Source organism: Bufo bufo, chromosome 2 (assembly GCF_905171765.1).
Source record: "Bufo bufo chromosome 2, aBufBuf1.1, whole genome shotgun sequence".
NCBI lineage: Eukaryota > Metazoa > Chordata > Amphibia > Anura > Bufonidae > Bufo > Bufo bufo.
This window is the reverse complement of record NC_053390.1, coordinates 69,802,148-69,874,236: the sequence shown is the minus strand read 5'-3', so window position 1 is coordinate 69,874,236 and position 72,089 is coordinate 69,802,148. Positions and strand designations below refer to the sequence as shown.

At 43.8% G+C, this 72,089-nt stretch overlaps 1 protein-coding gene across 1 annotated transcript; it reads left to right on the top strand.

Moving 5' to 3' along the window:
• The first annotated feature begins 42,790 nt into the window (after nucleotides 1-42,790).
• LOC120992289 (aquaporin-3-like) lies at nucleotides 42,791-69,956 on the top strand. Its single transcript, XM_040421163.1, has 6 exons — nucleotides 42,791-43,040; nucleotides 61,897-62,023; nucleotides 63,151-63,288; nucleotides 66,687-66,805; nucleotides 68,634-68,851; nucleotides 69,386-69,956. Exons 1-6 carry the CDS (start codon nucleotides 42,933-42,935, stop codon nucleotides 69,552-69,554), a joined length of 879 nt encoding a protein of 292 aa, XP_040277097.1. The 5' UTR covers nucleotides 42,791-42,932; the 3' UTR covers nucleotides 69,555-69,956.
• Nucleotides 69,957-72,089: the final 2,133 nt, after the last annotated feature.

Below are 72,089 nucleotides of genomic sequence, written 5' to 3'. Positions count from 1 at the left end.
ACCTACATGCTCAGCCTCTCTTTCTATGAGGGATGTGACCAGGCTGTTCCTCTCTACTCTAACCCTTTGGGCTGAAGCTTCATACAGTATCATGGGCGTTTGCCTTCTGCTGCAGATCACACTGTGACAGCCTTGGTGGGCCTTGCAGTCTCTAGACTGGGAGGATGCAGGTCAGTAACGTGGGCAGTCTACCCTTCTCTACTAACTCTTCTAGTCAAATCACCCTTTTATAATTTCAGCCATGCTCCTGTCCCAGAAAGCACTGTGCTTAAACGTGAAATATTCACTATGTGAGAAGCACAGGGGAAATAGTGACCGCAGCCCTGGAATGGAACTGTACGCAATTGATACATACAGTAGTGCAATATTACCAAAACACTAGCAATATAAACATATATAAAATAAATTTACATAGGTGGTTGATTAATACATCCTGTGATCAAGTTTATATTTTCCGGCACTTAAAGGGGTTCTGCAGTTTGTTTAAACTGATGATCTATCCTCTGGATAGATCATCAGCAACCGCGACCCCCACTGATCAGCTGTTTGAGAAGGCAGCGGCGCTCCAGCAGCGCTGCGGCCTTCTCACTGTTTACCGCTGGCCCAGTGACATCACGAGTAGTATCAACTGGCCTGGACGCGGCTAAGCTTTGTTCACCGTTCCGTTCTGACACCCGGGACCCCCGCCGGTCAGATGCTGATGATCTATCCAGAGGATAGATCATCAGTTTAAACAAACTGCAGAACCCCTTTAAATGGTCACTAACTTTTCAGACAACTTTGCATAAATCAATAGTACAGATGAATACAAGAAACTCTGCAATATATCTTTTTTATTGCTCTTTTCCCACTAACCAGCTCTTTTACACCCCTTCTCATGTTGTACTTCAAGACAGCCTGAGCTCACTCCTATTTCTCCCTTCCCTCCTGAGTCTCTATGGGCAGCAGGTAATCTGATACTAGTGAACTGACAGTCCATCTCTGAAAAAGGAAGTATGATAAGTGGAGAAAGGGGGATTTTTCTCTGATAAGATATATTATAAAGTAAGTCTCTTATATATTGGACTATTGATTTATGCAAAGTGGTGTAAAATTATAGTGTCCATTTAAGTGTGCTATATATCTTGCACTTGTGTATGATATGGCATGTGATATGCCATATTGTGTGCTTTTTAAGGCTCAGAAACACCAGTGAAGTATATAGCAACATCATATACTTACTGTCAGTGGTAAACACTGGCAGTCTTGTTCTCTCTCTTCCCTGTTAATTACTGAGCACAGGGAAGAGAGAGACTAGAATGTGAGTGCCAACACTTAGCGCCGACGGCAAGAATACAGTTCATTTCTTGTAAGCACTAAGGGGGTCATTTATTAAAACAGGCATTTTAGGCGCCGGTCTTAGTAACCCCTATATCTCATGAAGGCAGTGCCGGTCTCTACATAACTTCGGTGTATCCAGCCCCATTCTAAACGTAAGCCAGCTTCCTAGCTCTCTTACATTTAGACCATTTTCTACAGGAGTAGACAATGCTGAATGAGACCCGTCCCCTTTTTAGACCTGCCGTGAGCGGGGAAGAATCGCAATTCTAATCTCTGTTCCCTGCAGTCAGTAACAGAGAAGCACAGGGAAGACAGATAAAGGAGCAAGTCAGGTAAGCAGATACCACTCAGGGGCCAAAAGGATCCTTCTGTAAAGTCTGACCCCCTTTATATCTGTAACACCCCAGAGTGGTGTTGCCACTTCTGCGCCCTGCTACTGTCTTTATTGGTCTAACCTCATGTCATCTTGTGTATTTATTCCAGGTCCTCTTCATGATGTGCATCTATTATTATGTTTGCAACTGTTTATAACATGTAATATGCCTGGTTCACCAGCAGGTGGCAGCAAACACGGCAGAGCTGTATGTAGATAGAATGATACCTTCTATTCCATTTTAACCCCCCTCTAGAGAGAAGTGGGTGAGTCCTACTTCCTGCAGGAAGGGTGGGGACCAGTAAGCTTCAGGGCTAGCTTACCCCCATGCTAGCCAGAGCACCTTAAGCTCTGCTGGCCAAAGTTTAAAGCCTCAGGAGCCAGGAGACAGAAGAAGCTGAGTTATACAGCCAGCCTGTCCATACAGCAGATTCAGAGAGAAACAGATGTAGCAGAGTGGAGTTTGCCTGACAGTTTCATGCTAAAGCCTGCTGGGACCAAGACAAAGCTTGAAGACGAACGTTTATTCAAGTAAAGCTGCTGTTCAACTACATACAAGGTCAGGACTTAATCTTTCTTTCATATCCCTCAATCATTCCCCCTATTTATTGCTTCAAAGCCAAAGCCTGGGGAACAGCCGTATCCAGGTATGAGCACCGTGACACACATAGAGAGACATTTTAGGCCGCACTATACCACTCAGCATTTCCTTAACCTGGGACGCGCATCATATAGAGGACCCTATCTGGTGGCCGTCTGATGCATATCTATTGCATGCAGGAACCCAGCATGGAACCTATCATGATCCAAATGTTTCAAGGGCCCAATTGATGTTACATGATTGTCAGGATCATGTCGGGATCATGAATATTTAATGTTGAGTCACTGATACGTTGTGCATATCTTGTTGGTGAGGTGCCAGGGATTTTGCACTGTGGAATCTGTATCTAATCCTTTCGGTGCCCGTGGGTGTGACTGATGAGTAGGGCATTATATCACACACAGTATTCATCACTAGTCACTGCCGTCAGGGTTACACAATTACTAGGACATCGTGTTAAAGGGCCATTATACCTTAAATGACGGGGCCCATCATACTGCAGCTTAGTAGAAGTAATATGGATATAGTTGTGATATTCTGTATGTTGCTTTGCTGGCTTAGCATGGGGCCGTTTTTTTGGCCTAAATCATAATAAAATATAATTTATGTGTTCTATAGTTCTCAGATTTCTTTTATGGTAAAATAGTATTATGTTGATATTTGCTGCATTCACGTATTCACACCATTGGGTCAATGTCAGCATGCAACAGAAACCCTTTTCAATGACCCTTGGGCCATTTTTTCTACTGCCTCATTTGCTAAAAGTTGTTCCTTTAGAGGGTAGAGTCCTGACCAAGTTTTCACCTCCAGTAGAAGAGGAGATAATCCCAACTAAGACTGGGCCCCATAGCAGTTGCATGGTCTGCCACTATGGTAGTTACGCCCCTGCATGCGACTGCAATGGGGCCTAGGGCAAGATGGGGCCCAGTCTTAGTTGGGATTATCTCCTTTTCTACTGGAGGTGAAAACTTGGTCAGGACTCTACCCTCTAAAGGAACAACTTTTAGCAAACGAGGCAGTGGAATAAGGGCCCAAGGGTCATTAAAAAGGGTTTAGGCAGAAACCCTTCTGTCCTGTGTAGGGGGCCTGGTTTGATCCTTGCTATGGGGCCCTTACTTCTCTATGTACGCCACTGGCTGCAGCGCTCACTGGAGCACCATGGTTTCTTCAAACAGCTGATTGCGGGGTGCCGGAAGTGGAGCCCCCACCCACGACCTGATATTAGTGACCTATCCTATCCATCAATATTTTACTCCAGAAACCACGTTTAAACTAAATCTGCTGCTCATGTTATATAGAGCTTGAACGTAGGACATTTAGACTTGAGACCTTTCTGGCTGGTTCACTTGCCAAAATGATAGAACAGAAACCCAACCAATTTTTGCCATGACTATGTCAGTTAGGGTGGGTTCGCCTCACGTTTTTTCCATCCATTTGATGTATAAGTGGGGAAAAAGAAGGATACAAAAGTGCAGCACACCTCGCTTCTGTATCCTGCAGAGTCCTGTAAATGGAGCTCTATGGTGAACGGATATCACTGTATGGCATCAGTCTGAGGCATCCATTTAACTAATGCATCTTTTTGGTATACATTAAAGGGGTTGTCCGAGTTATATTTATTGATGACCTATCCTCAGGATAGGTCATCAATATCAGATCGGTGGGGGACCGACACCCAGCACCCCAGCCAATCAGCTGTTTGAAGAGAAGGCGCGCGCCGTGCCAGCGCGGCCTCCCCTTCACTGTTTACCTTCTCGCCGTTGCATCTGCAGTGGTGAGCAGGTGTAATTACACCTAACTGTCCCATTTATTTCAATGGGACGGATCGTTTTCATACACTTGTATTGGAGCGATCCGTACCATTGAAATGAATGGGGCGGTTAGGCTTACATTACACCTGCTCACCCTTGCAGAGGCATCGGCTAGAAGGTAAACAGTGAAGAGGAGGCCGCGCTGGCACGGCGCGCGCCTTCTCTTCAAACAGCTGATCGTCGGGGGTGCCGGGTGTCGGACCCCCGCCGATTTGATATTGATGACCTATCCTGAGGATAGGTCATCAATAAATATAACTTGGACAACCCCTTTAAAGGGATGGATAAAACGTGATGTCACACCACCTTAAGGCCTCATGCACACGACCGTTTTTCGGGTCCGCATCCAAGCTGCAGTTTTTGCAGCTTGGGTGCGGACCCATTCACTTCAATGGGGCCGCAAAAGATGCGGACAGCCCGCCAAAAAAATAGAACACTATTCTTGTCCGTTTTGCGGACAAGAATAGGCATTTCTACAATGGGCCGCCCATTCCGTTCCAGGCGCACACAGGCGGCTTCCGTTTTTTGCGAATTCGCGGTTTGCGGACCGCAAAAAACGGAACGGTCGTGTGCATGTAGCCTAATACTGATAGAAATAATCCTAGTCCTCTTTTAATAGAAAGTCAGTCACACATTTTTGTAAATTATGTAAAACACTTTTTTTTTTTTTTACATTGAAGTCAATAGGAAAAACATTAAATGTTTCAAACTTTTTGTGTTACTACGATATTCTTATAAAATGTTACATGCGGGAGTATAATCTGAGCTAGGTTTAGGGGGTAGCAAACAGGGTACTCCCAAATTTCCTGTGATGGGACCCTACAAACAACCTGAGAGTAGAGCAGAATGTTTCCTGACAGTTTCGGTAGTCAATATTATAGAAGCTTAGTGGCACTCCGCTTCTTTAGTAGATAGAAAACTCCAGAATTCTGTAGTTTTCTATCTGCTAGTTTCGGTAGTCAGACAGATGGCTGATTAATATAGTCACTAGTGTTGAGCGAATCAAAGTCCACAAAGAGGAATAATTTCAGGATAAATTCGATCGGCCGTGAAGCCGAATTTCCTTGTGCCTCGTGATTTGACCTGAAATAGTGTAAAAAGCAAAAAAAAAAAAATCATACTTGCCTGGTCCATTTGCTTGCGGCGGGCAGGCTCTCACCATTTAGCTTGAAGATCTCGCACAAGATCGGGTACGTGGTGACGTATATCAAGATGGCAGCGGCCGGCTCGTGGTGAGCAAATGGATCAGGCAACTATGATTTTTGAATAATTCGCTCAACCACAGTAGAGAGAACCGTTAAATCACAGCCATACAATTCTCACCTGCGTTGATCCTTATGATGGAAGAGCAGGCAGAAGACACTAAATTAGATCGGCCTAGAGAGGCTGACCTCAACCTCAGGGATGTGCAGGGGAACAGCAGCACAGCTCCATTCAAGTGAAAAACTGGGTGCATCCAAGAGGTCAGACCCGCATAGATCATGAAGTGGTGGCAGATCCAAGTAATATGCTCTCACTTTATAAGATGAGTGTGTTACTTGGATAGTTTGTATTATTCGGGCTCTATATGGTGGTCATATGAGGGCTGTATCATGGGGTATAATATTGAAAATGTGATTAGGAAAGAGAGGTAGTAGCTGCGCTCACCTGAATCCAAAGTGGATTCACGGCCGGTGCCAGGAACAAGGCAGTAGTCCAAATGAAAAGAGTTCAAAGAGCCCGACTTCCAAAAGGTAGAAATTCAGCCTTTATTGTTCCAAGACTTAAAGGCTATGTACACCTTTGGAGTCAATTATTTTTCTATGATTGCATTTAACTTATTTTTGGCTAAAAATCAGATTTTCAATTGGCCTTTATTAAAAATATTGAGCTGTTCTAACTGTGTGACTGGTACTTTCACTTTGTGCTGTCATCTAATAAGGCTACTTTCACACTAGCGTTTTGGCTTTTCGTTTGCGAGATCCGTTCAGGGATCTCACAAGCGGTCCAAAACGGATCAGTTTTGCCCTAATGCATTCTGAATGGAAAAGGATCCGCTCAGAATGCATCAGTTTGCCTCCGATCAGTCTCCATTCTGCTTTGGAGGCGGACACCAAAACGCTGCCTGCAGCGTTTTGGTGTCTGTCTGACGAAACTAAGCCAAACCGATCCGTTCTGACACACAATGTAAGTCAATGGGGACGGACCCGTTTTCTATGACACAATCTGGCACAATAAAAAATGGATCCGTCCCCCATTGACTTTCAATGGTGTTCAAGACGGATCCGTCATGGCTATAGAAGACATAATACAACCGGATCCGTTCATGACGGATGCATGCAGTTGTATATTAACAGAAGCGTTTTTGCAGATCCATGACAGATCCTCAAAAAACACTAATGTGAAAGTAGTCTAAGCCTTATTTCTAAACTACTAAGAGATAATAAACACTTATTTAAGCCACATTCTTATCAGTAAGATAAGAACTGAGCTACAATGAGTGTCTATAATGGTAAGGTGTGTCTTTTTGCTGATGACACAAAGATATGTGACAGGGTTGATGTTCCTGGTGGGATACACCAAATGGAAAAGGACTTAGGAAAACTAGAGGAATGGTCAAAAATCTGGCAACTAACATTTAATGTTGATAAGTGCAAGATAATGCACCTGGGACGTAAAAACCCAAGAGCAGAATATAAAATCAGTGATACAGTCCTAACCTCAGTATCTGAGGAAAGGGATTTAGGGGTCATTATTTCAGAAGACTTAAAGGTAGGCAGACCATGTCATAGAGCAGCAGGAAATGCTAGCAGAATGCTTGGGTGTATAGGGAGAGGCATTACCAGTAGAAAGAGGGAGGCGCTCATGCCGCTCTACAGAGCACTAGTGAGACCTCATTTGGAGTATTGTGCGCAGTACTGGAGACCATATCTCCAGAAGGATATTGATACTTTGGAGAGAGTTCAGAGAAGAGCTACTAAACTAGTACATGGATTGCAGGATAAAACTTACCGGTAAAGATGAAAGGACCTTAACATGTATAGCTTGGAAGAAAGAAGAGACAGAGGGGATATGATAGAAACTGCTAAATACATAAAGGGAATCAACAAGGTAAAAGAGGAGAGAATATTTATAAGAAGAAAAACTGCTACAAGAGGACATAGTTTTAAATTAGAGGGGCAAAGGTTTAAAAGTAATATCAGGAAGTATTACTTTACTGAGAGAGTAGTGGGTGCATGGAATAGCCTTCCTGCAGAAGTGGTAGCTGCAAATACAGTGAAGGAGTTTAAGCATGTATGGGATAGGCATAAGGCCATCCTCCATATAAGATAGGGCCGGGGGCTATTCATAGTATTCAGTATATTGGGCAGACCAGATGGGCCAAATGGTTCTTATCTGCCGACACATTCTATGTTTCTATGTTTCTATAATGTCAGAGAGCAGAGATAAGGAGCCCGTCTGCTCCTCAGATGATGGAAAGGACAAAAAAAATCAAAGGCAGCTAGTAGAGCATGTCAGCTCTGAACAGAAAAAAAAAAGATTTCCATATTGTTAATAAAGACCAATTAAAAAAAAGATTTTTAGCTCAAAATAAGTATAATGCAATAATTTAAAAAAATTGCCCCCAAATGTGTACATAGCCTTTAAAATCCAAAGCAGCAAAAAGTCTAAGTGTTTCGGGTCAACGTCATGATTAAGGGTCGGTGTTTGACCCAAAACACGCAGACTTTTTGCTACTTTGGATTCTAAGTCTTGGAACAATAAAGGTTGAATTTTTACCTTTGGAAGCTGGGCTCTTTGAACTCTTTTCATAATGTTGAAAATATATAACAGTATAAAGTGGATTGCATGGGAGTAGTATTGGTGCACAATATGACATTATTAATGGACATTGAATGGCAAAGTTATTTGCGTTATTTGACACTAAAGTGGGGAAACTGTCTGGCAGTATTATGTGGGCACTATATGACAGTGATATGTGCATATTGTATGGCGGAATTATTATTTAGGCATTAAAAGTCAGTATTATGTGGGCATTAGAGATAAGCGAAGCTCTTAAAAATTTGATTTGGCTGCTTCGCTGAATTTTACTTAATTTTATTTACAAAAAATTACTTTGTCACAAAGTGCTTTTCTTTGTAAGTAGTGGGCGCAATGACGCAGAACAGCGATTTCACCGCCCCCTGTCATTGAACCTCTCTGATGCTGCGATCTGAGATTAATATTCAGGCCTTTCAGGGGTTGAGTTAATTTTTCTTTATTATACTTACCTTATTCATTTGAGTGCGAAGAGGCCGCAGCGGCCACCTTGCTTGAAGATCCAGCGAGGCGTGACATCATACGTACCAGTAGTGATGGCCAGTTCGCCGTGTTCGCCCGCGATCATATGCGGGCTGCCATCTTTTTTCACAAGTCCGGCGAGGCACAGGTAAGCCCTTACCTGTGCCGTGAGCCGGTCTGAAAACAAGTGCGGTCACCGGGAGCAGGCAGTTCCGAGAACAGCCCGATGAAGGCCCCCGGTGGCTGTTCTCGGAACTGCCTGCTCCCGCTGACCGCACTTGTTTTCAGACCGGCTCGCGCACAAGCACAGGAAAGGGCTTACCTATGCCTCGCCGCACTTTTTATTCTTTTTTCCCCTGAAACTCGCTCAACACTAGTGGGCACTATATGGCAGTACTATGCAGGCACTAAATGACAGATTCATGTTTGCACTATGAGGTAGTATTTGGATATACTGTAACACAGGGCAGGGTATACACATTTTAACATGGATGATTATTTATTATAGTGCTCTATGGTTATCAGATCATCAGTACTTCATACCAAACACATGAAAACTTTACAGAGATGTCACTGGCAGATTCCTGGCCTAAAGAGCTTGCAGTCTAAACACACGTAATTGCATTCCAGATTACTCTGCGGTAAGGTTGCAACATTCTGAGGTTGGCTCTTGACGAGAGTTTCATAAGACTCTCTCCATAGTTTGTATTGTTCTTAGTAAACCCGGCGGCATAAAGTTTGGACACTCACATGACAAGTCACAGGGAGCTACAATGTAGGACGTGATCAGATATTCGGGTCGTATTCCTGTACGAGTACATCATGAGTCAGGTTCAGGCCGAGAATTTTCTGGAAAAGAAAACAGAATAGCTGCAACTTCCCAACAGTCATAGCAGCATTAGGAAACACAGATTACACCATTACAATGGCATTGTCGCTGATGGTGATATTTAATAAGAAGATTTAAAGGGAAAATGTTGTCCGAATATTACCTAATGAGATTTTTTGTTTTTGCATTTTCATTTTTCACTCCTTGCCTTTCCAGTGCCATAGCTTTTTTTTTTTTCATTTTTATTTATTCACATACCCTTACGAGGGCTTATTTTTGGCGGGACAAGTTTTACTTTCCGATTGGTACTATTTAATATTGCATATGATGCAGTGGGGAGCTGCAAAAAATTCCAAAATGGGGTGGAATTGGAAAGAAAAATGCAATTCTGTCACAGTTTTATGTTAGTTTTTTTTACAGCGTTCCCTATGTGGTAAATGGGATAGATCTCTGTACTGACCCCTGATATATTTATACATAGTAATTAGATCCCCCCTGAGTCGTCTTTTTTCTAACGTGAATAACCCTAATTTTGATAATCTTTCAGGGTACTGTAGTTGCCCCATTCCAGTTATTACTTTAGTTGCCCTCCTCTGGACCCTCTCCAGCTCTGCTATGTCTGCCTTGTTCACAGGAGCCCATAACTGTACACAGTACACCATGTGTGGTCTGACCAGTGATGTGTAAAGTGGCAGGACTATGTTCTCATCACGGGCATCTTTGCCCCTTTTGATGCTCGTTCATCGGGTAACTGAAATCCTTTAACAGACAGTCTATACACGATCTGCTGTCGACAGTGATTCAGTATGGGGACGAGCGACGGCATTACCGATCTTCCCCCCTATACTGAGGAGGAGATTGCTGCATGGAACAGCAGCGGTCTCCTTTGCTGACGACCAGGTGATTGCCGGGAAGGAATGCTTCCCTCCCGACAATCGCCTGTGTGATCTGCCAGTGTAATATGAGTTTCAGTATAAGTTTTAACAACCCCTTTAACATACATAATGGAGAGAGGTCATAGCACATACACCTCCCAAATCTCATCCTGGACACTTTGAGGATCAATACTGTATAGTAGCATACAGATAGATTCTGCTTTTACTTTCGGCAGCTTCCTCCTCCTGTGGACCTGGGCTATGTGTTGCTCGTCATTAGTCCTGTTATTTATTGCTGGATCTGAGGACTTTCCTCTTCAATAACTTCCTGCTCCTGGATTGAGTATAAACAGCACTCTAGGAGTCTAATAATAGTCACGGATACGGATGTATGATTTATATTTAAAAAGCAATTGACTATTGTGTTTTGTATTACAGCGCATCACACAAATCTCATATTCACAAATCTAGGAAGCTGAGATACAAGGAGCTGTTTGCAGAGTCTTTGAATCTTTCTCTGTCCTCAATTCCAGGGTAAAAGTGCATACTTACACCGCAACATTGTAACAAATCCTGAGAACAAAAACTATAAATATTGACATTTACCAATAACAAGGAGAGACCTGAATCAGTCAGGAACTGAAACTATATGATGCTGCAGACCCCAATGATTAGCTTTATTTATATAAGACTGGACCACATTAGATATTATGGGGCACATTTATTTAAGAGGGGCGTTTTAGTCGTCGGTCTTAATAAATCCCTGTGCTAGCGGTGGTTCCGCCAAAGTTATGAAGAAGAGATGGCCTCTCCATAACTTCGGTGCATCCAGCATCACTTCTATATGTAAGGCCTCTTTCACACTTGCGTTGTCCGGATCCGTCGTGCACTCCATTTGCCGGAATTACACGCCGGATCCCGAAAAACGCAAGTGAACTGAAAGCATTTGATCTGTCTTCAAAATGCGTTCAGTGTTACTATGGCAGCCAGGACGCTATTAATGTCCTGGCTGCCATAGTAGTAGTGGGGAGCGGGGGAGCAGTATACTTACAGTCCGTGCGGCTCCCGGGGCGCTCCAGAATGACGTCAGAGCGCCCCATGCGCATGGATGACGTGCCATGTGATCACGTCATCCATGCGCCTGGGGCGCCCTGACGTCACTCTGGAGCGCCCGGGGAGCCGCACGGACGGTAAGTATACTGCTCCCCCGCTCCCCACTACACTTTACCATGGCTGCCACGACTTTAGCGTCCTGGCAGCCATGGTAACCATTCAGAAAAAGCTAAACGTCGGATCCGGCAATGCGCCGAAACGACGTTTAGCTTAAGGCCGGATCCGGATTAATGCATTTCAATGGGAATTAATTCCGGATCCGGCCTTGCGGCAAGTGTTCCGGATTTTTGGCCGGAGAAAAAAGCGCAACATGCTGCGGTATTTTCTCCAGCCAAAAAACGTTCCGGTCCGGAACTGAAGACATCCTGATGCATCCTGAACGGATTTCTCTCCATTCAGAATGCATGGGGATAAAACTGATCAGGATTCTTCCGGCATAGAGCCCCGACGACGGAACTCTATGCCGGAAGAAAAGAACGCAAGTGTGAAAGAGCCCTAAGACAGCTTCCGAGCTGTTTTACATTTAGACCTTTTTCAACGCCTAAAACAGGTGTAGAAAATAGTAAATGAGACGGGCCTACCTACCCCCCCCTCCCCCCTTCCCCTTCACACCCACTTTTTTATACCTGGCGTGAGCGGTGAGAAGTCCCAGGTGACCCCCTTTTTGCCACCAGGCTTTCTCCCTTTTCCGTGGGCAGGGAGCAGCTCCTCAAGCGTCTGCATCTTCCAGGATGCATCACAATTAGACCTCTTGCACATAAACGTATTTTCTTTCCGTGTCCATTCCGGGTTTTTTTGTGGACTATATTCGGAACCAGTATATAATACAGTGGCTCAACTATATGCGGAACCATTCACTTCAATAGGTCCGAAAAAAAAAAAAGGAAGTTACTCCGTGTGCATGCCCGCAAAAAAATAGAACATGTCCTAATATGGTCCGCATTACGGACAAGCATAGTACAGTTCTATTAGTGGCCAGCTGTTCCATTCCGCGAAATACGGAATGCACATGGATGTCATCCGTATTGTTTGAGGATCCGTTTTTTGTGGACCGCAAAATACATACGGTCGTTTGCAAGAGGCCTTAGCCCTTGTTAACCCCCTCCTTCCCTGCATAGAAAATAGTCCCTCAAATATAGCTCCAAAGATGCAGCTGGTACGTAATGACTCCGCCATTTCCTTCTCCACTGTCTAGAGAGAGACATAGCTACAGTATATATTTCTATGAAAGGTGTCTGGGCCTCTTCACCTGCTATACTATGAGATCACTACGCCAGGACAGAGACTTGGAAGGGAGGAGGGAAGCTACTGAGCATGTCAGGCCACCACTAAATACAGGAGAAGATGGACCAGATGGATAAACAGCAGGGGGCGCTACCAGAGAGGAAAATGTAATGTACATAAAAAATGTATCTTTTTTTTTTTTTACAGCAATAATGCTTGAAATGCTATATTCATTGCATGAAATACCCACTTTAATGGCAAGGGCTGGTTTTAGACAAAGTGTGGACTTAGGGAAAAACAACAGACATATTCAGTTAAATTAGAAGGCAGTGTCCAGAGCAAGGTAGTGCTAATCTCTTGCTCCTCCAGGAACAATGCTAGAGTCTCAAGCGATCAGGGCACAAGCCCAAAGTATATGTCCCCCCCTTCCCCCCTTGACATATACCACTGTAATCATTAACTTTTTTCCGTCTTTTCCAATAAAGCTTGCGTTGTGCTGACCGGTTTTGAGATCCAGCACAGGTTCTCAAAACCTCAGCACAACACTTCAGTTTTGTCCTCATTCATTGTCAATGGGGACAAAACTGAACAAACTGGAACAGATTGCACCAGAATGCATTCCGTTCTGGTTTGTGCGGCGGACTCAACTGCGGCCAGGGGTCCCTTTTAGTTGGGATAAGTGTTTTTCGTGACGCCAGTTGCAGTGAAGCAACAAGGGCACAGGGCCCCTTTTAGTGATGTGGTGGTACCCAGATGTAGGAATGCCAGAGTTGTGCAGGGTGGCCTAAGTGTCCCTTAATGGTGTTGCACGTGTCACGTTGCTCCTAGCTGGATATGCTGGACACCAGGCGCCATCGTCCACAGCAGAGCAAACAGGGAGAACAGTCGAGGGATTCGAAGAAATGATTGAGTCCAGACCTTGTATATAGTTGAACAGCAACTTTACTTGAATAAACCTTCCTTCGAACAGTTTACAGACTTTGTCTTGGTTTCCAGCAGGCGTTGGTATTAACGGTTGCGGGCAAACTCCTTTCTGCCATGACAGTTGCTCTCTGGCTCTGCTGTGCTAACAGGCTGGCTATAGAACTCAGCTTCTCTAGCTTTGTCCAGGGAACATTTTACTCCTGAGGCTCTTTGCTGTGGCCTCCAGATCCAGCTGAGCTAAAGGTGCTCAAGCTGACCCAGACCAGTCCAGCAGGGATGGACTCCTGCTTCCTTCCCCTAGCAGGGGGTACTCTAGACTCCTCTAACTAACTAGAACTCCACCCCCCGCAGCTAGTGGGACACACCCACCACACCATGGTCTTGCCTTATAAATGGGGTTGGGACCATCAGTGGCGTTGAAGAGAAGTCAGGTGGATACACAGCTGATAGTCCTACTGAATAGACTGTTAGAATTTGTATTATGGCAAGAAAAAAGCAGCTAAGTAAAGAAAAACGAGTGGCCATCATTACTTTAAGAAATGAAGGTCAGTCAGTCAGCCGAAAAATTGGGAAAACTTTGAAAGTAAGGGCTATTTGACCATGAAGGAGAGTGATGGGGTGCTGCGCCAGATGACCTGGCCTCCACAGTCACCGGACCTGAACCCAATCGAGATGGTTTGGGGTGAGCTGGACCGCAGAGTGAAGGCAAAAGGGCCAACAAGTGCTAAGCATCTCTGGGAACTCCTTCAAGGCTGTTGGAAGACCATTTCAGGGGACTACCTCTTGAAGCTCATCAAGAGAATGCCAAGAGTGTGCAAAGCAGTAATCAAAGCAAAAGGTGGCTACTTTGAAGAACCTAGAATATGACATATTTTCAGTTGTTTCACACTTGTTTGTTAATTTGTTAATTCATAGTTTTGATGCCTTCATAGTCATGAAAATAAAGAAAACTCTTTGAATGAGAAGGTGTGTCCAAACTTTTGGTCTGTACTGTACGTGTTTACTCTTTGATACAATGTATCAGGGAGGATTCTGCATCTGCAAAACACAAGAGCACAACAATGGCTTTTTATTAAAGGGGTTTTCTGACTGTTTAATATTGATGAGCTATCCTTAGGTCATCAGTAACTGATTGGTAGGAATCCGACACCCCCTATTTGAAAAGGCCGTGGTGCTCTGGTGACCCTTGTTGCAGCTTACCTGTCACATAGGAAGACACCAGTATTATAAATGACACTTAAAGGGTCATCAATATCAGATCAGCAGGGGTCCAACCCCCCCCCCCCCCGATCAACTGTATGAAAGGCAGGCGCGCGCAATGTGCACGTGCCGTCTCCCTTCTCTCTTCCTGCTCGCTGATGCTATGTCTATGGTAAAGCAGTAGTGAGCAGGAAGACGGCATACATTTGATCAAGGGGGTGTCGGACCCCCGCCGATGTGATATTGATGACCGATCCTGAGGATAAGCCATCAAAATTAAAAGCCAGAGAACCCCTTTAATAGTTGGGGGTTGTGTTACATTGAGGCCCATGAGCTTTTTGTTACACCTCAATGCATATAACAGATAATATAAAATATCTGATAATTGTTCAGTCGGGTTCGAAGCTCTTATGTATGGCTCTTCAGGATTTACACTGTCATTATACATTCTCCTCTACAATTTGTATCTAATCCCAAAGCTTAGCGAGAGATCTCTGAAGGGTTTAATATCATTGTTAAACTGATGAAAATATGAGATGTCCAATATATACCCGACTTTAAGTGACTTCATTTAACCTACTTTCACACTAGCGTTTTTTTCTTTTCCAGCATAATTCAGAGTAATATTATAGCACTCAGGAAGTGCCTCAAATAATTTATAACATGGGAAATGTATTAATACCCACAAACCATACCGAGGGAACTGCACTTAATCCTATAGAAATGATGTCATGGGAAGCATGAATGGACTTTCCTCATCCTCTGTCCATAGCCCACTACATCTCCCAGCATGACCCGACCACTAGTTATGTCCAGAATACAATTCTATTATACTCTATACATAGACCACGACAACACCCAACATGACCCAACCTCTGGACATGACCAGAATACAGTTCTATTATACTCTATACATAGACCACTACAACCCCCAGCATGACCCGACCAGTAGACTTGACCAGAATACAAGTCTTTTTCGCTCTATACATAGACCCCTACAACCCCCAACATGATCTGACCACTGGACATGACCAGAATACAATTCTGTTATGCACTATACATAGAGCACTACAACCCCCAGCATGACCTGACCACTAGTTATATCCAGAATACAATTCTGTTATACACTATACATAGAACACTACAACCCTCAACATGACCCGACTACTGGAAATGACCGGAATACAATTCTGTTATACTTTATAGATAGAACACTACAACCCCCAACATGACCAGAATACAGCTCTATTATACCCTATACATAGACCACGACAACACCCAACACGACCCCACCACTGAACATGACCAGAATACAATTCTATTATATTCCATGCATAGAACACTACAACCACCCAACATGACCCGACCACTGCACACGATTAGAATACAGGTTCTAATATACTCTATACATAGAACACTACAACCACCCAACATGACCCGACCACTGCACACGATTAGAATACAGGTTCTAATATACTCTATACATAGAACACTACAACCCCCAACATGAACAGAATACAATTCTCTTGTACTCTGCGCATAGAAGGAGTGAATAGATGATGTACCCTCTGGAGTTGAAATGCTCCTAACATGTAGCTTTGGGCACAGATCTCCCTTACATAACTATGCAGGGTATGATGTCAGCAATATGTCTCCAACATTTTAAAGGGGTTTCCTATCATTAACCTTTATCATTTCCTCAGAGGAGGTCATCATTATTAGATTGGAGGAGGAACCCATTATCCCTATAACAGGGGACCCCCTTTCCTCCTCCTATAAATGGCTATGATGGGAAGGAGTTGTATGGTGCAATAGCTGATCATACATGTGGCCCAATGGATACATGTGTATGGGAAATATAGAAACAGCCATGGTACTGCATCCCCTGTAAGACCCCCACATTTATTATCTATCTTGTGGATAAAGAGGGGAAAGCCCCTTTAAATGTATGGAGAAAATCAAAGTTTCACATGTGATTCAGCTCACTGTGAGGCCGCAGAGACCTGAAAGGCCCCTTTCACACGGGCGAGTATTCCGCGCGGATGCGATGCGTGAGGTGAACGCATTGCACCCGCACTGAATACCGACCCATTCATTTCTATGGGGCTGTTCACATGAGCGGTGATTTTCACGCATCACTTGTGCGTTGCGTGAAAATCGCAGCATGCTCTATATTCTGCGTTTTTCACGCAACGCAGGCCCTATAGAAGTGAATGGGGTTGCGTGAAAATCGCAAGCATCCGCAAGCAAGTGCGGATGCGGTGCGATTTTCAATGCATGGTTGCTAGGTGACAGGCTATTTACTGTATTATTTTCCCTTATAACATGGTTATAAGGGAAAAAAATAGCATTCTGAATACAGAATGCTTAGTAGGTGATCAATTGAGGGTTAAAAAAATTAAATAAAATTAACTCACCTTCTCCTCTTGTTCGCGTAGTTCCCGGTCTCTTCTTTACTTCTTAAAAGATTAACTACCGGCTAGGACCTGTGGTGACGTCAGATCACATGCTCCAATCACATGGTCCATCACCACGGTGATGTACCATGTGATTGGAGCATGTGATCTGACGTCACCAAAGGTCCTTTAGCCCACAGCTCATCATTAAAGAAGTAAAGAAGAGACCGGGAACTACGTGAACAAGAGGAGAAGGTGAGTTAATTATTATTATTATTTTTAGCCCTCAATTTATCACCTACTAAGCATTCTGTATTCAGAATGCTATTATTTTCCCCTTATAACCATGTTATAAGGGAAAATAATACAATCTACACAACACCGATCCCAAGCCCGAACTTCTGTGAAGAAGTTCAGGTTTGGGTACCAAACATGCGCGATTTTTCTCACGCGAGTGCAAAACGCATTACAATGTTTTGCACTCGCGCGGAAAAATCGCGGGTGTTCCCGGAACGCACCCGCACATTTTTCCGCAACGCCCGTGTGAAAGAGGCCTTACTGTTAGGCCCCTTTCAGACGAGTGTGAGCGGATTAGGTCTGGATGCGTTGCAAATGCATTCAGTTTTGTATGCAATTGCGTTCAGTTTTTATCACATGGGTGCAATGCGTTTTGCACACGTGTGATAAAAAACTGAAGGTATACAAACAACATCTCTTAGCAACCATCCGTGAAAAACGCATCTCACTTGCTTGCGGATGCGATTTTCATGCAGCCCCATTCACTTCGATCAGGCAAGCATTGCGTGAAAATCGCACAATATAAAAAATGCAGCTATTTTCACGCCATTGTCCGTAGGGCTACCATTCCCATGATGTGACACACACTCCATTTGACAGCCTGACAAAGGTCAAAGGACTGAAAATGCTTATGTACGAATAACTTACATTGAATGTTGGAGAAGGGGAGCATCTAAAGCAACATATACCTTCTCTGGACTTGGGAGTCTGCTTAAGGCCCCTTTCACATAATCGACTATTCCGCGTGGGTGCAATGCGTGATGCGAACGCATTGCGCCCGCACTGAATCCAGACCCATTCATTTCAATGGGTCTGTGTACACAAGCAAGTGCGGATGCGATGCGATTTTCACGCAGCCCCATTCACTTCTATCAGGCCAGCTTTGCGTGAAAATCGCAGAATATAGAACATGCTGCTATATCACGCAACGCACAAGTGATGGGTGGAAACTAACGCTCATGTACACAGACCCATTGAAATGAATGGGTCTGGATTCAGTGCGGGCACAATGCTTTCGCATCACGCATTGCACCCACGCGGAATAGTCGCTTGTGTGAAAGGGGCCTTAAGCAGAGTCCCAAGTCCAGAGAAGGTATATGTTGCTTTTAGAAGCTCCCCTTCTCCAACACTAAATGTAAGTTCTTCGTGCATAAGCATTTTCAGTCCTTAGACCTTTGTCAGGCTGTCAAATGTTGTGTATGTCACATCATGGGAATAGTAGCCCTATGGACAATGGTTGTGGAGCAACTGTGCCAAGTAACCGTAAACCAGTAACTGTGCCAAACCCTAAAGGAGTTATTCTGGCTCCTCCCGGGTATTCACCCTCTGAACCTTGTACAGTGATGTGGACTTCGCTGCGGGTTAGCAACCAGACTGCTACTTCCTGGGATGGTCCGGTTTACTTGGCAGCTGATCTACTGAGGTCAGAGACTCTGGTGAAGACACCAGAGAACACAGGCATAGCACAAAACATAGGGCACTGGCGAACAGATCACGAAGTCATGCACATAGGAATTCGTTCACAATCAGAAGGTGCTGCAGGAACCCAATCACATTTGGTAAAAGCTGCAGGAATCCGATTACACTCGTTAAGAGCTACGGGAACCTGATCACACTCTGTAGGAAACGCAGTAAGAGCAAAGAATACTGGCGAGAAAACAGGGTGCATAAGAGTGAGACAGAATAATGCCAAACTCTAAAAGCGCTATTCTGGCACTTCCCAAGCATTCACCCTCTAACCCCTGTACCCCTGTACAGTCATATGGACTTCACTGCAGGTTAGTGACCAGACTGCTGCCTCCTAGTATGGTGAAGACACCAGAGACACAGGCATAGCTGAAAATATGGAGCACTGGCAAACAGGAACCCATTCACACTTGGTAGGTGATGCAGGAACCCATTCACACTCAGTAGGTGCTGCAGGAACCTGACCACACTCGGTAGGTGCTGCAGGAACCCGATAACACTCGGTAAGAGCTGCAGGAACCCAATCACACTCGGTAAGAGCTGCAGGAACCCGATCACACTCGGTAAGAGCTGCAGGAACCCGATCACACTCGGTAAGAGCTGCAGGAACCCATTCACACTCATTAGGTGCTGCAGGAACCTGACCACACTCGGTAGGTGCTGCAGGAACCCGATCACACTCGGTAAGAGCTGCAGGAACCCGATCACACTCGGTAAGAGCTGCAGGAACCCAATCACACTCGGTAAGAGCTGCAGGAACCCGATCACACTCGGTATCAGCAGTAGGAAACTCAGTAAGAGCAAGGAATCCTACCAAGCAGACAGAGTGCACAAGAGTCAGACAGACTAATAGATGGAACAGGAACCCGTTCAAACTCGGTAGTTGCTGCAGGAACCCGATTACACTCGGTAAGAGCTGTAGGAACCTCAGTAAGAGCAAGGAATACTGGCGAGCAGACAGAGTGCACAAAGGTCAGACATATAGACTTGGACACATGAACTTCAGGAACAGACTTCTGGAACCCACACAAACATAGTGGATACTGTGCAGCAGTGGTCAAGACATCTCGGAGGAAGGTAACACAAGATGCTCTCACTGTCACTACAGGACATAGTACAGACAAAGCAGTACTGGAATATGAACTGAAGCCAGCACATACAGACAGGTGGATAGACATGATTGCACAACCAGAGCAGGTGTCACGGACAGTCCCGTGACAGGTGCCAGGAGATCAGAGAGACTGGCAACATGTGGGTTAATCTGAATGGTTCCTTGTGGATCATTTGTGTCTGTGTTGTTTTGGTAATGACCACACCTCTGGCAGGTGTCGTTGGTTTGGTCATTTAACTTCCCCAATTTATTACTGCTTACCCCTTCTGGGGGTGCAGTTTATAGCTTCAGTTTCTGGACTATGGCCTGCTGGTTGTTGGATCTCGGTTGAGCTCCTGGCGCTGCCTTTGCTCCACGTGAAGTTAAGTGTTGTCTTCCCTATTTGTATTTTGTTGTATATATATGTTAAATATACAGAACCTCAACCAGCCTACGTTCATATAAAAAACGTTAGATTATTTAGTAAATTTGAATGTATCCGTACGGTGGGCCCCCAAAATAAATTTTACTGGTGGGCCCTAGGTACCCCAGTCCGACACTGCCAGCACGCCTAAAGGTAGTGGTTTTATACAATACTAATTCTCCACCATGTAGCAGATGGCTTGTCAATGAGGTTAGAAGCCTTTCCAGTAGTAACGTGGTCAGTCCACCCTCTTTACAGATTCACAACATAACAGGACGCCCAAGCTTTGTATAATTGCACAAAAACTAGCGTATATTTAACGAGCCGCACCATGCTGCCTGCACCAAACTCTGATACAAGCTGACACACCCCCTTCAAGGATCCTATTTTGCTCCATATAACTATTATCACTTGCTTTATTATAATCAATGTATTCATCTTACCTGTTCCTTGTCTTTACAAAAAATTTATTCAATAGAATGCCAGAATGACAGTGAAGACTGACATAGGGGGTGTCAAGCCCTATGGGCATTGTAATGGCCTTCTTTACACATCTGTTAGTGGTGTATGGGAATAAAATGACTCTGAATAATACCTATATAACGTCTCAGGGAAAGCTTCTACTGCATGTTTCACATCATGAAACTGACAAAGGAAATTAAAAGATTTATACTTCTCTTTTTAGGATCCAGATTTTTTGTAACAAACACAGACTAAGGGCTCTTGCACACGAACGTGTACCGGCTGGTCCCATGTTGCGGTCCGCAATGCGAATCTGTAGGGCCGCCACATGCGGACCCATTCACTTGAATAGGGTCTGAGATCCACATCCGACGGTCCACACCACAAACAAAAAGTGCATGCACTAATTTTTTGCGTGGCGGAGGCACGAACAGAAACCCTGCGGAAGCACTCCGTAGTGCTCCCATGGGGTTCCGTGCCTCTGTTCCGAAATGCACATTCCGGATTGCGGACCTATTCAAGCTGTTTGCGGGCCACAATACGGCACATGGTCGTATGTATGATGTGTTTCAGTTCCTCACCATTTTCAAGATATCTGTTTCATATGAGTAAATGGCAGCATTCTTGTGTCCATCAGGGCTATTCCACCTAATTCTGCACTCAATACTCCATAATGAGAAAGTGAAATCAGATTATCTTTGCTAATTTATTGGAAAGGAAAAACTACAATCCATTGACATAAGTATTCGGGCCCTTTACTCAGGACTTAGTTGAAGCCCCTTAGGCAGTGATTACAGCCTTCAGTCTTCTTGGGTATGATGCCACAAGGTTTGCACACCTGGATTTGGGGATTTTCTGCCGTTCTTCTCTGAAGATCCTCTCAAGCTCTGTCAGGTTGGATAGGGACCGTAGGCATTTTCAGGTCTCTCCAGAGATGTTCGATTGGGTTCAAGTCAGGGCTTTGGCAGGATTACTCAAGGACATTCACAGAGTTTTGACTAGGCCACTCCTATGTTCTACTGGCTGTGTGCTTAGGGTCCCTGTCTTGTTGAAAGTTGAACTTTTAGGCCTCGTTCACACTTCAGTGTTTGGTCAGTGATTTCCATCAGTGATTTGTGAGCCAAAACCAGGTGCAAATTTAAACACAGAACAGGAGCAGATCTTTCCCTTCTACCTCATGTCTGTGGAGGCTCCACTTCTGGTTTTGGCTCACAAATCACTGATGGAAATCACTGACCAAACACTGAAGTGTGAACGAGGCCTTAGCCTACTCTGAGCTCCAGAGCGCTCTGGATCAGGTTTCCATTAAGAATATCTCAGTATTTTGCTCCATTCAGCTTTCCCTCAACCTTGACCAGTCTCCCTGTCCCAGATGCTGAAAAACACCCCACAGCATAATGCTGCCACCTCCATGCTTTACTGTAGGGATGGTATTAGACAGGTGATGAGTAGTGCCTGGTTTCCTCCACACCTGATGCTTAGAATTGAGGCCAAAAAATTCAGTCTTGGTTTCATCAGACCAGAGAATCTTGTTTCTCACAGTCTGAGAGTCTTTTAGATGCTTTTTTGCAAACTCCATGTGGCTTTACTGAGGGAAGGCTTCTTTCTGGCAACTCTGTCATAAAGCCCAGACTTGTGGAGTACTGCAGTGATAGTTGAACTTCTCGAAGCTCAGCCAGAGTGACCCTTTGGTTCTTGGTCACCTCTCTTAAGTCCCTTCTCCCCCTTAATTTGGAGGGGCGGCCAGCTCTAGGAAGAGTGTGTGTATACTCACACCCTCAAAAATATGTTAAAGGGGTTGGCCCATCTGGGATATTGATATGCCGTCAATGACAGATAGGTGCGGGTCCCACGTCATGCTCCTATCTCCAGGACAGGGCCCTGAAGTGAAGGAAAGCACGCTAAAATGAACAAGGCCTGGATTGCCCCTGACTTCTCTACTCCACCAGAGGAAAGCGGCTGAATATAAAGGCACTTTAAATGTGTTTTTTATAATGTACTGAATACACTGTATTCCCATGCACCCCTTCCGCCACAAAAAAGGGTATATGGTTCAATCTTCCTTTTCTCGTCCTCCTCCTCCTCCTCTTCCTCCATCTCCATCATATCAACATGCTTATTAGGCTGCCCTTGCTCCTAATGTTTTAGAGGGTCAGCTAAGCAGCAGGCCCTCGCCCATAATGTTTTAGATGGTCAGATCAGCAGCAGGCACTTGTCCCTAATGTTTTAGATGGTCAATTCAGCAGCAGACCCTCACCCCTAATGTTTTAGATGGTCAGATCATCAGCAGGCCCTCACCCCAGGGGGTCAATTCAGCAGCAGACCCTCACCCCTAATGTTTTAGATGGTCAGATCATCAGCAGGCCCTCACCCCAGGGGGTCAATTCAGCAGCAGACCCTCACCCCTAATGTTTTAGATGGTCAGATCATCAGCAGGCCCTCACCCCAGGGGGTCAATTCAGCAGCAGACCCTCACCCCTAATGTTTTAGAGGGTCAGATCAGCAGCAGGCACTCACCCATAATGTTTTAGATGGTCAGATCAGCAGGCCCTTGCTCCTAATGTTTTAGAGGGTCACCAGCAGGCCATCAATCATAATATAATGTGAATGAGGCCCTCCTTTATGTAATATACAGGTCTTCCTTGTAATTTTTGGCAGCACTTGCACTTTATATACAAGTAACTATACAGGAAAGAATGTTTCCTAACAATTTTTCCTCTAAAATGGATTTTATCTTTGGTTTGGTTCGTATTATTGTCAGTCTGTAAAAGTGGCGTACTACTCGGACAACATCGTTCCCAGCAGCGACCTGGGAGTCCAAGATGCATCCAGACAATTTCCCCATGCTGTTCCCGAACCATTTCGGTGGTGTTTCCATCAATTTCTGACCTTTTTCCTATGAACCAGACACCTTCCCCTCTTCAGAGCAGGGGGTGCCTGGTTTTATGCTCTGGCTCTCCAATTGACTTCCATTGTGGTCTGGGGCTCTGTATAGCACCAGAGCATCCCAAGGTGTTCTACTCAAGCACCCGATCACTTTGGTGCTCGATCAACACTAATCCTCTCCCTTCACTGCTTCGAGAGTTCTGAAAATAGCAAAGCGAGCACCCTTGGCTGTTTATTGAAGTCCCACAGTTGTGAATGGAGTGCGCAAGAATGGCCCCCTCTCCATTCACATCTATGGGCCTGGCGAAAATAGATGATCCAGTGATTAGCTATTTTTGGAACTCCTATTGCGGTAAACGGAGGGTGGATGCGCATGAGCAGCTTCTCTCCCTTCACTCCAGGGGGCCGATTCTAGAGATAAGAGGGAAATATCCTTGTGATACGCCATAAATGTCCCAGGTGGGCCAAGCCCTTTAATCCCAGATTTACCATGCTCTGAATCCTTCTCAGAGTCTACTCTCTTGTGGACCAGTAAGAGGTTTCAACAATGTAGGACTAAGGGTCCTAAGGCCCACCAGTAAAATGCATTCTGGGGGTCTACTGTACAGCTACATGCAAATATTACCTAGCTGACCCCTATTCTCAAATCTCTAAAACTGCACCAACACACATTTCTTTTCTGAAGATTCCTCAGAATGTTCAGTCCTGGAGACCCTGTCTCTGGCCTAGAAGTCATCTCAGCCTGCTGATAAGAATAAACTGGGTGGTTTGTTAGATACAGTAACTCTCTCAGGTTTTTATATGATTACATAGGCTGGTGAGATGCTGTACAGTGAAGGAGGTGGGGGTCCACAGTGCTCAACATATTCTGCAGCGCTTTACAGTTGGGTACATTGCACATTGATTTTTGATGCGCGTTCACAGTGGATTTCACCCCTATTCACATAAAGTGGTTGTGCCACAAAAAATATTCTATATTTTCAAATCAGCACATGGTTTGGATTTTTTTGTAATGAGCAGGACACTGGGTCAGTGGGTCAGCTATGCAGTGGGTCAGTATATATGTGTATAAGTTCGTGACGCCAGTTGCAGCTTGCGCAGGTACTGTAGCAGGGCAGTTTAAGATGTTATAAGCTCACGTACCAGGTGAGGAATGCCAGAGGGGGATATTGTCTCTGTATAGTGTCAACGGTGTCTCCTACCTGTAGTACGGCTGGACTTCTGTATCCCGGCTCACATGCAACAAATTGAGAGTTGTTAATAGGAGTAACTGAGGAATGATGGAAATCCACACAGATAATAGGGTCCAACTTGTCTTTACTTGGTGGTATGATATGCAGCTTTGATCCATACAAGTTACAGCTTTAGTCTAGGGTCCCAGTAGGTTTTGGCAATATGTGGCAGGAATTTATATGTATTCTGCATCTGATCATATGCCTAGAGAAACTGGCAGGTATCTATCTTCTGCTCTGTCCTTAGTCTGCTTAGTTGGGGTCTGACTAGCTGGTGAGGTAATTATCTTCTCTTTGTCTTAGGATCTTTACTTACAGGACTGCTCGCAGGGTATGGTGGTGGCTTCCTGGAGATCTGATAGTTCTGTGAAAGGCTGCTTTCTTGGTCTACCAGCTGAGGTAAGGGACTCAGGCTGGGAAGGTTGATCTTGGGCCTCAGCCGAGGCTTGGATCCTAGGTTGGGGTCCCTGTTTATGGGAGCTCCTACTAACACAGCCTACCCCAGCAGGGGGGTGGCTCACTCTGCCTAGAACTGTCGTTCCTCCCCCTGAAGTAGGATGTGGGAACATTCCACTCCTCCTCAGAAAGGGGGGAGCTAGCCTGGAATGGTCTATACCAGCCTAGATCTATTAACTAACCATGGTCTGCTTACATATTGCTGCCACCTGCTGGTGTACATTGAGAATTACAGCAAATATACAATACAAGCCTGGAAAATGCACATTATGGAGAGAGTGATGCAAACTTATACCAGATGACAATATGCATATACCTAACATGTTGTAGCAAAGAGTTTAGTGACATACTCTGGGATGCTACACATGCAATTCAAAATTTAGTATAGCCACGAGTTATTCAATAAAATGTATCTGTATAGTGTCACCTGTTGTTTCTTCTTTTCCTTATTTTTCCATCCGCCTCATTGAGGTGGTCGCACGCGCTCAGTTTAAATCTTGAACTGTCACCAGCCTTATGTTCTGTTAGGGTACTTTCACACTAGCGTTTTTCTTTTCCGGCATAGAGTTCCGTCCTAGGGGCTCAATACCGGAAAAGAACTGTTCAGTTTTATCCCCATGCATTCTGAATCCGTTCAGGATTTCTTCAGTTCAGTCTTTTTGACTGATCAGGCGAAAGATAAAACCCCAGCATGCTACAGTTTTATCTCAAGCCAAAAAAACTGAAGACTTGCCTGAATACCAGATGGCATTTTTTTCCATAGGAATGTGTTAGTGCATTCAAAATACCGAAATGCCGGATCCGTCCTTTCGGACTGCACATGCGCAGACCGAAAAAAAAACTGGAAAAAAAATAAATGCCGAATCCGTTTTTGGAAAGACTGATCCAGAATTTCAATGCATTTGTAAGACGGATCAGGATCCTGATCAGTCTTAAAAATGACATCAGTTGGCATACGTTTTTCCGGAGACGGAACTGCTTGTCGGATCACTCTGCCGCAAGTGTGAAAGTAGCAAGTAGCCTTAGAAGCTGTGGCAGTTATAGGGAAAAAGCTGCAGCAGAACACACACTCCACCTGACATAAAGCCAGCAGAACAACTGGAGCAATGAATGAGGACATCTCTGGATCCATGTGAGGTACAGGGCTGGTTCTAGCTTTCTTAGAAAGAGATGGTCATGTACTATATGATTTCATTTTCTGCACTTCATGGCAAAACCCCTTTAAGGGGTTTTCATGCAGATTTTTTGACAGAGTCAACCCCTAGATCTGCAGAACATGTTTGTTTAGATAATTACACGCATACAAACATTACTATTCAACCTATGATAGATAAATACACGCATGCATACATTAATATTCAGCTTGTGATAGATAAATACACATATACACAAATTGCTATTCAACCTATGAAAGGTAAATACACACATGCATATATACATTAAAATGCAACCTACTAAAGAGTTAATATGGTTCACTACGCAAGCTGTTTAAATCTTTAATGTGATGCTAACTTTGATCTATGCACTCTGTATTCCAAAAGGCTGTGTATGGGTAGAAAATAGTTAACTGGCAGTCCTTAGGAATAGTTGCCAGTTGGTGAGCTGTTCACTGGCAAGAGGGGAGTTCCTGGCAAGTCAGCCAAGAGCAAACACCTGTATGCTGCTGGTGTGTAAGCCAGACAAGCCAAAGCTGAAGAAAATAATTATTTCTAGGGAGACACCATCCACGTGACTGAAAGCCTCCAGGCTGTTTTGGCGGGGGAACAGCCTGCCAGATCCGTGCTACCACTAGGGCACCGTGCCGCTGGAAGTTCGCTCCGGCCCCATTCACTATAATGGGGCAAGCCGCAATAACATGCCGAGTGGCGGTCAGAATAAAACTACGACAAGGATCCGGAAGGCTGTTCCCCACTGCCGGAGAAGGCTGCCGCTAGTGTGAAAGTAGCCTTAGAATCAACCTCTGAGAAAAAGAAGCATTGAACTTTTGCAGAAAGTTGAGGAACATAAAGTGACAGTTCTGGGACAGTAAAGGTAATGCACACATACAGCCGTAGACTTTACTGCACCTGGTTAGAGTTAATTGCTTCTGGCACCTGCCACACTATTGAGACGGAATGGCTATCCAATCTAGGACTGCACTGCACGGTTGGGCATTGCAGAGAAATACTGATAGTGATTGCAGGCCTTTGGTCATTTGGGAAGATTGCATGTATCTATAGAAAGAGACTCAGTGTCTTTATGGCATTCTATTGAAGTCTTCCCTGAGTCTGCAATACGCCCACTACTTACAAAGAGATGCGCTTCATGAAGAAGTAATTCGTCACAAAACAAATTTATTTGTGAAATGCAGTGAAGCAACCAAATTGAATTTTTCTACACTTTGCTCATCTCTAGTACTCACTGTAAAGCACAGAGTTTTCTGAATGTGCTTTACAGTGAATACTAGAGATGAGCAAAGTTTAGAAAAATTCAATTTGGTTGCTTCACTGCATTTCACAAATAAATTTGCTTTGTGACGAATTACTTCTTCATGAAGCGCATTTCTTTGTAAGTAGCGGGCGTAAAGCAGGGGAACGCCAATTCGCCCTGCCCCTTCATTGAACCCTCAGATGCCGCGTTCATCGCTGATCGTGACATCTAAGAATAAGGGCTCGTGCTGAAGGGCCCATGCTGCGGACTGCAAATTTAGGTCCGCAATGCATGGGTACCGACCGTGGGGCCCCTGTATGCAGATCACGGACCCATTCACTTGAATGGGGTCCGACATCCGCATCGCAAAAAAGTAGTGTGTGCACCGCATTTCCAGCATCTCACTTGAATGGGTCCGCATCTGTGATGCACACGGCCAGTGCCCGTGTATTGCGGACCCGCTGTATTCAGCCCGCAATACGGCCACGGCCAGGCAACAGCTGTGTGCATGAGCCCTAAGGCCTCATGCAAATGACCGTATGTATTTTGCGGTACATGCCCAGTATTATAGAACATGAGCGCACTGCTCTCAGCAGCATAGGGAAGAAGTAAGCAGTCTCTCCTTCCCCCCTGTGCTGCTGCTGCTGCCTCCAATGAGAGCGCAAGGGGGCAGAGGAGGGGAGGGGCTGTGGTCACTGCACCACCAATGATAACTAATGTTTAATACATTACAAATGCAGGCGGCGGCAGAAACACATTGCCGGCACTCTGCTCTTGACAGGGCGCTGCGATCTGCGGCAATTAACCCCTCAGGTGCCGCACCTGAGGGGTTAACTGCTGCTGAACGCAGCTCCCTGTCAAAGGTCGGGTGCCGGCAATGTGTTTCTGCTGCTGGCTGTACTTGTATATTAAACGTTAATTATGATTGGTGGTGCAGTGCGCCCCCCCTCCCCCCAGTATTAAAAACATTGGTGGCGCAGTGCGCCCTCCCCCCCCCCTCCGCAGTATTAAAATCATTGGTGGCAGTGGCAACAGAGTCCCCTCACCTCCTCTCATTCGTGGCAGTGGCAGCTTCTGATCAGAGCCCCAGCAGTGTAATCCTGGGGCTCCGATCGGTTACCATGGCAGCCAGGATGCTACTGAAGCCCTGGCTGCCATCGTCACAAAGCACAGCGCAGCAGGGAGAGTGTGAGATCCTAGTCACCCTAGTAGAGCTCTATTAGGGTGAATAGACAAGGCATTAAAAGATCCCAGGTTCTAGCGCCTAAGGGGGGGAAATAGTTATTAAACAAACTGTAAAAAAAAACACACACACACCAAAATATTAAGTATAAATCACTCCCTTTCCCAATTTTACATATAAAATATATAAACAATAAATAAATAAAATATTATATATCGCCACGTCCGAAAAGTCCAAACTATTAAAATATTAAAAAACATCTCCTATGCGGTGAACGCTGTAAAAGAAAAAAAAGAAAAGAAAAACTGCGTGATTCGCCATTTTTTTTAGTCACCTTGTCCCCCCAAAAAATACGATTGGACTGTTCGATTATGGGCCGGACGTTTCATAAAATGCGTAATGAACGCGGCTTTTTTTGGTGTTTTATTTTTTTGCATGGTATCGAGTATCGCAATACTTTTTTATGGTATCGAAACCGAATCAAAATTTTGGTATCGAAGCAACCCTATTTTGCGGTCCGCAAAAAACGGATCTGCAAAAAATACGAATGACGTCCGTGTGTATTCCGTATTTTGCGGAACGGAACAGCTGACCTCTAATAGAACAGTCCTATGCTTGTCCGTAATGCGGACAATAATAGGACATGTTCTATTTTTTTGCAGAACAGAAATACGGACATATGGAAACAGAATGCACACGGAGTAGCTTCCTTTTTTTTTTTTGCGGACCCATTGAAATCAATGGTTCCATATGCGGTTCGCAAAAAAAACGGAACAGACAGGGAAAGAAAATACGTTCGTGTGCATGAGGCCTAATACTGAGGGTTTTCAAGTGTTATTCCGTTGGGAAAAAATAAGTAATACCCTTTCCATCTGAGCGTGAAGAGGCCTCCGCGGCTATCTTTAATGAAGACACTGCGTGAAATCACGGGCAGTGCATGATGACATCATCACGCTGGCCAGCGTGGTGACGTCATATGTCACCACGTACGAGACTTCACGTGGAATCTTCAAGCAAGATGGCAGTGGTGGCCTCTTCGTGCTCAAATGGATGAGGTGAGTATAATTTTTTTTTTTACTGCCATTTTAGGAAAAATGCACGAGGCACGAGGAAATTCCGCTTCCCGACGAATCAAATTTTCCCTGAAATTCGTATCGAAGTCCACTTCGGATACTTTGATTTGCTCATCCCTACTAATGACCTATATACTCAGTATAGGTCAATAGTATGTGATCGGTGGGGTCTGACGCCTGACACCCCCACAATCAGCCGCGCCACCAGGGATGGACACAGACAGCAGAGGACTCCTGTGCTAAGAATGTGCCTGGGCGTCCCCCCAAACCACACATACAGACGTAAACATATACAATAAGTGCATAATCCTGAAAGGCCAAGGAGCATATAAGGGCCAGGAGCGCAGCACTCGCTAATAAGTACAGTACAATGAAAATGGGGGAAAATGAAAAAAAAAATAGATACAGTTTCCCCTTTAAGGTGCTTTTGGCCAACAATTTGTGTCAGGCAAACAAGGATCACAGCAGAGTTAAAATGAACGGGGTCGCATTGTAACCTTGAAGTTTCTTACAATCACAATCAGAAAGTCGCAAGAAATTCAGCAGGTTGGATTTTTTGTGACCGTCCGGTCACGGCCCCATTTACTTTTACTAGTTGCGATGTAGTGCAGTGTCGCCGCAGTCTTTGGCTGCACAATGTGTGTTGCAGCCACAGCCACCTTGTGGTGCCAGCCTAAGTGCCCATTTAGACTGCAGTGCTTTACATTCCGCAAATTGCAGATCCACAAAACACGGAGACTGGCCATGTGCGTCCTTTGATAGAATATGTCTATTCTTGTCCACAATTGTTTTATCTTTTTTTGCGGGGCAGCAGAATAGAACTACGGATGCGGACAACACACAGTGTGCTGTCTGCATCTTTTGCGGTCCCATTGAAATGAATGGGTCCACACCAGTTCTGCAACATTGTGGAATGGATGTGGACCCATTCATACGGCCGTCTGAATGGGCCCTAATACACATACTGGACTTTCATACATGCAGCCGCTCTTTTTCACACATCCTCACATATGCAGACACTGTCACATACACACACTTGTACACGTGCAGTCACTTATATACACACACTGTCACATATGCAGTCACTCACATACACACACTGTCACACATGCAGTCACTCACATACACACACTGTCACACATGCAGGCACTGTCACATACACACTGTCACACATGCAGGCACTGTCACATACACACTGTTACACATGCAGTCACTCACATACACACACTTGTACACATGCAGTCACTCATATACACACACTGTCACACATGCAGGCACTGTCACATACACACTGTCACATATGCAGTCACTCACATACACACACTGTCACACATGCAGTCACTCACATACACACACTGTCACATATGCAGTCACTCACATACACACACTTGTACACATGCAGTCACTCACATACACACACTGTCACACATGCAGTCACTTATATACACACACTGTCACACATGCAGGCACTATCACATACACACTGTCACATATGCAGTCACTCACATACACACACTGTCACACATGCAGTCACTCACATACACACACTTGTACACATGCAGTCACTCATATACACACACTGTCACACATGCAGGCACTATCACATACACACTGTCACATATGCAGTCACTCATATACACACACTGTTACACATGCAGGTAGGCTTGCCACCTTTCCCAACAAATAATACCGGCCAATGGGGGTGTGGTTGTGGGTGTTGCTTAACACAGGGTGTTAAAGAGGTTTTCTCATCTCAGACAATGGGGGCATATCGCTAGGATATGCCCCCATTGTCTTATAGGTGCGGGTCCCACCGCTGGGACTCGCACCTATATCGAGAACGGAGCCCCGAAAGTGAAGGAGAGAGCATGTGCAGCCACCCTCCATTAATTTCTATGGGGCCGCTGAAAATAGCCAAGCACTGGCTCTGCTATTGCCATCTGCCCCATAGAAATGAATAGGAGCATGGGCCGCGCATACGCGGCACGCTCCCGTTCACTTCTATGGGAGAGGCGGGGATTAGCGATTGGTGGTGGACGGACCCCGGGAAATCTGGTGTCCTCCAGCTACAGCGGTCCCCGCTCCATTCTCGATATAGGTGCGGGTCCCAGCGGTGGGACCCCCCCCTATCAGACAATGGGGGCATATCCTAGCGATATGCCCCCATTGTCTAAGATGGGAATACCCCTTTAAGTTGCTATCATACTGTGGCTCACAATAATACTAATGCCCCCATTAGTACCACCCAGAATTAATAATGCCCCCATTATTGCCCCCAGTAATAGTAATGCCCCCATTAGCGCCCCCCAGAATTAATGCCCCCAGTTAGAATAATGCCCCCATCAGTGCCCCCAGTTAGAATAATGCCCCCATTAGTTCCCCCCAGTTAGAATAATGCCCCCATTAGTGCCCCCAGTTAGAATAATGCCCCCAGTTAGAATAATGCCCCCATCAGTGCCCCCAGTTAGAATAATGCCCCCATTAGTTCCCCCCAGTTAGAATAATGCCCCCATTAGTTCCCCCCAGTTAGAATAGTGCCCCCAGTTAGAATAATGCCCCCATTAGTGCCCCCAGTTAGAATAATGCCCCCCATTAGTGCCCCAGTTAGAATAATGCCCCCATTAGTGCCCCCCAGTTAGAATAATGCCCCATTAGTGCCCCTAGTTAGAATAATGCCCCCATTAATGCCCCCAGTTAGAATAATGCCCCCATTAGTGCTCCCAGTTACAATAATGCCCCCTATTAGTGCCCCCATTTAGAATAATGCCCCCTATTAGTGCCCCCAGTTAGAATAATGCCCCCATTAGAATAATGCCTCCATTAGCATTTACCTTCTCCATTTGCTCGAGCCGCTGAGAACGCCCCCTGCTGACTGGAAGCTCAGGACAGGACCTGCTCTCCAGTGTGATGACATCTGGCAGGTCCTGTCCTCGAGTCAGCAGCGCGAGCAAATGGAGGAGGTGAGTGATCAAGAAACAGGAAACAAAAAACAATCAACAGTAATCAATGATTACTGATTAATGATTAGTGGACAAGAATCCTCCCCCCCCATTTCCTCCCCCCACCCCCTTCTCCCTTCCCCTTCCCCCCCCCCATATTTATTCAAACTTGTTAATCACTAATTATAAATCACTAATTATTGATTACTGTTGATTGTTTTTTGTTTCTTGCCCATCATCTCCTGATATTTACTTCTTATATTGTATATACCCCTGAATCATGTTACACTATATATTATAACACGGTGTTACTTCTCACTATACTTACAAATGACATCCTGTGACATTGTTATATGATTATATTGTGATATCTTTATTTTGATGGATAATCCTTCTATATCAATAATCCATATCAATACCGTAATTAAACCTCTCTAAATTGACTAATGTTGTACATGCGCTAAACCTCCTTCTTGATCTGGCAGATTGCCAGCCTTCTTTATTCACTATCTATATATAGCACAGACGCCACATCTAGAGTTCTTCTACTCATGAATTCTATCTGGCCCCTCTCCTTCTACTTTTGACTTTCGCCCTCTTGCCTACACTTTTTGCCCACACTCTACCTGAGTATCGAGCACGCATGCGCGCACTGCCATAAACCTGATGACGCACTGCCGGCTTCTCACTAGCCGCCGATGCCCTTTCTTTCAGCCTCAGCGCTTGCGCTTACCGCTCACAGGCTCCAGACGCACTGACGTCACTTTCATGCGCCCTGACTAAATCATCAGCCGCCGACAGTATTTATAACGCCCTGACCCACATGCATGCCACATCCAGCGTCTGACTTACTACTCTGCCACCAGGTATTTCTACAGATCATTGAAAGGTCCTATTAAGCACTTGGAATCTGTTTATGTCTTATCTTTTTATGTCTTGTTTCTTTAGACCTATAATTATAGACTCCTACTAATGAGATACCAATGATACTACCTGTCCTAGATTACCATAACTAGTGTCTTCGCTTCCCAATCTCCACTCTGTGACTTTCCCCCGTCCCTTTTTTCCTTCAAGTTACTGACATCCTTCCTTCAATCTCTCTTTTCTGCTCTCTTTATTTTAATTTTTAATTTTTAACAGATTATCAGATATACTCAAATTTTCTGTGACCACATTGTATATATTATATATTTCTCTAGACCCCGCTGAGGAAGGTCGTATTAGACCGAAACGTCTGGGAATTATGTCTCATGTGGCTATATACTAATGATGTACAAATGATTTACTCTGGATGTATACAAATGATAATCTGCAAAAAGAATAAAATGTAAAAATTCTTTACACTAAATTTTTTGGGAGTGCCGTGGATTAACTTTATACTGTTCAACCACTCTCACAGGCACCCACACTGGATCCAAGGTGTGCGGAGTACATATTTATTCAATTGGTTACTACCTGTTACTCGAGCACCCAATGTCCAATAATACCTTCTTTTACCTCATTGAATATTATTTCACAGATACAATTATCAAGCGATTTCCTAAAAATTCCAGCACAGGAGTGGAAGACAAGGGATCTTTCCAGTGATCAACGTCGACTAACTTCATTAGAATTACACTGTAGTACCCTTACAGAGTACCACAAATGTGGCCGTATCCCGAGGGGCCTACGATCACACCTTAGACCAACACTCTTCAAAGAAGATAACGATTTTTGCGACCGATTTGAACAGATCTTGAATAAATGTTCACTGGATTTAATACTCCTCACAATTGAGAAGTCACACCAAACAATCATGGAACTGACAAAACAAATCCAAACAACTGAACAACAATTACTGACCACATTACCAACAGAAGCATGGACAACCATAAAAGACAAGACCACCAAACAAATGGCAGACTTCAGAAAACCAAAAGATTTAAATTCATAAGGGACGCCGAGGACTACAGGCTCAACAAAGTCTACAGGTGGCGGGACCCGAACTTCGTCGCACCAAGGTGCTATCAACAACACTACTACTCCCAAGGAGCCAGCACGTCAGGCTCAGAAAGTGACAGATCTACCAGACCATCTTGTTTTTTAGGCCGTGGACAAGGCCGGTACAGACCAGGCAGAGCAAGACACGTCGGGGCAGGAGAAAGAGAAGAGGACGCACGGATACAGACTCGCTCCCAGGTATAATAGACAATTTAGTCATTAACATTTCCTCTGTAACACTCTCCCCAGTCCAGACAAATGTACTCCAAAATGGCCTTACATTTTGTCCTTCCAGTCCATTAAACACTTTCCTCCTTGAACAAGAGATGCAGAGGTTCTATAGAAGCATTAGACTAAAAGCCCACTTCTCTAATACCGACAATCACATCAATATTAACTCTTCCCCTCATAACCCCCTGGCACTACAAACACAAGGACTTAGACTTAAGAGTACATATATGCCACCAAGGTCCTTTTATCCCGTTGAGACCTATATTGCATTCACGCAAAAATCTATTCAAGAAGTCCTTGACGTGCATCAGCAAGGTAAATTTCGCCACACGAATAATCTCTCCCCTGAAGAAATAGTAGCAATCAACTCCCTTCAGACACATAAAGAAATCATTTACAAACCGGCAGACAAAGGTGGAGCCATTGTGGTAATGGATAAATCCATGTACTTCAATGAAGTGATGTCACAACTATCTGACCAACAGACTTATGAGCCAATACAGTCAAATCCCACATCGGCCATTGCATTCAAGATCCGTAGAGTACTTGACCATTACAAATCAGTTGATATAATTGATGACAATACAGTCACCTTTCTAACAAAGCAACATCCCATTATTCCAGTTTTTTACATACTCCCCAAAATTCACAAAAATCTACAGAACCCACCGGGACGACCGATTGTAGCATCTACTGATTCTATCTTATCGCCATTATCTATTTTCCTAGACAGCATACTAACACCACTCACTAGAACCTCACACTCATTCATTCTAGACACCAATGATTTTATCACAAAACTTCGGAATGTTACAGTGACATCAGACACCTTACTCGTAACCATGGACGTTAACAGTCTCTATACCTCTATCTCACATGAGAAGGGCATTGAAGCAGCCAAATCACTCTTAACATCACATTCCAAATTGTCTGTAATAGAACAAGAATTTTGCATACAGCTCTTGTCACTTGTTCTCCAGGAGAACTATTTCCTATTTGGTGACCAATATTATGTCCAGAAACGCAGGACCGAGATGGGGGCCAACATGGCACCGCCTTACGCTAATTCCTATATGACTGACTTTGAAATTAAATATGTATACACCCACCCTCTATACCGACACCATGAGAAAATTTGGCTACAATTCATAGACAACATTTTCATTATATGGGAAGGGCCCAAATCTCTCTTAGAATCTTTCTACAATGATCTTAACGGTACATATCCCGAATTAGGCTTCACTATACAAATTGACAATAAAGAAGTCAGTTTTCTTGACACATTGGTACAGAAAGACACCAAAGACCAGCTTCAATTCGATCTGTACACTAAACCAACCGATAGAAATAGCCTACTGCATTACTCTAGTTGTCATCCTAATACCACCAAAAGAGCAATTCCACAATCACAAATTACTAGAGTAGAACGAATCGTCTCAGAATCTGTGACACGTACAATGAAAATTTCTGAAATGAGTAAATAATTTACAAATAGGGGATATCCACCTCAGGCTACTTTCACACTAGCGTTCGGAGCGGATCCGTCTGATGTTTCATCAGACGGATCCGCTCCGATAATGCAGACGTTTGCATCCGTTCAGAACGGATCCGTCTGCATTAAAACTTAGAAAATTTTCTAAGTATGAAAGTAGCCTGAGCGGATCCGTTCAGACTTTACATTGAAAGTCAATGGGGAACGGATCCGCTTGAAGATTGAGCCATATGGTGTCATCTTCAAGCGGATCCGTCCCCATTGACTTCCATTATAAGTCTGGACGGATCCGCTCGCCTCCGCATGGCCAGGCGGACACCCGAACGCTGCAAGCAGCGTTCAGGTGTCCGCTCACTGAGCGAAGCGGAGGCTGAGCGCTGGCAGGCGGATGCATTCTCAGTGGATCCGCCTCCACTGAGAATGCATTAGGGCCAGACGGATGCGTTCGGGGCCGCTCGTGAGCCCCTTCAAACAGAGCTCACGAACGGACACCCGAACGCTAGTGTGAAAGTAGCCTTAACTGACTAAACAGAATACTAAACAGCCATCTACAAAACCTAAGATAGATGCTCCTCGCATTCCCTGCATAACTACATACCACCCTCTTGTGCCTAAAATACATAGTGTAGTGCGACAAAACTGGTCCATTCTACAATGTGCCTATCCATCAGTAAAGGAATTTGCAAACCCTCCACGCACTTGATATAAACGAGGTCCCAACATAAAAGACAAACTTATCCGTGTGGACTTTGGAGGGATCCAAAAAGTCCCCAAACAACTTTTTCTGACAAACCCCAAATATGGAACCTTTCCATGCCTACATTGCGCTCAATGCTCCAATAACCAAGAGGTTTAAATAGAGAATGTGATTTCCGTATATTATAGTGATTATAACTTGCTCTCTCTCTCTCTTTTTTAGGCTCGTTGATGGGGACTAGGCGAACAAGGGTAAGAATCCCCCCCCCCCTTTTCCCTTTTTCTCTTTCACCCCATGCTAGCAGTTTTTCCCGGATTCTTGTCCACTAATCATTAATCACTAATTATTGATTACTGTTGATTGTTTTTTGTTTCTTGCCCATCATCTCCTGATATTTACTTCTTATATTGTATATACCCCTGAATCATGTTACACTATATATTATAACACGGTGTTACTTCTCACTATACTTACAAATGACATCCTGTGACATTGTTATATGATTATATTGTGATATCTTTATTTTGATGGATAATCCTTCTATATCAATAATCCATATCAATACCGTAATTAAACCTCTCTAAATTGACTAATGTACATGCGCTAAACCTCCTTCTTGATCTGGCAGATTGCCAGCCTTCTTTATTCACTATCTATATATCGCACAGAGGCCACATCTAGAGTTCTTCTAGTCATGAATTCTATCTGGCCCCTCTCCTTCTACTTTTGACTTTCGCCCTCTTGCCTACACTTTTTGCCTACACTCTACCTGAGTATCGAGCACGCATGCGCGCACTGCCATAAACCTGATGACGCACTGCCGGCTTCTCACTAGCCGCTGATGCCCTTTCTTACAGCCTCAGCGCTTGCGCTTACCGCTCACAGGCTCCAGACGCACTGACGTCACTTTCATGCGCCCTGACTAAATCATCAGCCGCCGACAGTATTTATAACGCCCTGACCCACATGCATGCCACATCCAGCGTCGGACTCACTACTCTGCCACCAGGTATTTCTACAGATCATTGAAAGGTCCTATTAAGCACTTGGAATCTGTTTATGTCTTATCTTTTTATGTCTTGTTTCTTTAGACCTATAATTATAGACTCCTACTAATGAGATACCAATGATACTACCTGTCCTAGATTACCATAACTAGTGTCTTCGCTTCCCAATCTCCACTCTGTGACTTTCCCCCGTCCCTTTTTTCCTTCAATTACTGATGGGACATCCTTCCTTCAATCTCTCTTTTCTGCTCTCTTTATTTTAATTTTTTATTTTTAACAGATTATCAGATATACTCAAATTTTCTGTGACCACATTGTATATATTATATATTTCTCTAGACTCCGCTGAGGAAGGTCGTATTAGACCGAAACGTCTGGGAATTATGTCTCATGTGGCTATATACTAATGATGTACAAATTATTTACTCTGGATGTATACAAATGATAATCGGCAAAAAGAATAAAATGTAAAAATTCTTTGCACAATTTTTTTTGGGGAGTGCCGTGGATTAACTTTATACTGTTCAACCACTCTCACAGGCACCCACACTGAATCCAAGGTGTGCGGAGTACATATTTATTCAAACTGTTAAAAATTACCGGCATCGGCACGGCCACTAAAATACCGGCTGGGTGGCAACCCTACATTCAGGAACTATTGTGCATACATTACATACAGATCCCTTCCTCACCTCCTGGCTCTGTATTGCTGGTTCTTGTGTCCTCAGCCGTAGGGCTCGGTCTCCGCACAGCAGCAGTCGGTCCTCACTGATTAGCAGAGCTGGCTCATTGGAGGAGAGGCTGTCAGTGCTTTTAAGTAACAGTTTTTAGTCCAATCAGCCCTTCTGGGCAGTAAGGCTGGGTCCACAAGGCCCTATCTTCAAGAAAAATCACGGCAAAATGCATTGTTTTTTGCCGTGATTTTGTATAAGACCCTGTGGACACAGCCTTACTGACTAGCAGTGCTGATTACACTAAAACCTGTCAGTCCTCCTATGAATCAGCGCTGGTATTCAGCCCCTGAGCAGCACTTTATCTCTCAGTCTATAGGTCGGGAAGGGGGCCAAACTCACCAGTGGCCCAGTCCAAGCTGTATAAGCCCCCCCTCTCACTGGGCCCCTGTGGTATCTCCCCCCTGAGTGCCACTCTAGTGGGCGCCTCGGCCTCCTCGCAGCTCCTCTGTATAGCAGCTGTGCTTGGCAATTCCACCTAAAAACTAAAGCTAATACATACTGTAAACCACTAGGGGGTGCAGTCACTATGAGTGGGTCTAGGTTTGGACTAAACCAGTGACAACCGCTGTTCTGACATCATTAAAAGTTTGGTTGTCAGCTCTATTCTCTTACATGGCAGCTGGAATTTCTTGATGAAGAATTGATATGGAACATTGTGGAGTAAGAATTATTCTCGGGCTACGCGGTGACATCTGTTGAGTGACAGCGCGTCATGACAAGTGGTGCAACCAAAAACATCTGTGTGACTTCCTGATTTTTCTGTATAAAAGTAGCCAAATTGCAGAAAAGTTACAGGCGAGTCACACGCAACCTGCACTGCAGTCTATCGTTGCATGCAACTTGCGACTAAGGCTACGTTCACATTTGCATTCTGTGCGGATCCGTCATGGACGGATCCGTTCAGAAAGTACAACCGTCTGCATCTGTTCAGAACGGATCCGTTTGTATTATCTGTAACATAGGCCAAGACAGATCCGTCTTGAACACCATTGAAAGTCAATGGAGGACGGATCCGTTTTCTATTGTGCCAGATCGTGTCATAGAAAACGGATCCGTCCCCATTGACTTACATTGTGTGCCTGGACGGATCCGTTTGGCTCACTTTCATCAGACGGACACCAAAACGCTGCAAGCAGTATTTCGGTGTCCGCCTCCAAAGCGGAACAGAGGCAAACTGATGCATTCTGAGCGGATCCTTTTCCATTCAGAATGCATTAGGGCAAAACTGATCCGTTTTGGACCTCTGGTGAGAGCCCATGACGGATCTCACAAACGGAAAGCCAAAACACCAGTCTGAAAGTAGACTAAAAATCCTTTTTTTCTGGGTCACGGTCGCACTACGTAGATGGCTGCAACTTTGTAACCTAATTTATAATTTGATACAATGTTGCAATTCATTATATTGTGCAGATATAGCTTCTTCATATTGCACAATACATGGATTGGTCTGTCAACTGGTCCAAACTCCCAGGATACCTTGACAGGGACAGGCACTGCTACCTGTGACTCTCCAAATACAACCCCCAGCATTCCCTGGCTGGTTATTAGACCATGCTGGGAGTTGTAGCTGCTGTCCACTGATATGTAACAGAAGGTCACTAAACAGAAATGTAGCGAGCTCTATAGTAGACAGTAAAAACAGCATGAATCCGAAATAACTGCACAGCAGCCGGTGGATTGCGCACAAGTTGGCTTCAGTTCTCAGGCTGTAGTTATGTGTTCACCTGGTGAGGTGGCAGATCTTTAATCAGCAGGACCTGTGTAGAAGGCTGGACGGTCAATGTACCAGAGCTAGAGGACCAATGTAGCAGAGCTGGTGACCTGGTGTAGCACAGATGTAAAATTAATGTAGTAGAGTTGTACTGAGAGTTGAACGGAGCATCAACGTAGCATGGTTGAACTGAAGGCCTTTTCAGCAGTGTTGTACTGTAGCATAGCTGAGATGGCCAAAAGAGCAGGACGTAAGTACTACCATGGCGTAGACGAAAAGGTAGAGCAAGCTGGAGGAGCAGAGAAAAGCAGCACATGGCGCTGGATCTGGGAGAGAAGAGTAACCTTTGTGGCAGGGCAATGACATCAACTTGCCGCTTGTATTCCCTGCTGAACAGGATCCTGGAGTTGAATTTTGTAATCAATGCAATGGATATCAAGTGAGCAATGATTACAGAATCTCTAGGTGGCAAAAAGATGTAAAAGAATGATGGTAAACTTGTGGTATTACATGAGATCTGTAGTACCCCACACCTGAGGATACCACAATTTGTATAAAGTTTTATTGTTTGCTTCTTGCCATTGATACCAAAGGATGGCAGGAACAGGGTTAACCACCCTGTTCCTTCCCACTTGGTAGGAGTAAGCTGGTCCTGCTTCCTGCCAGAAGGGGGAGATCCTGTCCAGAGACAGAGGGGAGAGGAAGCACATTGCAGAGCTCCTGCTCCTGTTACAGATTATCCAGAGAGAACTGATCAGACCTTCCTCAAATAAAGTCTCGAGTTGCAAGACAGCAGAGTGAACCTCTACCACCATCAGTGAAGACCTTTCTGCACCAGACTGCAACACTTCCTCAGAGCCACTACCACTCCCATTCTCTATACCCGCTCCTCCTGAGGGGCTTGCTGCAGATCTGTCCAAAATACGACAAAGCTTCAATGCCAACTCTTTAGGCATGGTGGATATAGCTGAGGCTAATGTTGCTGGTACAATGAGGCCCATGGAGGCTGAACCCCTTGTCCAAAGAGAAGGACCCTAACTCTGCTTGGCTTTATCCCAGTTTCCCTTAGGTGGTGGTGTGGATCTCCTCTCCACAGGCACTGCAGCATTACCAAAAGTTAGTACCAGCCTGAGGGTCAAACCACAACTTGGGAGAGTGAGCAATGGGAAGAAGGCAGGGACGTAGCTATAGGGAGTAGAGAGGTGGCAGCTGCATCCAGGGGCTGGTTCCTGAGGTGACCCAAAGGCTTTTTTGACACATAAGAAGATCAGTATTATAAACGGTACATTGTGTGTGGGGGGTCCAATTACAGATTTTATGTTGGGGCCTAAGAGCTTCAGGAAAGACCAGTACCTTAAATGAAGTGTAATAGGTGGCAGGTCCTGTTGGTGTGGATTTAATTGTATAGGAGTAAGGCCTCATGCACACGACCGTTCCGTTTTTTGCGGTCCGCAAACCGCGGATCCGCAAAAAACGGAAGCCGTCCGTGTGCCTTCTGCAATTTGCGGAACGGAACAGGCGGCCCATTGTAGAAATGCCTATTCTTTTCCGCAAAACGGACAAGAATAGGACATGCTATATTTTTTTTGCGAGGCCACGGAACGGAGAAAAGGATGCGGACAGCACACGGAGTGCTGTCCGCATCTTTTGCGGCCCCATTGAAGTGAATGAGTCCGCACCCGAGCAGCAAAAACAGCGGCTCGTATGCGGACCCGAAAAACGGTCGAGTCCTTAGGTGAATGTGCCTAAGATTGGGGATTATGGTGGCAAGAACCAGCTCCAGGAAGGGATCTTATTTAAATTCAATCTAAAGGCCCCCTCTTTCTATGTCCGCCCCCCCCCCCCCCCTTCAACTGGGTACAGACCTAAAAAGCAACAATGAAGTAATAAAATAACCTGTGATACAATGTTCCTGATGGTGCAGTTATAACTTATTACAGTACAGAAGGTAAAGGGCAAATATCCGCAGAGCTGACAATCGCCCCCCCCCCCCCCCCCCTGAGAGTCCAGGGTGAGGGATGATGGGGGTGAGCACCCAGACAAGTGCAAGGTGAAGTGCTCCAGAGACTGGATGTATGTGTCTGTGCAGCTCTGGGTGGGGAGGAGTGAGTGCCTGCAGAGGATGGGGAGGTGTCCTGCTCCAAACTTATAAGCTGACACACAACACACCACACACTCAGAGTCACTTCTCAGCCTGCAGCATCCCAGCTCTCCCCTGACCTAGAGGCTCGGCAACATGGGGCGCCAGAAGGAGCTTATCAACAGCATCAACTCCATGCTGCGCATCAGGAACAAGCTGCTCAGGCAGGCGCTGTCCGAATGTCTGGGCACCCTCATACTTGTCGTAAGTAGCTTTAATATTCCCACTGGTCTACCTCTTGTATGATATTTATATCCTTATCGTTTATTGCATATTTTTGTTTCAAACTTTTATTTAATATATTTTTGTTTATTTTTACCTTTTCTTTATTATACTTTATTTTTATTACATTTGTGGTTATTCCATTTTCTTCTTCATTATGTTTTACATACTATATATATTATTTAGTGTATAAAACCAGCCACATCTGTACATGGACCTCATTTTCATCGCAGGTCTTGCTGTAACTCCACAGGTGTCAAGAAGCACCTGGTCTGTTGTTTGTAATCTAACTGTATGGGGAAAGGGGATGAATGATCTCAATTGGTGCCCCCTTTTAAATGAATGGAACAGACTTTTTTTAGTCATGGAAAAATCTGCAACCAAATCAGCAGTGTGTGAAGGCACCCTAAGGTGGGGGCTACATGGTGATCTTGGCCACGATCTTGGCCGCTGTGTAGCAGCCATTGATTGGTATGGGGTTGCAACTTGTTGGATTATTTTGCAATTCTGGGTCCTTGATCACTGCAAGTTGCGATTGCGCTGCTACCACCATTCAGTCCAACGCCTGCATCGCTACGCAGCGATATTTGGTCGTGCGAGGGGTGTCGAAGCCAAGATCAACGTGTACTCAAAGCCTAATACTTTATCATTGGTTTAACTCTCGGTGTCCCAGGTTGAAATAGAGCTAGCCTCTCAGCTAAGTTGAACCTTTTGGTAGATCCAGTCTAATATAGTCGCTGGCGGTCCTGACAGGACTGGCCATGCTGGATTTACTATCAGTTGATCAAGGGATAAGCGGTGCCAGAGGTGCCTGCCAGCTGTTTCCCTCTCATCACGTGTACACCACAGGACCCAGCAGTGGGATCTTCACTATTAGCCAGATGTGCACCTTGGGTGGTGATTTTGTTTTGCTCCTTTTACTATATCTGGGAACATAGCTGATGGTTTATATAATCCATTGTTGTTGTTTTTTTTGGGAAACGACAACCCCCCCCCTTCCCTTCAGGACCTGCTGCAAGTTGTAGCAGGAGAGTCAAAGTTTTTTTGTTGTTGAATTAAATAGAAGGTCACAAAATAGAAATTCTGCAAACTTCGTAGAAAAGATAGATAGTAAAGCCCCAAACATTGCATGTACATAGATAACCTACTGGGTGCGGGGTGGTGGCCCTGGGTGGTGGCCCTGGGCTTGACTCTGAGCAGTGGCCACATCTACACATGAGGTTTTCATGTTCTCCCCTCATGGGCTTGTGGGCTTCTTCCACATAGAGATTCATAGGTCAAGGATCTACCTGTGGAATAGGTCCAAGTGTGCGCATATGTTAGAGCTCCTGGTGAGAGGAATGAGATATTGGAGATTAGATTGAGAATTCTTGGAGACGATCAGGGATGATGAGAGTGACATCTTGGGTAAAATACTGAAAAATTGATTGTGAGTTACTGGCGTCAGGGATGATGATGGTGATACCATGGGGGAAATTTCACTGCCATACCAGACACAACTCATGGACAGGTGTGGTGCTGTTTTTGGAAGAAAGCAGCCATGTCTTTTCTTAATTCTGGAGGACCTTTTAAGGTTGTGAATTTTAGTGTCAAGAATGAAGGGGATGTTATATCCTATGAGAAACAAGGGTTAGGGCGGATCCGCAGTACACGGGCACTGTTCCGTGGCCATTCCTCATCACGGATGCGGACCCATTCATTTCAATGGGTCCGCAAATCCAGAGATGTGGAACTGTGCGGAACAGAAGAACGGAACACTACGGAAGCACTATGTTCCGAGCTTCCCCACCGCAAAAAGATAGAACTTGCTCTATCTTTTTGCAAAATGGAAGGATCGTGGACCCATTCAAGTGAATGGTTCTGCGATCCCCATGCGCCTGCCCCACGGACTGTGCCCGTGCATTGCGGACCGCAAATTTGCAGTCCACAGCAAGGGCACGCGCTTCACACGTTCGTGTGAACGAGCCCTTAGATTGTAAGCTCTTGGGAGTGATATATTGTATCAAATATTGACATTAGATTGTGAACTCCTGAAAACAGGGATGATGGGAGTGATGCATTGTACAAAATACTGAGATTATATTGGAAACTCCTGAGGCCAGAGATGATAGATCGTGCTGGGTTAGGGCTCGTTCACACGAACGGTTTTTGCGTTCCCGTATACGGACCGTTTATTTCAATGGTTCCGCAAAAAAACGGAATGCGCTCCATATGCATTCCGTTTCTGTGTTTGCGTTTTTCTGTTCCGTTCAAAGATAGAACATGTCCTATTGCCCGCAAATCACGTTCCGTGTCTCCATTCAAGTCAACGGGTCCGCAAAAAAAAACGGAACACACGCGGAATGTACTCCGTATGTCTTCCGTATCCGTTCCGTTTTTGCGGAACCATCTATTGAAAATGTTATGCCCAGCCCAATTTTTTTCTATGTAATTACCGTATACTGTATATGCCATACGGAAAAAACTGAATGGAACCGGAAACACTACTGAAACAAAAAAACTGAAAAACTGATGCGTTGAAAACGGCCCGCAAAACACAGAAAAAGCCATACGGTCGTGTGAACAAGCCCTCAGATTGTGAACTCCTGGAGGCTGCGATGATAGGAGTCGTACATTTGGTAACAATTGAGATTAGATTGTGATTATAGTGTGGACTCCCGAGGTCAGGGATGATAGGGGTGATACATGGTATAAAATATTCAGATTTAATTGTGAACTCCAAAGGTGAGGGATACTAGAAATGATATATTATGTGAGGTTAGATTGTGAGCTCCTGGGGAGAGAGATGATGGGAGTAATACACTTGGTAAAATGTTAAGACTAGTTTGTGAACTTCTGGAGTGAGGGATGGTGACAGTGATACATTGTGTGGGGTTAGATTGCGAGCTCCTGGGGCGAGGGTTGATGGATCTGATGTTGATGTTGTGTGTGATATAAATTATTATACCACCGCCACATACATTCAGTGAAGACCCTGCGCCACAGAGCAGCATAAAACACGGTGCCATATTCTCGCCACCGGCTGCTGCATTCTTGCAGCCCAATCTCCTGTATCATTAGCACAAAGCTCTCCCTGATGGGATGAAAGCGGTGATTTAAATAAGAACCCCGGGGGGAAGAGACTGAGAGAATAAGTCTGCAGTGTTCCTCTAGAGAGCTCTAAGCCGGGGAACACATGCGCCATTCACCCCCAGGGACGGACTGCTGCTGCCTAAACAAATAGCCACAAAAATAACGTATCACCTGACCATAGGGACATGGAACTGATACTGGGTGTCACACGCCGGTGGGGTCGGGTGGGGGATCTTTAGTACTCAGTGGTATTCTACAGCACAATATTTCATGGGATCACATTTCGGAAATGGGGGGATTGTTTGCATCAATCATACTTGGCTGAAGGTGCACGTTCTTTCTATGGTGGATGGATAATTTAGGGATTATTATGTCATGTCATACGGGTCCGCTCGGTGGAGGACCCCCACCAATGCCTGACCTTGACCCTTCTAATTCATATGAATAGGTGTAGTGGACTACCATTTATTTCAATGGGGGTCATTTACTAACATTATACGGCAGAATTGTTGCAAGACCCCTTTTTGAGACTTTTTAAATGCCCGTGCAACAATATTTTGTCAAACGGGCATTTTTACGCCATCAGGGGCTGGGCATTTGGCTCTAGCAAATTTACTAACCTTTATGCACGCCTCGTCATAAAATAGGCGAATCCTCCGGCAGTGGAGGGGTGGGGGGAAACAAAGACCGGTGTAAAAAGCCAGTCTGTAAATGACCCCCAGTGACTATTCTCTACCATCACTGGTCAGCTCTTTCCTAGGATTTCGGGAGTCCTCTAACGATATAGTGCCATCACATAAGGAATAAGCTGCACTGCGATTTTGGCCGCAATAGCTGTCCCACGACCAAAGATCGCAGTGTAGTGGGGCTGCCCTAAGAATGAATGGGGTTGCAGCAAAACTCACACGTTTGCTGCGACTGCGACACACAAAATGCAAAAAATCTAGCAGTGTTGGATTTTTTTAGTGATTTACGTTTCGCGGCCGCAGCAAACATGCCAATTGCTCTGTGACCCCAGTCATTCCTATGGCGATCTTTGGTCTTGGGAAGCTGGGAAGCCGATCCTTTAGGCCCCCTGCACACAACCGTAGGTGTCTCGTTGTCGTATTGTGGACCGCATTTGCGGATACCTGAGACAACCCCTTTAAGGATCCACTCTTAGGGTCGATACCCATGCCAACCTAAACAGCTCCTCGCCGGCTGGAATACACGCAAAAAAATGAAAAAAGATTTTGGGCGGATCCGTGTTTTTCGGACCGCCAAAAACATACGGTCGTGTGCATGAGCCCTTAAAGAAATTCCTGTTTACATTGATAGGCTAATAATGTGTCCTTGTCCTGCTCACACAGCTGCAGTTTTGTTACAATGTGTCCATCTAGTCAATCCTCTATGTGTGACGACCACAGCAGAAACCTCCCTCCTGGTCTGGACTCCGCACTGACACATTGTAACAGTTCTGCATAGCCTCAAATCTGTATATGTTTAGCCTCTCCAAACAAATCCACAGTTTCTGTGTGCAGTCCTGAGCACCCAGGGATCAGCAACCTGCGGCACTCCGGCTGTTCTGAAACTACAACTCCCAGAATCCTCCTTTCACTTCTAAGGGAGTTACAAAAAGAGCTGAGTATGTGTGCATGCTGGGAGTTGTAGTTTCACAGCAGCTGCAGTGCCGAAGGTTCTAGAGCAGAGATGCCCAACCTGTGGCCCTCCAGCTGTTGTAAAACTACAACTCCCACCATGCCCTGCTGTAGGCTGTCCAGGCATGCTGGGAGTTGTAGTTTTGCAACAGCTGGAGAGCCACAGGTTGGGCATCCCTGCTCTAGAGGGTCACCCAGCTTTCCAACGGGTGACAGAACAGGGTCACTCAGGGACTTTTATAAACTGGCACCTCCCCTCTCGTTTTAAGGGGGTGGGGGGGGGGGGGGGATGTTCTTCCACTTTGCACACATTTGGAAGGATCCCTAAAGTAACGGATCCTTTTATTTCAGTCCTGTGTAGATTTCGATTTTGCCTCCAGGTCTGTAAACTTTTATGAAGAGGCGGCTTCCAGTGTTTGCAAGTCACTCAGGAAGAAGGACAAGGGCCATTAGAATTTTATAGGGAAGCTTTGAAGTGACCTGCGCGAGGACGGTGACAATGGCAGTGACTCAGTGGCTGGTGTGCGGATTATGATGGTGCACAGGACAGGGTGGAGTACACAAATTGTGAGGTGGGGGCACACACATTGCATAATGGTAATAAGGGGTGGTGGGCGCTGCCCATTATATAAGGAGGGAGGGGTGGTGGTAACAAATACTTGACGTGAAAGGAGGTAGTGGAGGCCAATCCCTTCTATTGAGGCAGAGGTAATGGTCTAAGTAACCTCATTCAAGAAATAGGTTTGCCTGTGGAAGCTGCAGTACCAGTTATGTCCTCTGGAGGCACAGCTCCAAATCTGCATTTGGTTTTACGGTACATTAGAATTTGTAGGCGGGCCTACAGCAGCGTAGGAATGCGCCCCTACCTGTACCAAATATCAGCCTACATAACATGAGGAATTTGATTCGTAGGGTTGAATGGGTGCGCTGTGACCTATTGGAAGTTCTCGATCAGTTCCTAGCTAAAACAGCATGTTATCAGGGAATATAAAAAAAAATAAAAAATGTCTGACCAGATTTCATTTGATTGAAAAAATTAGACTGTAAGATTATTTCTAGAAATGAGAGCGACTGAATTACCTGTGCATCGATATCCACTGGGATAGACCATGCTGTAGAAATTGGTCAAGCATGCATGATGTGGATCTAGTCCAGGGATCGGCAACCTCCAGCTGCTGTGAAACTACAACTCCCAGCATGCACACTTACTTAACTATTCTTGTAACTCCCATAGAAGTGAAAGCAGGATTCTGGGAGTCGTATTTTCAGAACAGCTGGAGTGCCGGAGGTTGCTGATCCCTGATCTAGTCAATGTCCCATGCAGTCCTATGTAAAATCACATGGGAATCCCCCTCCAATTGCGTATATTAGAAGAGGTTGTCCACTGATAATACATGACGATCTGTAGAGCTTCTGTAGTTGGTTGCACCCAGGGGTGCACCTAACCTTTCTGCTGCCTGAGGCGACAATTGAAACGGCGCCCCCCTCCAGCCCTACTGGTAAAAGTGGACTATAGAGAGATGAGCACTTCCACAATGGAAGAACATTCCCATGCCCCCCCCCAGTAGGAGATACATCAGCCCCTGCCATGCTCAGTGGGTGCGGGGTGGCAGCTTTTTGTACTGCACTATACCCGTCATGTTCTAACAAGACCCATTGAATTAGTCATTCCTTCATTCCTCACAGAAGACTGCTTCTTGCTATAGTTTAGTCCTTGCCTGCCTCAGAATTAAAGAATTTTTGCAGACGAGGATATAAATCTCACCCTCAGCCACGATGAGACGCAGTCCTGGCCAACAGTGGGACCCATCGTGCCAAGACTGCAGGATGCCCAGGAAGTTTCTGTTTACATTGCGGAGGGTCCGATCAAGTCCAAAGTCCCTTCCTGAAGTGAGAAGGTGCCAGAAGCCGCAGGAGATTAACCACATCTATAATGCATAAGACACCACGCCTGTATCTGAGGGGGGAAAAATCCTAAATCAAGAGCATTTCCGAAATGAATTGACTTGTTTCGAGAAAATTGCTCCAGATACTCAGCTTTCCCAGAGTCCTGACTGCCAGCAGCATGTTCTGCACTATGGCATTTCTGTGTGACCAGATCCATTCTCCATTCAGTAGTCGGGATGAGAAATCCCAATCATTTTTCCGTAATGGATTGTAACTTTAAGCAATGTTGCACACCCCTGCCAACCTGCTTGCCCCATGTCCGCGCTGCCATACCCCATGTTATGCACGGGTTACCTACAAGTGTTTTGTAATGCAAGGTGCAACGACCAGGAGGGGTTAATGCATTCCTGTGGGTTTTGGCTTGGCAGGAAACCATTAGATATTTAATCCATTAAGCTGAGTGCACACATCATAGGTGAAGAGCCAGAGAATATGGAGAAATCAGTTCCAAATGAAGGCTCCTCTGGGGCCACTGGGGAATTGGGTGAAACCCATTTATGCCACTTTCTCATCTTTCCATTGCATCCGGTATAAACGATGATCACATAGAAATACAAGGTAGTTAAGGGCGGCCATAGAAATTAGTGGACAGTGGCACAGCCACCCATCCTTGGTCATCCTTGGTGAGTGGTTGTCCCATCATGCCAGGGAATCCTATAAAGAAAGATGACATTATCCATCTACCCTTTTTCATAACTCTACTCTGTTGACTACATAAATCTACATATGTTGCTGAATCCAACTAATGTTATCCTGAATTTGACCTTTGCCATCTTTTTATACTCTAGTCACATCCAGAGCTGCATTCACAGCTCCCCTAGCAAACAATCTAAACTTTGTGGTGTGTTATGATGCCTAACAGCCCCAGTCTGATGATGTGATGATGTGAGATCTCATCATGAACCGCTCTGAAGTGAATGGAGAGGAACGATTAAGTAACTCGAAATCAGTAGAAGATGGGTAGAGGACCGCATCTGCAAAATATCAGAAAATAACATATCAACTATCTATCTATCTAGAAAGCAAAAAATATTCCACGGCACTCCAGAGAAGTAAAATGAATGGGACTTTTAATTCACCAACGCAACGTTTCGGTCCGCACACTGGTCCTGCTTGAGGAAGGTTCCAGTGTGCGGACCGAAACGTTGCGTTGGTGAATTAAAAGTCACATTAATTTTACTTCTCTGGAGTGCCGTGGAATATTTTTTGTTTTCTGCGTTTTTGGAGATTGGATCGCTTCAAAATCCGCTGGCACCCTTTTGTTTTTGGACGTGCGGTGCCGTTCATACCATATATCACTTTTGCTATCTATCTATCTATCTATCTATCTATCTATCTATCTATCTATCTATCTATCTATCAGCTCAAGCCCACTTTCATTGAAGTAACAGTAGAGTACAAATTCCTCTGGAGTAATTGGCCTTTATCCTCTGAACCTGGGTGTATAGATAGCTCAGTGTTTGACATAAGTGGGATGGCAGCTCCAGATTCTTTGGCTCAGGTTCCTTCACACCATATCAAGGATATGAGTCCCCACACTTTAAGGAGGCAAGAGACCCTCAGCTTACTTATCAATCTTCTAATGGGCGTAGACTGGTGGCTTCAGTTTATATTTAGATGCAAAAATCTTGCATCATTTGAGAATTCCGACTGAACCTATAATGTCCTCCTACAGATGTCTCAACTGTCTTCTCCAGTGAAGACATTTTAAGATAAGAGTGGTCTAAAGTTTGGGTTCCTCATTATGTGAAGCCAAGGTAGCCCCTCGAAAGCTGCCATTATGGATGATGGAAATACTATCATTAGTCCAGGAAGGACATGGTTACCAATGGGTGGCAGCCCTAAATTAGACAAATTTGCCCAATTTTGAACAGTCTTTTCTGATATTAACCCTGTATTGCATACAACACCTCAATTAGTGACAAACCCTATGATTACAAAACTGTCTATTAATAATACATAAACGTGTTGCAGAAGTATCCCATGGAGAGGCCATGGTCAGGGACGATAGGTGTGGGAAAGACCTTGTTCATGCCATGGTCAGGGACAATAGGTGTGGGAAAGACCTTGTTCATGCCATGGTCAGGGACGATAGGTGTGGGAAAGACCTTGTTCATGCCATGGTCAGGGACAATAGGTGTGGGAAAGACCTTGTTCATGCCATGGTCAGGGACGATAGGTGTGGGAAAGACCTTGTTCATGCCATGGTCAGGGACAATAGGTGTGGGAAAGACCTTGTTCTTCTTTGGGAAGAAGAAAGGGTTGAACAAATGGCTTTCCCTTTTTTCCCAATAATGGGGGAAACAGTTGTACCATAGGTGTAGGTCAATGGATACACAAGAAACAACATTTTAGCCCAAATCATTGAGTTGGGCTGAAATATTACAGTTGGGGTGAATAAAACGGGTCCACCACCCTATCCCTACCTACCTATCTATCTATCTAGTACAAAAAGTCCACGGCACTCCAACAAATAAAAGGAATTCTGTGTTTATTCACCAAATGGCAACGTTTCGGTCCTCTTTCTGGAACCTTTCTCAAGCATGGTGCATATAAATAGGGAAGCCAATTACAAAAACAATAATCCATACAATTATGTGCAAATCAATCCAAAACAACATGATTATATAGTGTATACATAAAAATTCATTAATATATATATGATTTAGTATTATTAGTAATCAAAACAATTCATCATAATGTGTCCTATTATTAAAAACCAATACAAATGCTTAATAAATTATCAGGTGGCCATAATGTGTACCACTACAGGGATTATTTAATCAGCTGACCGCAATCATCCATTGTGCTCTATATGTATTGAAAAAAAATATATATGGGTGAATATGGAGCCTTACACATCTCGCCACAATATCTCATGCGTCGGGGTGTGTCCAGAGGCAGCACAAAATGACTCCATATCTGGACCCAGACACTGAATCCCGTTCTGTGCGCCATACTTCCAAAAATCACCATTGAAATAAAGAAGTATTCCTACATATAGAAAGATGGAAATAATGGAAAAGTCCAAAATCAAAGAAAATGGACTAGATCCAAACATCCATTATTTAAAGGAGACATCTGAGTACATGAGGGGTCACATCAAAGTGTACCCTAATTTTACACCAAGTAATGTTTGCGGATATAGCTCATTTGAAATCCCTCATAGATGTCAATATAAGACTATGATATACTAAAGCGTTCGACCCTGTTCAAAAAGAGAAAAGAATGAATCTCATTATCCACTAAAGGATATATCCTATATCATATGTATGAACATGTATTAGTAAAGGGGTCCATGCCGGTTCAACTCTTCTTCTTGTTCACATTCTATCTATCGCTGCTTCTTCTTCTTTCTATCGCCTCTTCCCCTATAGATGAGCAATAGCGACTCTGATCCAACATTAGGAAAAATTTTATAACCTCAATTAATTTATTCTCTTGGGTGTCAATTGGCCCTCCAACTCCATTCCAGAGTGCCATGGAGGAGAAGATACCCCAATGAATAAGTAAAATGGATCAGTCACCCTTATGGATCATAGGGTAATGTGTGGTTGGCCCAGACCTCTCTGATGGAAACCCTTGGACAAACTACAAGAAGTTCTGTCTCACAGTTTTGTGTTTGACAATATTTCTGAAATTGACCATGACGTCCATTTTGATTCCATGTCACGTCACACTCTGCATACAGTCACCAAACAGTCCTCTGCACACAAGTACACAATGCAGTCTTCCATTTCATGTGGACGGGTGCCCAACAGGATGCTCACTCTCTGCAAACATATACCGGATCTAGAGGCTGGTAATGCCAGCTGGCTGCCAACCCATAAATGTTCCACTGAAAACTCTTCATTTGACCAATTTGACCAATTTTAAAGAAGCCACTTATCCAGCAGAAACCATCCAGTGACTTTGGGGGTAATGTGTCCAAGAGTTCATCAGCTGAACAGCTGGAACTTTTCACATGTCTGTGGAGTTTCTCAAGTCACATTTGTTTGCTCAGTAGACTTAGGTCTGTTCGTTTCCATTGACTATAATTAGTGCACAATGAGGTTTATTGACTGAGTGTGAAGTGTGCTTAACTCGCATCAACATGACCCCATTACTATACACTGTATCTCTGTGATTGGACATAATGATCAGTAAAGTGGTTTCTGCCCAAGAAGTGAACATATATAAATAAGTCAAGTCACAACATGTCTTGTATACTATTATATAAATTATGATCTACTAAAATAACACTGTCCCCAATGTACAAGAATATAACTACTATAATACTGCTCCAATGTACAAGAATATAACTACTATAATACTGTCCCCAATGTAGAAGAATATAACTACTATAATACTGCCTCCTATGTGCAAGAATATAACTATTATAATTCTGCTCCTATGTACAAGAATATAACTACTATAATACTGCCCCTATGTACAAGAATATAACTACTATAATACTGCCCCTATGTACAAGAATATAACTACTATAATACTGCCTCCTATGTACAGGAATATAACTACTATAATACTGCCTCCTATGTACAAGAATATAACTACTATAATACTGCTCTTATGTACAAGAATATAACTACTATAATACTGCCCATATGTACAAGAATATAACTACAATAATACTGCCTCCTATGTGCAAGAATATAACTATTATAATTCTGCTCCTATGTACAAGAATATAACTACTATAATACTGCCCCTATGTACAAGAATATAACTACTATAATACTGCTCCTGTGTACAAGAATATAACTACTATAATACTGCCCCCTATGTACAAGAATATAACTATTATAATACTGCCTCCTATGTACAAGAATATAACTACTATAATACTGCTCTTATGTACAAGAATATAACTACTATAATACTGCCCATATGTACAAGAATATAACTACAATAATACTGCCTCCTATGTGCAAGAATATAACTATTATAATTCTGCTCCTATGTACAAGAATATAACTACTATAATACTGCCCCTATGTACAAGAATATAACTACTATAATACTGCCCCTATGTACAAGAATATAACTACTATAATACTGCCTCCTATGTACAGGAATATAACTACTATAATACTGCCTCCTATGTACAAGAATATAACTACTATAATACTGCCCCCTATGTACAAGAATATAACTACTATAATACTGCCCCCTATGTACAAGAATAGAACCACTATAATACTGCTCCTATGTACAATAATATTACTATTATAATACTGCTCCTATGTACAAGAATATAACTACTATAATACTGCCTCCTATGTACAAGAATATAACTACTATAATACTGCCTCCTATGTACAAGAATATAACTGCTATAATACTGCCTCCTATGTACAAGAATATAACTACTATAATACTGCCTTAAGTGATGTATAGTGTAAGTGACGCAGAGTCCGGTTATTTAATTTTTATCTTCACACTCAATTGCAGTCTGATGCTCTCCCCTATTTACAACGATATAACTGCTATAATACTGCCCCCTATGTACAACAATATAACTACTATAATACTGCTCCTATGTACAGGAATATAACTACTATAATACTGCCCCTATGGACAAGAATATAACTACTATAATACTGCTCTTATGTACAAGAATATAACTACTATAATACTGCCCCTATGGACAAGAATATAACTACTATAATAGCAGTTATATTCTTGTACATAGGAGCAGTATTATAGTAGTTATTTTCTTGTACATAGGAGGCAGTATTATAGTAGTTATATTCTTGTACATAGGAGTCAGTATTATAGTAGTTATATTCTTGTACATAGGAGCAGTATTATAGTAATTATATTCCTGTACATAGGAGGCAGTATTATAGCAGTTATTTTCTTGTACATAGGAGGCAGTATTATAGTAGTTATATTCTTGTACATAGGAGCAGTATTATAGTAGTTATATTCTTGTACATAGGAGCAGTATTATAGTAGTTATATTCTTGTACATAGGAGCAGTATTATAGTAATTATATTCTTGTACATAGAGGCAGTATTATAGTAGTTATATTCTTATACATAGGAGCAGTATTATACTAGTTATATTCTTGTACATAGGAGCAGTATTATAGTAGTTATATTCTTATACATAGGAGCAGTATTATAGTAGTTATATTCTTATACATAGGAGGCAGTATTATAGTAGTTATATTCTTGTACATAGGAGCAGTATTATAGTAGTTATATATTTTTGTACATAGGAGGCAGTATTATAGTAGTTATATTCTTATACATAGGAGGCAGTATTATAGTAGTTATATTCTTGTACATAGGAGCAGTATTATAGTAGTTATATTCCTGTACATAGGAGCAGTATTATAGTAGTTATATTCTTGTACATAGGAGGCAGTATTATAGTAGTTATATTCTTGTACATAGGAGCAGTATTATAGTAGTTATATTCTTGTACATAGGGGCAGTATTATAGCAGTTATATTCTTGTACATAGGAGGCAGTATTATAGTAGTTATATTCTTGTACATAGAAGGCAGTATTATAGTAGTTATATTCTTGTACATAGAAGGCACTATTATAGTAGTTATATTCTTGTACATAGGAGCAGTATTATAGTAGTTATATTCTTGTACATAGGAGCAGTATTATAGTAATTATATTCTTGTACATAGGAGCAGTATTATAGTAGTTATATTCTTGTACATAGGAGGCAGTATTATAGTAGTTATATTCTTGTACATAGAAGGCAGTATTATAGTAGTTATATTCTTGTACATAGAAGGCAGTATTATAGTAGTTACATTCTTGTATATAGGGGCAGTATTATAGTAGTTATATTCTTGTACATGGGGACAGCATCAGACTGCAATTGAGTTTAAAGATAGAAATTACACAACCGAACTCTGCGTCACTTACACTATACATCACTTACTCTATTTTGGGGGGTGTTTTGGAGCGGACAGATATTTTTAAATCTAGTCATTGTCATTACTCTTTTTTTTTTTTTTACCACAAAAGCATTTTGCAATCTAAAGCGCGATTATGTTATACATTTTGCAATAGTGTTGTAAACCAGTTGACCCACTGTTGTGTAATTGAAAGTGCCCTCCCGTATTTTACTCTGTAGTGCGATGTCCACAGCAGGATGTGTCTGATAGTTTTATGGAGTGCCGTGCTGAGCTGACATTTATGGTAGTCGGTATGACGGGCGTTCATTAAACATGGTGATGATCTCATCACTCTGAAGGATTTGAAGACGATCGTGCGACAGTAAATATAAAATAAGTGTGAGCAATTACCGCCTAGTGTTTTATAAGCTCAGCCACTAATTTGTATTTACGGTAAGCACTTGATCTACTCAGCGGGTAATATAGGCCTAGGCTTTGAGCCATGTCTGCTAAGCAGCACTACGTGTTTTCCGGTGATTGCAACTTTCATCACCACCACATTGTGCAGCTTCAGAATACGCATGAACTCATTAGCCGGCAGTGTAATATTATGCATCTATAAGACTACTTTCACACTTGCGGCAGTGTGATCCGGCAAGCAGTTCCGTCGTCGGAACTGCCCGCCGGATCCGCCGATCTGCCGCTGACTGAAAGCATTTGTGAGATGGATCCGGATGCGGATCCGTCTCACAAATGCATTGCAAGGACGGATCAGTCTCTCCGCTTGTCATGCGGACAGACGGATCCGTCTTGTATCTTTTTTCACAAGGATGCAGGACAGATCCGGCATTCCAGTATTTTGAATGCCCACTAATACATTCCTATGGGAAAAATGCCGGATCCGGCATTCAGGCAAGTCTTCAGTTTTTTTCGCCGGAGATAAAACCGTAGCATGCTGCGGTTTTCTCTTTTGTCTGATCAGTCAAAACGACTGAACTGAAGGCATCCTGATGCATCCTGAACGGATTACTCTCCATTCAGAATGCATGGGGATATGCCTGATCAGTTCTTTTCCAGTATAGAGCCCCTAGGACGGAACTCAGCGCCGGAAAAGAAAAACGCTAGTGTGAAAGTACCCTGACTTAGGGCTTGTTCACACAACCGTGCCATGTTTTACGGTCCGCAAATTGCGGATCCCGCCCGTGTGCCTTCCGCAATTTGCGGAACGGAACAGAAGGCCCATTATAGAAATGCCTATTCTTGTCCGCAAAATGGACAAGAATAGGACATGCCTCATAATTTTTGCGGGGCCACGGAACGGAGCAACAGATGCGGACACGAGTGCTGTCCACATGTTTTGCGGCCCCATTGAAGTGAATAGGTCCACACACGAGCCGCAAAAAATGCGGCTCAGAGGCGGACCAAAACCACGGTCGTGTGAACAAGCCCTTACACAGTGGAAGGGGCAGGTTCCTTCTCAGCAGAACAGAGTATTTCAGTAGAGGCGTTTGCTGATCTTGTAGGCCTCATGGACACGACTATATATATATATATTTTTTTGCGTCCGGTCAGAATTTGTGCGGATGGCAGGCATACCCATTAATTTCTATGTGATGTCATCCATGTGCTGTCCACATCCGCGTGACCTATGCACAAATTATAGATCATGTCCTATAGGCATTTCTGCTGATAAAGGTGAGAAAATTGCGGAATTCAATTGCACAAGGCTGGTATTCGTATAATGTGGAACCATGGTTTGGGGACCACAAAATGGATCTGGGGGTGTGCATAAGCCCTTAGATTAAAAGGAGTAGGCTCCCCAAGCAGCACAGAGTGTTTCAGGGGATAATCATGCTTGTTGGATGCAGTGACGCTGTTTAGATAAAGCAGGGGGCAGCATCCATACAAATGCATCGTATTCATCCAGAGTTTTTCTGGTGCACATGTGGAATCTACACGCCACGTGTGGTGTGAATAGAGCCTTACAAAGCGGTCTTTTCCCTTACCCAGAATGCATCTGTTGTTTTGCGAAATAGACCGGAAAGAGAATAACCTCACATTCAGTTTTGATAGATATGAAATCTCATATTCTCATCATATAACTCAGAGCTGTAGATCGGGACGCAGTGACTTCCTATCTGCTGTATATGTGAAGCTCAAACTACAGTCATGAAATATAGATAATCCGAAGAAATCAGGCATCTGATAGCGTAATCGTCATTAGATGCCCAGTAGAAGTGAGGACAGACAAACTACATTAATCACTGAGTAATTACTTTAAACGCCTTATTTTCTCCAGAGCTGCATTCACAATTCTGCTGTTTGTTATAGGAAAAAGTTAGCAAACTTGTGGACAGGCACAGCCCTATGAGCTCTGCTGAGCTTCTCAAATGGGTGGCCGTTTAGCGTTTTTTGCATAAGGCCTCTTTCACACGACAGTATGTCTTTTTCAGTGTTTTGCGGTCCGTTTTAAACGGATCCGTTGTTCCGTTTTTTGTTTCCGTTGTGTTTCCATTTCCGTTCCGTTTTTCCGTTCCGTTTTTCCGTATGGCAAATACAGTATACAGTTATTTCATAGAAAAAATTGGGCTGGGCATAACATTTTCAATAGATGGATCCGCAAAAAACAGAACGGATACGGAAGACATACGGATGCACTTCCGTATGCATTCCGTTTTTTTGCGGACCCATAGACTTTAATGGAGCCACGGAACGTGATTTGCGGCCAAATATAGGACATGTTCTATGTTAAAACGAAACGGAAAAACGGAAACGGAATGCATACGGAGTACATTCCGTTTTTTTTGCGGACCCATTGAAATCAATGGTTCCGTATACGGACCGTATACGGACCGCAAAAAACGGCCAGTAAACAGGAAAAAAAAACGGCCGTGTGAAAGAGGCCTAACACTGTACTTCTCAGAATGCAAATCATCAGCACAGTCTCTGTGCAGACACTGAACAAGCAGGGATTTATGGGAGACTGTACCACTCATCATTTTTTTTGCGCCATATAAACTGCTGACAGATTCCCATATGCTAGGTCACTTTCTTGAATTGATCCAGCTGTTTTACTAAAGTCTTGTAGTGAACGAGCCGCCTACACACAGTGCATGCCAATGAGTCCGGATATTCATGAGGATTATTCTTTCCCCATCCCCTGCTGCTGACTGCAATATAAAAGAGTATGTAAATCAGCAAGGGGGGCGGGCAGAGCCCGATCCTCGTGAATATCAGGACTTATTAGCATGTACTCTGTATAGGCAGCTGCAGCACTGGAGAGAGTTCTTTAAGTTTTATCCTCCAATCACAACCAAAGCTGCATTTATATCTCTATAGGATTCCCATTAAAAGGATTGTGCCATCATGTTAGCTTACTATGATTTAGCATGAAAATCTAGATACTTTTGCAATTTACTTCCTGTTACAAAAATGCTCCAGTTGTGAGATATTCTCTTTACTTCATGATAATGGCGCCCCCTGGTGTTTAATCTGTATGGCAATGTGTATGCCAATCTACTGACGTGGACGCACATGCACAGCTCCATCCTTTAGCTGCCACCAGCCATATCAACTGTTAGAAGCTGAGACAGTTGCAGGGAGAGCTGCAGCAGAAAGGATATGCCCCCTGAGCTGTGATAGTGAGAGAGCTGCAGCAGAAAGGAAACTCCCACTGAGCTGTGATAGTGAGAGAGCTGCAGCAGAAAGGAAACGCCCCCCTGAGCTGTGATAGTAAGAGAGCTACAGCAGAAAGGAAACGCCCCCTGAGCTGTGATAGTAAGAGAGCTACAGCAGAAAGGAAACGCCCCCTGAGCTGTGATAGTGAGAGAGCTACAGCAGAAAGGAAACGCTCACTAAGGCTACTTTCACACTAGCGTTCTGCTGTCCGCTCGTGAGCTCCGTTTGAAGGGGCTCACGAGCGGAGCAGAACGCTTCCGTCCAGCCCTGATGCAGTCTGAATGGATGCGGATCCGCTCAGACTGCATCAGTCTGGCGGCATTCAGCCTCCGCTCCGCTCGCCTCCGCACGGCCAGGCAGACAGCTGAACGCTGCTTGCAGCGTTCGGGTGTCCGCCTGGCCGTGCGGAGGCGTGCGGAGGCGTGCGGATCCGTCCAGACTTACAATGTAAGTCAATGGGAACGGATCCGCTTGAAGATGACACCATATTGCTCAATCTTCAAGCGGATCCGTCCCCCATTGACTTTACATTGAAAGTCTGAACGGATCCGCTCAGGCTACTTTCGCACTTAGAAATTTTTCTAAGTTATTAATGCAGACGGATCCGTACTGAACGGAGCCTCCGTCTGCATTAATATGATCGGATCCGTTCAGAACGGATCCGATCAAGCGCTAGTGTGAAAGTAGCCTAAGCTGTGATAGTGAGAGAGCTACAGCAGAAAGGAAACTCCCACTGAGCTGTGATAGTGAGAGAGCTGCAGCAGAAAGGAAACGCCCCCCTGAGCTGTGATAGTAAGAGAGCTACAGCAGAAAGGAAACGCCCCCTGAGCTGTGATAGTGAGAGAGCTACAGCAGAAAGGAAATGCCCCCTGAGTTGTGATAGTGCGAGAGATGCAGCAGAAAGGATATGCCCCCTGAGATGTGATAGGGAGAGAGCTACAGCAGAAAGGAAACGCCCACTGAGCTGTAATAGTAAGAGAGCTGCAGCAGAAAGGAAACGCCCCCTGAGCTGTGATAGTGAGAGAGCTGCAGCAGAAAGGAAACACTCACTGAGCTGTGATAGTGAGAGAGCTGCAGCAGAAAGGAAACGCTCATTGAGCTGTGATAGTGAGAGAGCTACAGCAGAAAGGAAACGCTCATTGAGCTGTGATAGTGAGAGAGCTACAGCAGAAAGGAAACGCTCACTGAGCTGTGATAGTGAGAGAGCTGCAGCAGAAAGGAAACGCCCCCTGAGCAGTCAGCTAGAAATAAATCTAGCAGAACAATTGGAGCAATAAATGGGGAGATCTCTGGATCTGTGTGAGGTACAGGGCTGGTTCTGGATTTGTTAGAAAGAAATGTTCATGTACTACATGGTGTTTGACTTAACCCCTCTAATTTTTAGGTGGCAAGGCCTCATATCTCACTTACCTTTGATGGTTCATGGTCTGTACAAAACATATACTGGACAGTGGTCTGATGTTGTAAACATCTGTCAGACTAAGTGTTGGTGTACTATATCTAACAGATGTTAGAGGCAGTTAGCAAAATTGTTAATGCAGCTTTGGAGGTGACTACAGCATAACACTATGATGAAACGGTGCATGAGATTGCAAAGTGTTTGGGGAGAACTGGTTATAATGTGTTTCTGTCCTGCAGATGTTCGGCTGTGGCTCGGTGGCTCAGGTGGTGCTCAGTAAAGGCTCCCACGGTCAGTTCTTGACCATTAATCTGGCTTTTGGATTTGCCGTCATGCTGGGTATCCTTATCTCTGGACAGATTTCGGGTAAGTAGAATAGTAGACCCTTCTCCGATTCTGAATCCCTGTACTGCAATATACTCCAAATGATGGGTTTGTCCTTTACCCAGTTTGTACATTATTATGGGGTTTTTAATTTTGGGCAGTGTCACACATCCTTTTTTGCATTTTTAATGATATTAACATACAAAAACCGCACTGGAGGGATTTTGCGAATTTTTTTGCGACTTTTCAAATTGTCGCAATAGTAAATCTGTCTAGAGATTGATTTACATAAGAAAACACGCCCACTTTCAGAAAACTGGCGAGCATAGTGCAGAGCCAATAAAAGTCGCCAAAAATTTGCGACTTTTTAACTCCATTATTCTGACTTGAGCTAATGACAAATCTGGCCCATAGTCTTTTTGGCCTTTTGTGTTTTTCAGTGCATTTTCGTGCTCTATTTTTCCATCCATAATTATGGCTTTGCGTCTCTCTCTGAGACCATTGAGAATACATCCTTTCGTTAATATACCGGACTAATATTCCCTGTCTTACGAGTTGGCTAGTTATGCCGGGGAGTCTGTGAGCCCACTTGAGCGCTTTGCTCAGTATGATGGGCGGATTTGAGGGGAGGTCTTACCATGCCTCTTAGTCTGTCCTTGCTGCCCGCAGCTCCGCCCAGTGGGTGTGGCTCCATCTATGAAAGGAGCGCTCTCGGCGGCCGCGCTACGGCCCTGTGCCACTCTGTGCTGCACGTGTGGCGTCTCCAACGCTCCCTGTTCTTCCAAGTATACAGGAAACGCCAAGTGTATGGCTGCAGCGGTCACATCCCATATACTGCTGCAGCCAAGCACTGGCCTCAGTAGTCTCATGATATACAGTACAACAGTGAGGCCAGTGATTAACTACAGAAGTCACATGCAGTATATAAGATGTCACTAGTATAGCCAAAACATTGCACTATGGCTGCAGCCCGGTGAAGAGGCAGTGCCGGATCGGCAGGCTTCCGGAAGATGGGTGTAAGTTTTCTTCATTATTTTAACTGCCTCACTGCAATTTGGCCGTAAAAAGTGCAGCATCCCCTTTGAACCCGTACAGGTTTTCCTTACTAATTGACCTTCTATATTACTTTCCTTTGTTACATCTCTTACACTGCCCATTGTCCTCTGCAGGTGGCCATCTGAATCCAGCTGTAACTTTTGCCTTGTGTCTTATGGCAAGAGAACCATGGATCAAGTTACCAGTGTACACCATTGCACAGACTGTAGGAGCGTTCCTTGGAGCCGGCATCGTTTATGGCCTGTACTATGGTAGGTAAAATACAGAACGTTATGTTGGCCATGCTGGGGGTTCTAGTTATGCAACAGCTGGAGAGCCACAGGGTTAGGAAACAATTATCTAGGAGATGAGGTGAACATATGCAATCATTTGTCCTTTCTGGGCAGCAGATCGCTGACAACATAAATAACAATCTGCTGCCCAGAAATGATGATTTAGGTGTCTGCATAAACGATGATTTCACCTGGTGAATGAGCAGTGCTTCTTTCTCGACAATCGCCTGTTCCACTGAGCAGTGTAAAGGGGCTTTAAGCCACAACCGTCTTGTCTGTGCTCTTAGGGTCATTGTCTTGTGGGAAGGTGAACCTTTGGCCCAGTCTGAGGTCCAGAGCACTCTGGATCAGGGTTTTATTAAGAATATCTCTGTACTTTGCTACATTCAGCTTTCCCTTTCCTCTGACCAGTTTCCCTGTCCCAGCCACTGAAAAACACCCCACTGCATGATGTTGCCACCACCATGCTTCACTGTGGGGATGGCATTGGGCAGGTGATGGGCAGTACCTAGTTTCCCCTAGACATGACGCTTAGAGTTGAGGGCAAAAAGTTCATCTTGGTTTCATCAGACCAGAGAATCTTGTTTCTCACAGTCCAAGAGTCCTTTTGGTGATTTTTGGGAACTATAGGTGGCTTTCATTGGACTGTTACAGAGGAGAGACTTCTTTCTGGCCACTCAACCCTAAAGCCCAGAATGGATGAGTGTTGCAGTGATGGTTGACCTTCTGGAAGTTCCTCCTATCTTCACACAGAATCTTTGGAACCAGAGCCGAAGCCAGAGTAGTCATTGGGTTCTTGATCACCTCTCTTATCAAAGCCCTTCTCCCCAATTAGTTTGGTGGGGCAGCCAGGTTTAGAAAGAGTCCTGGTTGCTCCAAATTCCTTCAGTTTAAGAATTATGGAGGCCCCTGTGCTCTTTGGCAACATTCAGTGGAGAAGTATTATAAATTTGATTGTGAAACGTATATTAGCAAGAGCTGTCTAGAAAAAAAAGCCTGAGTAAGATTAGTAAAGAGAAAAATAAATCTAAAATTAGAATAAGTAGAATAAAAGTAAACAAAAATAAAATAAAACTAATTTAATATAAAATATATAAACATAAAATGAAACAAAAAAATTGCCTAAAATGGAAATATAGAAAAGTGCAGAATAAAAAAAAGCTAATATTAAATAATGCAAACTAAGGTGGTCATTTATTAAAGAGAAATACACCTAAATTAGTCGTATTTGCAGCGCAAATGTCCTTTGTGCCACAATCTGCGACTTCTCCCTGCTCACGCCAGCAGTGGGCGTGGCATGGGCGGGGAAGGCGTCGTTTTAGGCGTAGAAAATGGTCAAAATCTAAGACAGCTGTCTTACATTTAGGAGCGGCGCTGGATCTGCCGAAGTTATGAAGAGGCCTGCCGCTCTACATAACTCTGGGAGATCCACCGCCAGGTGTAGGGCTTATTAAGACCGGTGTCTAAAACTCTGGTCTTAATAACTGTGCCCCCAAATATATAAAAAGAACCAAAAAATAAAGAAAATAGAAAATACATATATGCATATAAAATACATTTGTAACTATATTAAAAGAAATAAAATATAAAACTAAATATAAATAAATCAAATGAAAAATCGGATTTCTAAATCTATACAAGACTCCAGAATTACTACTTGTGTTTTAAAGGGTTTATTCCATTACAAAAACGGAATGGATCGGCACCACACATGAGTGTCTGCCGCTTCATCCAAATGAGGGAACAGGCATTTTAGACACTTGTCCCCTCTCTTGTGGAAAGCGCATAAGGGCAACCCCTTTAAGTCTTTGTGACAATTTTCCAGAGTATATTTTAGATGTTGTGGGTGGGTTGCAAATAACTATGGTAAGATATCATGTTCATAATAAAATATGAACTTTTTTTGGAAACTGGAATGGAAACCACAGTAGACACATTTCCACCCATCTCCTTCCTAAATATGACAACTATACAATATATCATGAGCAGCTTATTCAGGTTTTCCCACTTCTAAGCTTATAATTTTCCTGCCAAACACGACCAGTTCCACCCAAGGGTCGTGTTCTATGAGTGAAATATTACTTAGAACTGAAAAATAAAGTCATTAGGAAATTGCAGGAAGTGACAATTATCTGGGTGCAGCATTCTCACACACGACATATTCTGTCGACGTTTTGTCTGGGACCCACTTGGATGACAAACCCGACACAACAGATTTCGCCAGCACTGCTCTGCTATTAATGGTTGGAGCTCAACCAAGGAGCTGGAAGAGGTGCACAAATGTAAACAATATCACCAGGTGTCATTGTTTGAATTCTTTTTTTATTGCTTTGGAAACAATTGTTTCAATTATGAGCTGAAAACTTCCAGACACAATGGCCACCATTCACGAATGTGAGTTTCTCTGTACATTGTGCCAAAAATTGATGCAATTTCCTGAAAGTTTGGCGCAATGTTCGTGCATGTGCTTTTAGAAACTTCCACTGCCCGCAGTCCTGCTGTTTGTATATGGGACTGTAGCAGTTACATGAAGGTATATGGAAGTGACCGCTGCAGCCAGTCACTCAGAGGTCTGAGGACAGTGATTGGCTGCAGTGGTCACATGTCGTATACAAACAGCAGTAGGAGGAGCGGAGCTGCAGCACAGAGAATAGCGCAGAATGTGTTGAGCATGCAATTTTTGTTTTTAATTTTATGGTACTTAGTGGCTTGGGGCACTTGGAAGCCCCTTAAAGAGGTTGTTCACCCCTTGGGGAATTTTTCTTCTGACCCCTCAGGGTGGCCGAACCTGCGGTGGTAATCATGCTTACCTGATCCCCCGCCGCTGGGTTCCAGCAAAATCGCCGCTTGCATCAACATCCGTTTTGACGTGGGTCAGGTGACCGCTGCAGAAGTGAGGTTTCACCAATCCATGAGGTCACATGAACCACGTAGAAATGAATGTTGATACACGGAGACCTGGTAATTTTGATTAACACACTGGGGAGTCTGAAGAAAAAAATAACCCAGGGGGGACAACCCCTTTAATGTATAAATGTATGCAATAAACTCATAATCTCCCTCTAGTGGCAGCTGCAGGTAGTCAGAATTTTATCATTTTAAGCTACGTCTATACCAAGGATATGAAGTTCGGAATAAAAAAATATATATATATATAAAAATCGAGCACCGAACCTTATAAAGATACAGAATTTAGGACCTAATTAGGTGGAAAAGTTTGAATTAAAAACCTAGGTGGACATTATATCTGTGAAAGGTATATGGTAGTCTGGAGGAAGAGCTAAGGCTGGGGATTTTGCATTGTGTTTGGCGCTATATGTGACAGTGCCTGGTTAATGAACGGGCTTTATATAACTTTCACTTTCCTATCATTTCAGACGCCATCTGGTATTTTGCAAATGACAGTCTCTATGTAACTGGTCCAAACGGCACAGCTGGTATTTTTGCCACTTACCCAACCGAACATCTCACCCTGATGAATGGCTTCTTTGACCAGGTAAAGAAATGTCCCTCTGTTACAATGATAAATAAGGTGCAACTATTCAGACCAGTGCAATGTATCTCATACAAGGGTCGCTATGTAAGGAGCATTTCATAAAAAAAGCTATTGCTGTCACCCAAATGATATGAATTCCTTCACCATAGAAAATAAGTCCATAACTGAGGCATTAATATCTCAGAAACAGCACACACATCCTATAAGAATTACACTCTTAAAAGTGTAAGCCTGTGTTATACTCCAGAGCTGCTATTGTTGGAAACAACCAGCTTAGCCAAGCTCCGATAATGCAAGAAGGTGCTGGGGAAAGTGGTATTCCTACAATGCACAGGTGGAAAATCACCATAGAAAGCTCAGTGCAAACACTGACCGAGCAAGCAATGCTGGAAAATTTCAGTTCTGACTCCAGCATAATTTTGAGTGCAGCTCTGAAGTATAATACAGGATGTAACTCAGGATCAGTGCAGGATAAGTAATATAATGTATGTACACAGTGACTCCACCAGCAGAATAGTGAGTGCAGCTCTGAAGTATAATATAGGATGTAACTCAGGATCAGTACAGGATAAGTAATATAATGTATGTACACAGTGACTCCACCAGCAGAATTCCGAGTGCAGCTCTTCAGCACAATACAGGATGTAACTCAGGATTAGTACAGGATAAGTAATGTAATGTATGTACACAGTGACTGCACCAGCAGAATAGTGAGTGCAGCTCTAGAGCACAATACAGGATGTAACTCAGAATCAGTCCAGGATAAGTAATATAATGTAAGTACACAGTGACTCCACCAGCAGATTAGTAAGTGCAGCTCTGGAGTATAATACAGGATGTAACTCAGGATCAGTACAGGATAAGTAATGTAATGTAAGTACACAGTGACTGCACCAGCAGAATAGTGAGTGCAGCTCTGGAGTATAATACAGGATGTAACTCAGGATCAGTACAGGATAAGTAATGTAATGTAAGTACACAGTGACTGCACCAGCAGAATAGTAAGCGCAGCTCTTTTTTTTTTACCCCACTCTCGGCATTTTCTTTAAAAGTAGGTGGAGCTTATGTAAAGGGGTGGGACCACAGATCCAACACATTCACTAATATTTATGCCAGAAAACTTTGTTGTCGTTAGTAAATGACCCCCAGTGACTCCGCTGTTCATGCAGAATTATTATATAAAAGGTTGATAAAAGGTGAAGCATCACTTTATCTTTTTTTTCTTCTTCCACAAATAATCCGTGTGCGACAATCATGTTCTGTTAATTCTTATTTCAGTGATTGTTCTTGTAGAGTCTTTTGCTAGTGGCAATGTGATATATACACAGTGTCTCAGATCAGAAGCGGTTTCAGTCCTACTCAGCGCTATCTCTTAACCTCCGACGACCTTGAGACCTGTCTCCGTAATTAAATATCCCCCTCACATGTCCTAACAAATCTGACCTTGACAACACACCAGATGCTTCTTCCTTATGGTTCAATAAGGTCTTTGTTCAGCTTCAAGGAAACAAAGTTCCTTTACACTGTTCGTCTCCGTACTCTCCATAACTCTGGTCAGGAAATAGTTAAAGGGCCCTTACCTCATTCACGAAAAAATTACTGTCAGTTAAAAATATATCTGGGAAACTGAGTAATTACCAGTACGTCCACCATTAGAGTCCCCACACTTGTCGTCACCTCAAATTCGGCTTTCAGGATCCTTGAAAAACTGATGGGCAAGTCCTGTAGGAGATGTAATGGTGGCCATAGTTGTTATCACCAGAGGGGGGAACTTGTGTCCTGCAATTTTTTATTCTATTAATGTAAAAATTGTTTCTTTTTTTCCCAGTTTATTGGCACTGCAGCCCTGATCGTCTGTGTCTTGGCCATTGTCGACCCCTACAACAATCCCATCCCTCGTGGACTTGAGGCCTTCACTGTTGGGTTTGTTGTCCTTGTCATTGGATTGTCAATGGGTTTCAACTCTGGTTATGCCGTCAACCCCGCTAGGGACTTTGGACCACGTCTCTTCACTGCCTTGGCTGGCTGGGGCACAGGAGTTTTCACGTAAGTTATCCCATCCCCTATCAAGAAAAAGCTAAATTCGTTCACACCAAAATAAAGATGATCAATCATGACATTGTATATTAAAGGACATTTCCAGACAATAAAATGTGCTTATATGTTAATTTTTTTCCTTATATTACTACATATGGTCTGTATTTTATAACTTACCATGCCTGTAAGGTAATATAACTGTGCTAATATAATAAGAATCCAGACTAGACCCTGTAAATGCAGACCCCAGACCAGGCACTCTAAAAAATGCAACCCCCAGACCAGACTTGCAGATACTTATCTCTGTCTGTTTCTGCAGTCCTTGTAACTGCAACCAACAACCTGACATTGCACTCCTGGCAGCAGAACGTTGTTTGTGGTGGAGCTCAAGGGTGTAGCGGACAGCAGGAGCAAGGAGAAGGGATAATTTAATTAGGACATGGGCATCGTGTACTCATAATTTTTATCTTTTGTGTATTTAACGTTTATGTTGTATCCTTTTTAATTACACATCAATAAAATACTCTTTGTTTATTCCCGTAGTACTGGAGACCACTGGTGGTGGGTCCCCATTGTCTCACCGTTGCTGGGCGCTGTTGCCGGAGTTATGGTCTACCAACTGATGATCGGATGCCACGACGAACCTATGCCAGAGTCTACTGAACAAGAAAATGTCAAGTTGGCCAATGTCAAACACAAAGAGAGGATCTGAAGAAGCAGCCTCTAGAGGACTTAAAACTCATAACATGGCTGCAACTAGCCAAGAACAAGATGGCGGATGACCTCCCTGTGTCTTAAACATTAGATATTTCTTGTATATTATTAGTAGTTTGTGCAGAAATGTCCTTCCCCATTGAGCAGCTACGTCTTCCCTTATCATGCTCGATAGATAAAGCGTCTATGGACTGTGAGATTGAGCTGTATAAAAGCGCCATATTTAATCCCAGCAAACAATACTTTGTCAATTTACAAGGGCAGCTCTATCATAGAAGTAACCCCTTTGGAAAGGAGGAAAGTCAAGCTTGTGTTGTACCCTCAACCGCCTCTCATTCCACGCTTCTCAGATAGGGGGAAATGGAACCTCCAATGGTCAGGTTGACCATCTCTTCCACAAGGGGTGGAAAGAGAAGGGTATGAACAAGCTCTGGACCCTCGTTTCCAGGGGTTAGGGATTTGGTGGTATGAACCAACTAAAGTATTGGGGGACCCATGGTCTAGTGTTGTCTCCAGTCTGTTCCTCCCTATAGCACTGATCTGGTACTTACTTAGAACTAAATATTTAAGTTTAAGTAGGGAACAACCATTTGAGCAAATATTACAACATTTAGAAATATTGACCAGACTCCCCTGCAGTAACTGCATACAATCAATTCATGTAACATTCCTCTGCCCAGACTTGCAGCACTGCTTTATATGCAGGACAGGTCATTCATGTTGCCTAGCAGCCATATTTCTTCCTGTTCGGGAGACTACCATTCAGTACCCATCATTTAGGATGCAGACCCAAGAACATGTAATTGGGAACCATCGTATGGTGTCCTATGGGGAACAACTATTGATTTTAGCATACTCATATTGGTTTTTGAGGCCACAATCACCAATGAAAAGGTCCAGTCTATAGCTGGCTTCATTAAGAATTAGTATACAATACATACTACTGGAAGACATTGCAATGTGATATCTCACTATCCATTCAGCAGACAATGCTTTTGGGGGGTTTTATACAATGATTTTTTTCTAATTATAGGAGCGTTCATGAGGGCTAAAATCTCATGTTAATAATGACAGCTGAAAGCTTTGTACATATACCTTATTGCAGTTGCTTGTGCATTGGATACATGTTATGTACCAATAAATACAATATTGTTATAAAAAATCTCAGTTGTATGACCTTTTTATTATCTGTAATTGTGTATATAGCACCATTTACGAACCAAATATTAGAATTCATAATTATCAATTTTATCCTTCATCTCAGGTTTCCACACCTGCAACTTTTTGCATTAAACTGTGGTCAACATCCTCTGGACTTGCTAAAATGCGCACATACACAGAAGAACATGGATACGAGGTGATAGTATGTCCAGGCACCTCTACCAAGCCTTCATATATGAATTAAGTAAACATTTTTATGGTCCTGATTAAAGATGCGTAAATTGATGCTACACAATTTGATACACAAATGATACTTATTTTGCTAATCTGAAAATTTTGTGATTCTTCCTGAGAAGTAGACATCTGTCTTGGGGTAGAAAAGCTTGAAAGGGGTTGAATACTTTCCTTGGAGACCTCAGAGTGTCATACTGTACATGACTTATCCGGGCAATTGGGGCACTTTCGATTGGGGTCAAATTTATTTGGATCAAATAAAATCTGATGGGCGATTAAACTAAATCAGACCTGAAACAATTTTTTTTTAGATTTGCTCATCTCTTGTCTTTCTTGCATAATTACATACTTAATACAGTTGAAAAAAGACATTAGTCCATCAAGATCAACCAAGTGATAGCTGGGGATGTGACATTTAGAAAAAGTGAGTGAGATCCAGATTTCTACACATTTTTATAAGCATTAATGTCATTTACTTTTAAGAATTCATCAAATCCCTTTTTAAAACCACCCACTGTTCCTGCCGTGACCACGTCCTGAGGAAGTCTATTCCACAGATTCACAGTTCTTACAGTAAAGAAGTTTTGACGCTTCTGGAGACTGAACTTTTTCTTCTCCAGTTGGAGGCAGTGCCCCCTTGTCTTTTGAGGGCATTTTACATGGAACTATTTTTCACAGTATTTTTGTATGGTCCATTTATATATTTGTATAGGTTAATCATGTCCCTCCTTAGACATCTCATCTCAAGGCTAAATACATGAAATTCTTTTAATCTTACTTCATAACTAATACCCTCCATTAAGTGGCGTACATAGAGAAGTAAGGGCTAGAGATGTCGCGAACATAAAATTTTCCGTTCGCGAGCGGCGAACGCAGATTTCTGCAAATGTTCGCGAACGGGCGAACCGCCATAGACTTCAATAGGCAGGCGAATTTTAAAACCCACAGGGACCCTTTCTTGCCACAGTAGTGATGGAAAAATTGTTTCAAGGGGACTAACACCTGGACTGTGGCATGCGGGAGGGGGATCCATAGCAAAACTCCCATGGAAAATTACATAGTTGACGCAGAGTTGGATTTTTGAACAACGTTGTTTAAAACATCCAGTGTGTGTATACGATCAGGTATGATGTTGTAT

Bases quoted from the DNA above. Each gene is read 5' to 3' on its own strand.
- LOC120992289 (XM_040421163.1), top strand. From the start codon at position 42,933: ATGGGGCGCCAGAAGGAGCTTATCAACAGCATCAACTCCATGCTGCGC. The intron at 43,041-61,896 runs GTAAGTAGCTTT...TCTGTCCTGCAG, and splicing joins TGGGCACCCTCATACTTGTC to ATGTTCGGCTGTGGCTCGGT. The intron at 62,024-63,150 runs GTAAGTAGAATA...TGTCCTCTGCAG, and splicing joins TATCTCTGGACAGATTTCGG to GTGGCCATCTGAATCCAGCT.